This window comes from Amia ocellicauda, chromosome 12 (genome assembly GCF_036373705.1).
Source record: "Amia ocellicauda isolate fAmiCal2 chromosome 12, fAmiCal2.hap1, whole genome shotgun sequence".
NCBI classification, from domain to species: domain Eukaryota; kingdom Metazoa; phylum Chordata; class Actinopteri; order Amiiformes; family Amiidae; genus Amia; species Amia ocellicauda.
The window spans coordinates 41,224,290-41,296,378 of NC_089861.1; the positions used below are offsets into that span (position 1 = coordinate 41,224,290).

The 72,089-nt window shown below is 42.4% G+C and overlaps 4 non-coding genes across 4 annotated transcripts; 1 reads left to right on the forward strand and 3 right to left on the reverse strand.

The window, feature by feature from the left end:
• Positions 1 to 4,586: 4,586 nt before the first annotated feature.
• On the reverse strand, positions 4,587 to 4,660 carry trnai-aau (transfer RNA isoleucine (anticodon AAU)). The gene has a single exon. It is a non-coding gene; the product is annotated as a tRNA-Ile (tRNA).
• Positions 4,661 to 5,911: 1,251 nt separating this feature from the next.
• trnai-aau (transfer RNA isoleucine (anticodon AAU)) lies at positions 5,912 to 5,985 on the reverse strand. Its single transcript has one exon. It is a non-coding gene; the product is annotated as a tRNA-Ile (tRNA).
• Positions 5,986 to 27,926: 21,941 nt separating this feature from the next.
• trnar-ucu (transfer RNA arginine (anticodon UCU)) lies at positions 27,927 to 28,017 on the forward strand. Its single transcript is given in 2 exon segments — positions 27,927 to 27,963; positions 27,982 to 28,017. It is a non-coding gene; the product is annotated as a tRNA-Arg (tRNA).
• A 15,697-nt stretch (positions 28,018 to 43,714) lies between these two features.
• Positions 43,715 to 43,788, reverse strand: trnai-aau (transfer RNA isoleucine (anticodon AAU)). Its single transcript has one exon. It is a non-coding gene; the product is annotated as a tRNA-Ile (tRNA).
• Positions 43,789 to 72,089: the final 28,301 nt, after the last annotated feature.

Consider the following 72,089-nt stretch of genomic DNA (forward strand, 5'->3'; position numbering starts at 1 on the left):
GTTTTTTTGGACACACCGTATAAAACCCATTTACTGTCAAATATATTATCGACATATCCAAACTACAAACATAATGATCATAAATGTACAATATTAATAGTATAATTCTCATTTGTAACATAGCCGATAGCTGATTCCTTTTTTAATCTTATCTATCAGACAATTTGTAGGAAGCTGTGCTAACGTTACTCTGAAAAATGCGCTTACATTGAGCAACTTTGTCATTCTGAATGAAATTATTCAAGTTATCAATTTTTCCTCATCATGACTGAAGAGAAAAGATAGCTTATTTAGAATCTTATCTTTAATTTAATGTCAGCCTATTTACATGTCCTCTGTTTGCGCTCTGCCAAGAAATGTTTTATCAACTTTTTTGGTTAAACCATATCTTCCTTATTTTATCACTGTGAGATCTAGCAACATTAAAAACAAAAGCATAGGTTGTTTTGTTTATGTATGGTTAACATTGTAATAGTTGGTATTTTAAAGAGAGATTATAAGAGATGTATTAACGTATTGATCATCTGATGCCCTTTGTCTTTTCTTGAAGGATAATGTCATTATGAAGAAGATAAAACTTTTTTTTTTTAAACACCTCCCCCCAGCAGGATTTGGGTCGCCTCCGCACTGTTTCTGCTGAAACAAAAAAACAAGTGTCAATCTCTGCAGGAATCTACTCCGGCTCCCCCTTCTGGTGATGAAGAGGAACCCGAGTCCAAGATGCTTCCAACCAGCCCTCAGGCGCTCCCTTCGGCTGTAGGTCACGCTCCAGGGGGCCGGGGGAGTTAAGAGGGTGTCACTGGACGGGGACGACAAACGCCTCCAGTGACAGACGGACGCACACAGAGAGAGAAAGAGACAGAGAGAGAGAGTTGCACTTCCTCCTGCAATGCAATAAATATGCCCAAAATAAGGGACACATTCCTTAACAAAATAATGAATGCCACCCTACCTTTGACAAAACTGAGAAAAAATAAAAATGGTCAGTCCTCCTGGAGGAGGGACACACAGCCTCCCTGGCTGCCCAATATGTCACCGCCTGCCACAGCCTGAGGGGCACAGTGACACATGAGCACCAGCTGTAAATAAAATGTAAATACTCATTTGTAATGCATGTCATTGTATTTCCAAAAAGGAATCTGTAAACACTAAACCTATTTTCTTTAGTTCTATGTATTAAAGATCATTTATAGTTTATTACATTTTGTTTTTCTGTACTTTTATACATCTTATTGTGATTTTGGCAGGACACTGTCTGTCACGGCATGGCTGCTGCTGACGCACACTAATTAGGTGCTCATGTGTTGCAGCCGTGTTGTCCGCTGCTTCGCAGACAGCTTGTGAGCTCACGGCTGCAGGCAATGATCACTGAGGCGACTGTGACGTCATTGGCAGGTGTGCTTCATCTATTTAATCCCTCTCCTTCCCCGAGGGAGACTTTATTGTGACTGCCCGGAGCACCCTGTTTGTGTGGATGTCTTGTGTGCTGGTTTTGCCTTGTTTTCCCCTTTTTGTGTTTTTTTCTGTTGGACTATTGTGAACCCCAATAAAGCTCGGACACCGCCGGAACCCGAGACTCTCTCCGTTTATTGTGTCCGGCATTTACATTTGGTGGCCAATGTGGGGAAGCTTTGTGACATACTTACCCTGAACTCTGTACCCGGAAGGACAGCTATGGAGGCGTCTCTAGTGGAACAGTTGTTGGCCCCAGTGGTGAAGCTGCAGGCTCAAAAACAACAAACTCTCGAGACGCTTGTCCAGCAACTTCAAGTACCAGCTCCTGCACCTAACCCTGCTGTGGCCGCAGCAAACCCGGCTTGGGCAGGTCTGCAGATTCCAAAGATGGGACCGGAGGACAACCCAGAGGCTCTGAATTTCTGTCCAATATTAAAGATCCTAGGCTCTCATTGTCTGATTTGGCTGGGGCACAATTGGGACATGTCTCTGGGGACCGATCACCATTAGTGACTGCAGGTGATGAGAGGGGCAGGGACAGCCTTCCCTCTGACTCCAGTCGTGTAGCAGCCAACAGTACCCTGTTGGACCCAGGGGAAGGAACGAGTTCTGGGACTCACCTCCTCTCTCCTTCTTCCAGTGGAAGGCCCGACACTGGATCCCGCCTTCAACCGGGTATCCGATTTCGCTATGGACCAGACACAGGATGATGCCCTGGGACATACACTCACCTAAAGGATTATTAGGAACACCATACTAATACTGTGTTTGACCCCCTTTCGCCTTCAGAACTGCCTTAATTCTACGTGGCATTGATTCAACAAGGTGCTGAAAGCATTCTTTAGAAATGTTGGCCCATATTGATAGGATAGCATCTTGCAGTTGATGGAGATTTGTGGGATGCACATCCAGGGCACGAAGCTCCCGTTCCACCACATCCCAAAGATGCTCTATTGGGTTGAGATCTGGTGACTGTGGGGGCCAGTTTAGTACAGTGAACTCATTGTCATGTTCAAGAAACCAATTTGAAATTATTCGACCTTTGTGACATGGTGCATTATCCTGCTGGAAGTAGCCATCAGAGGATGGGTACATGGTGGTCATAAAGGGATGGACATGGTCAGAAACAATGCTCAGGTAGGCCGTGGCATTTAAACGATGACAATTAGCACTAAGGGGCCTAAAGTGTGCCAAGAAAACATCCCCCACACCATTACACCACCACCACCAGCCTGCACAGTGGTAACAAGGCATGATGGATCCATGTTCTCATTCTGTTTACGCCAAATTCTGACTCTACCATCTGAATGTCTCAACAGAAATCGAGACTCATCAGACCAGGCAACATTTTTCCAGTCTTCAACTGTCCAATTTTGGTGAGCTTGTGCAAATTGTAGCCTCTTTTTCCTATTTGTAGTGGAGATGAGTGGTACCCGGTGGGGTCTTCTGCTGTTGTAGCCCATCCGCCTCAAGGTTGTACGTGTTGTGGCTTCACAAATGCTTTGCTGCATACCTCGGTTGTAACGAGTGGTTATTTCAGTCAAAGTTGCTCTTCTATCAGCTTGAATCAGTCGGCCCATTCTCCTCTGTCCTCTAGCATCAACAAGGCATTTTCGCCCACAGGACTGCTGCATACTGGATGTTTTTCCCTTTTCACACCATTCTTTGTAAACCCTAGAAATGGTTGTGCGTGAAAATCCCAGTTACTGAGCAGATTGTGAAATACTCAGACCGGCCCGTCTGGCACCAACAACCATGCCACGCTCAAAATTGCTTAAATCACCTTTCTTTCCCATTCAGACATTCAGTTTGGAGTTCAGGAGATTGTCTTGACCAGGACCACACCCCTAAATGCATTGAAGCAACTGCCATGTGATTGGTTGGTTAGATAATTGCATTAATGAGAAATTGAACAGGTGTTCCTAATAATCCTTTAGGTGAGTGTATATATGACCAGGTCAGAGTTGTTGATGGTGGCATAGTGAATACACAGAGGGCACTTTGTGTTTCTCTCCAAACCAGCAGCCAAACCGATCATGCTGGATGATGTTGCAGACAGAATAACGTTCACCACGGTGCCTCCAGACTTTTTCACGAATACCAATCGAGCTGCACGGTGCTGGGCTGTGAGCACAGGTCCCACTAGAGGATGACGGGCCCTCGTGCCACCCTCATAGAGTCTGTTTCTGACAGTTTAGTCAGAAACATGCACACCAGTAGACCGCTGGAGGTCATTTTGGAGGGCTCAGGCAATGCTCCTCCTGTTCCTCCTCGCACAAAAAAGCAGATACTGGTCCTTCTGGTTCTTCTGATAGCACGGATGAATGTGACATCCTGAAGGAGCTGGACTACCTGTGCAACCTGAATGGGCTGCAGGGAGCACCTCATAATTCCAGTAGTGACAAGGACACTAGCAAAAGGCAAAACTAGAGAAGAATCAGTCAGGAAGGATAAGGAGAGAGCAATCGTCTGTGGCCACCACCTGCAAAACCATTCCCTTTTTGGGGTTGTCTTGCTGTTGCCTATCTCCGGTGCACCTGCTGTCACTTTCATTTGCACCAAAACAAGAGACAGTGATTCACAACCGCTTAGGCTTCCTAACTGTACAGATTAATATGCCTGAACTGTAACTGACTTGGTATTATGCTGTGATGATTACTTGTTCCCTTATTTTTTTGAGAGGTGTATTATAGAAGATAGCCTTGAGAATGCGGCCACAGAATTGCGGGAATCCGTGACTTTCAACACTTATGCAACCGAGTCGAGGTGACCAACAGCTCAATGTCTGGTTGGCACCATGGCTTAGATGTGCCATTCATGAAACTTGCGTTGATTCTTGAAGCCACTGGCATTGCTTCCCTCTCCAAGTCTGTGTAATAAGGAATTGGCAGGAGCCCACGAGTTGAAACTATCAGAGGACAGAATGCAAATGAAGTGTTCTGAGAAAAGCAAAGTGGCGAAAGGACATTTTCCCGTGTGCATGTAGATGGCCGACTTTGACACGGCTTGATGAAGTCTTGTGGATCCTACCACTGCTTAAGTGCACTACTACGCTTGCCTTCAGGGAGTTTCATGTCAAACATTCAAAAAACAGGACTCGAACTAGACGGATGAGCACCTACGATCGGTCTTGGCCGATGTGGGGATGTAACCCAAGACCTTTGCGTTATTAGCACCACGCTCTAACCAACTGAGCTAACCGGCCATCAAAAGGAGTCTCTCTGCCAGGCATTTCCTCATGTTTATGTAATTTGGCTGCAAAATGCATTACACACAAGTGTGAAAAGAACACTTTTGCAATTCCTAGCATTGGTGATTCTATAAATCAATCTATCAGGAGTGGGATTTGAACCCATGCCTCCATCAGGAGACCAGAAAACCCTTCTACACTCTTCAAGGGAACAACACCTTAAGTCTGGCAAATTAGACCACTCGGCCATTCTGAGAGGATGTATACGTCCACCGCGAGATTATATACTGATCAAGAAAACTGCGGGAACACTTAAATCACACATCGGATCTCCGTGATCAAAATCTAGGAAACCTCAAGATCTTCACCGTACATTGCATAATTCGTAACTCTCCCACCTCCATGCTTTTGAGACTGTACTGGGAGACACAGCAAACTTTCTTCAGACGGCACGTATGGATGTGCCATACTGGAGGAGCTGGACTACCTGTGCAACCTGAATGGGCTGCAGGGAGCACCTCATAATTCCAGTAGTGACAAGGACACTAGCAAAAGGCAAAACTAGAGAAGAATCAGTCAGGAAGGATAAGGAGAGAGCAATCGTCTGTGGCCACCACCAGCAAAACCATTCCCTTTTTGGGGTTGTCTTGCTGTTGCCTATCTCCGGTGCACCTGCTGTCACTTTCATTTGCACCAAAACAAGAGACAGTGATTCACAACCGCTTAGGCTTCCTAACTGTACAGATTAATATGCCTGAACTGTAACTGACTTGGTATTATGCTGTGATGATTACTTGTTCCCTTATTTTTTTGAGAGGTGTATTATAGAAGATAGCCTTGAGAATGCGGCCACAGAATTGCGGGAATCCGTGACTTTCAACACTTATGCAACCGAGTCGAGGTGACCAACAGCTCAATGTCTGGTTGGCACCATGGCTTAGATGTGCCATTCATGAAACTTGCGTTGATTCTTGAAGCCACTGGCATTGCTTCCCTCTCCAAGTCTGTGTAATAAGGAATTGGCAGGAGCCCACGAGTTGAAACTATCAGAGGACAGAATGCAAATGAAGTGTTCTGAGAAAAGCAAAGCGGCGAAAGGACATTTTCCCGTGTGCATGTAGATGGCCGACTTTGACACGGCTTGATGAAGTCTTGTGGATCCTACCACTGCTTAAGTGCACTACTACGCTTGCCTTCAGGGAGTTTCATGTCAAACATTCAAAAAACAGGACTTGAACTAGACGGATGAGCACCTACGATCGGTCTTGGCCGATGTGGGGAACGAACCCAAGACCTTGGCGTTATTAGCACCACGCTCTAACCAACTGAGCTAACCGGCCATCAAAAGGAGTCTCTCTGCCAGGCATTTCCTCATGTTTATGTAATTTGGCTGCAAAATGCATTACACACAAGTGTGAAAAGAACACTTTTGCAATTCCTAGCATTGGTGATTCTATAAATCAATCTATCAGGAGTGGGATTTGAACCCATGCCTCCATCAGGAGACCAGAAAACCCTTCTACACTCTTCAAGGGAACAACACCTTAAGTCTGGCAAATTAGACCACTCGGCCATTCTGAGAGGATGTATACGTCCACCGCGAGATTATATACTGATCAAGAAAACTGCGGGAACACTTAAATCACACATCGGATCTCCGTGATCGAAGTCTAGGAAACCTCAAGATCTTCACCGTACATTGCATAATTCGTAACTCTCCCACCTCCATGCTTTTGAGACTGTACTGGGAGACACAGCAAACTTTCTTCAGACGGCACGTATGGATGTGCCATACTGGAGGAGCTGGACTACCTGTGCAACCTGAATGGGCTGCAGGGAGCACCTCATAATTCCAGTAGTGACAAGGACACTAGCAAAAGGCAAAACTAGAGAAGAATCAGTCAGGAAGGATAAGGAGAAAGCAATCGTCTGTGGCCACCACCTGCAAAACCATTCCCTTTTTGGGGTTGTCTTGCTGTTGCCTATCTCCGGTGCACCTGCTGTCACTTTCATTTGCACCAAAACAAGAGACAGTGATTCACAACTGCTTAGGCTTCCTAACTGTACAGATTAATATGCCTGAACTGTAACTGACTTGGTATTATGCTGTGATGATTACTTGTTCCCTTATTTTTTTGAGAGGTGTATTATAGAAGATAGCCTTGAGAATGCGGCCACAGAATTGCGGGAATCCGTGACTTTCAACACTTATGCAACCGAGTCGAGGTGACCAACAGCTTAGTGTCAGAAAATAAAAGAACACTTTTGCAATTCCTAGCATTGGTCATGCTATAAATCAGTCTGTCAGAAGTGGTATTTGAACCCACGCCTCCATCAGGAGACCAGAAAACTCTTCTACACTCTTCGAGAAAACAACTGCATTTCCGTCCTTGCACTCTCTCATTAATCCAATCTTGCCCAGTCAGCGAGAGAAGCCATGTACATGCTTTGCCTTCCTCTCCCTCTCCCTTCACTGCCAGTTCAGCGATGACATCTCAGAACTCTCTCACAGCTGACTTCTATGACATCACAGAGTGCATCAATTCCGTGGCTTCTCATCTGTCGCCACACTGTCAGGATTGACTTTCTCACTCACTATGCCAAGCTTTCTCGGAAACACTGGAATACGTGGATGAGTTTGTACCACTTTTGGAGGTTTTGCCCACCTGGGGCGAGGCTGTGATCCAGCTGAAAAGCAATTCGGGCATGTGGGCAGCGAAAGATGTATCTGTGATGAAGAGAAACCCAGGTCGATGATGTTTCCAATCAGCCCCATCGGTCCAGCCACAGACACACACACAGACAGCCACAGACACACAGACAGCCACAGATAGACAGACAAACACACAGACAGTGTGCCTGACAAAAACTTTCCCTCACAGTCAAGTCAACATGAGTCGTATTATCTAAAAGAAGAACCCATCATTTCCTTTCATCTCTATATCAGAGAGAGCGATTAAAAAAACACATCTGTAAATGCTACTTGTACAAGCACGCTGAGATGCCCCATCATCAGTAGGCATGCTCTGTGGCGCAATGGATAGCGCGTTGGACTTTTAGTGAAAAGGGCAGTGGTCATTCAATGGTTGTGGGATCGAGTACCACCGGAGTCAGTGCTCACTTCATGACCCGGAGGCTTTTCTTACCATCTTCAAGCGCACTGCCCGGTGTTGCGACTGGCCGGAGTCGGAGTGGGCGGTACGCCTGGCTCCCCTGCCACCCGAGTGCTTCGTCCCGAGGATGCCCTAGACTACAAAAGTCTGAGGGACAGTGTCCTGGACCGGGTCGGTCTGACGTCGGACGGCCAGCGCCGAAAGCTCAGAAGCCTCCGGTTCGAACCTGGCTCCCGGTGCCTGCCACCGCTGGCTCAAGCCACGGAAGTTGCCGACCTGGTGGCCTTGGAGCAGTTCATCTGCCATCTCCCACGTCCAACCTGAAGGCTGGCACCAGGCTGGCAGAGAACCATCATTGCCCGGGACGATGCCACCTTCTGATGCCCGACGGCGGGCACCCTCCCTTCCATTCCCAAGACCCCCTCTGACCCGACTGTCCTGGATACCAGCATGTTGCCAAACACCACACCTAAACATGTTTCTCCCCGACCCACTTCCCCTTCTCGCCTTGCCTGTCCCAAAAACAAATCTGCCTCCTTAGCTCCTTCTTTTTCTCTCTCCCCCGGCAGTGTGTGGTCCCCTGGAAAAACCACGGTGACGTTGCGGGCAGCCTGGACATCGCCCGGCCGGGTGTTCGCTAGTGAAAACTATCTATCTAATATTAAGGATCATAGGCTCTCATCTGATTTGGCTGGGGCAGGTCACCTGTGTCGTGACAAGACCTTAAGCCGGATAATGGACCGATTCTTCTGGCCAGGCATCAAAAAGGAGGTAGAAAGATGGTGTGCTGCCTGTCCGGAGTGCCAGAAGACCAATGCCAGTGCAGTACCGTGGGCTCCGCTGGTACCGCTGCCTCTCATGGAGATACCATTTGAGCGCATTGGGATGGATTTGATCGGTCCGTTGGAGAAAAGCTCCGCGGGGTATCAATTTGTGCTGGTCATAGTAGACTATGCCACTCGGTACCTGGAGGCAATTCGTCTACGGACAATGTCAGCGACTAGGATCGCCGAGGAGCTGTTTAAGGTCTTCACTCGGGTGGGGATCCCAAAGGAAATCCTGACAGATCAGGGCTCTCCATTCATGTCACGCGTGATGCGAGACCTCTGTAGGCTGCTGGGGATAAAGTCCATCAGGACCTCAATCTATCATCCCCAGACAGACGCCCTAGTGGAGCTCTTTAATAAAACCCTAAAGAACATGATCTGTAAGTTTGTGAGCACAGACGCTTGGGACTGGGACAAGTTATTGCCACCCCTGCTGTTCGCTGTACGCGAGGTGCCCCAGACGTCCACTGGCTTCTCTCCCTTCGAGCTGCTGTACGGGAGGCGGCTGAGGGGCATCCTCGACTTAATAAAGGAGGACTGGGAGGCGACCGCCCCCTCCCAGACCTCTATGGTACAGCACATCCTGGACCTGAGAGATCGGCTATCGGCACTGGGGAAACTTGCACAGTTGCATCTCTTACAGGCCCAGGAGCGACAACAGCGCATGTACAACAGGAGAGCCCGGTTACGATCGTTCACCCAAGGACAAGGTACTGGTGTTATTCCCAAATTCAACATCTAAACTGCTGGCTAAGTGGCAGGGACCCTTTTTGGTCACACGCCGCTTAGGGGATGTTGATTATGAGGTGTGTCGCCCAGATCGTCGGAGGTAAAAGCAGATCTATCATCTGAACATGCTGAAGAAGTGGCGAGAGCAGGAAGCATTGGGTGCTTTTAGTTCCCCCCACAATAAAGAGTCTGAAGCCGCTGTTTCTGAGGTTCGCACTGAACTCAATTTAACAAACGCCCATTTAACAAACGCCCAGAAACAGCACGTTTGCTCTTTATTGTGCCGCTTCCAGCATGTCTTTTCTCACCGACCCGTGCTCACACCTCTCATTGAACACCACATCCACACAGCACTGGACCACTGCGTGCGTGTCAAACCCTATCGCACCCCCTATTACAAAAAGTAGGCTGTCAATGAAGAGGTGCAGAAGATGTTGGAGCTGGGAGTCATTGAAAAGTCACAATCGGAATGGTGTAGCCCTATAGTCTTGGTGCCAAAGCCTGACGGCAGCACTAGATTCTGCGTTGATTATAGGGAGCTCAATGCAGTGTCTAGGTTTGATGCCTATCCGATGCCCCGTGTGGATGAGTTGCTGGATCGGCTGGGCGCTGCTCACGGAAAACCCGGGCAAGTGAACAGTTGGGAGGAGGGAGACCAAGTATCTGGGGTACCTCTTAGGAGGGGGGCAGGTACGGCCAGTCGTTGACAAGGTGACCGCTATTGCCTCCTGTCCGCCTCCTAAGTCCAAAAAGGAAGTTCGGCAGTTTTTGGGGTTTTCCGGGTATTATCGCCAGTTTCTGCCGGACTTTGCCACCCTGGCTTACCCCCTGACCGAACTGATGCGAAAAGGTGCTCCAGATACGGTCCAGTGGACGGAGCAGTGCCAGGTGGCTTTCCAGGCGATTAAGGACCGCCTCTGCCAACACCCTTTTTTTAAATGCCTTGACTTCTCTCTCCCTTTCATTCTACAGACCGACGCCTGAGAAGTTGGAGTGGGCACGGTCCTGTCCCAGAGTGTTGGGGGTCAGGAACACCCCGTCCTCTATCTAAGCAAACAATTATCGCCCAGGAGCGTAAATATAGCACCATTGAAAAGGAGTGTCTCGCTATAAAGTGGGCTGTGCCCTGTTTATTTAATCCCTCTCCCTCCCCGACGGAAGCAGCTAACCGACAAGAAGGTGGACTGAGTCTATTACCCCTAAAAGAACAATAACGGTCAATGCATTTGACAAATAAAAAAAACATCAAAACATTCAAAAACAGTGAAACCAGTGCTATTTAGAAATAATTAATACAATCATTTCCATAATTTCTTTACGTACTGTTGGAAATATACCATCTGGCCCAGGTGATTTGTTTGTTTTTAATTCTGCTAGTCCCTTTACTACCTCCTCCTCATTTATCCTGATCTCTCTTAGGGTTTGACTGGACTGGTTGTTAACCTGTGGCATGTTATCTGTTTTTTCTTTAGTAAAAACCTCAATATCGTCAGCTCAGCATACCTTAGTATAACTTAATATAAGCAACAGAGACGCTGCTGTGAAGGAGCGCAATAGTCTCTATAGCCACTCTGTCACAGCCACCTCAATAAATACATCAATTCATTAATCACTGTATTGACTTCAACCATTTAAACACATGTCATGTTTTGCTTTATGCTAGGGGTGGCTAACCCTGGTCCTGGATTTGAGCCCCCACCTCCCCAGGGATCTGTATTGGCAAACTGCTGAGCTGATGATATTGACTGCAAAGGGGAATCCTTCTGGAATGGTCCATTATACAGGGGAGCTAAAGACCTCCAGGAAAGCACTAACCTGTGGCCCTGGGGCCCTGGTGTTTGTCTGCCTAACGCTCGTCCTCTGTTCTTTGGGTCTGCACTGGTTCTGGTCCTATCTGACCAACCTGTTCTGAATAGGGCAGTGGTTCTCGACCTGCGGCCCGTCACACATGGAAGTGCGGCCCACGATATGACACCCACATTTAACACTACAAGCGCAGAGCCGGTCAATTTGACCGTTTTGGTTATTCAAATTTGAATTATACTGTGTTCCAAAATACACTGCGCATATACCCATTCGTGACTATTCCTAACTATATGTATTAAACATGCCTACAGCGTTTTAGCTGCATAAACATGAAAATAAATAAGTTATAAACACATTTACCTAGAATAGCCAAAATCGGGTTATTTTGACTGGTCATTTAAATACATAATAACTCAAATATAACACATAATCCTGCCTTCCCTTTACAATAGAGTCAGTCTGGCACTCAAGTGGCGATCTCTACCTGTCTACAATCTTTCATGTGCTTGAAAAACACATGCATTTGTACAGCATTACAGGTGTTTTCTTACAACTGTAGTAAGATTGAGTGGATACAGTGATTACCCGCAAATCAACATGGATTTGAAACGGAGATTGAAGAGAGCTCGTTTTGGAAATTGGACAAGTAAAATCATGTTCTGTGAAATTGCAGTGTCTCACCACACAATAAGATGAGTTACAACAACCTCAACTTGAACAGAATTGTAAAACTTTAAATAACGTGCTCAGGTAACCACAAAACATATGTTCTATGAACGTTTTGTGTAATGCGCATGTGCCAAAACCATCACGTCATGATGACATACTACTTTACCGGAGTTGAAAATTTTTTTGTATTAATTAGCATGGGATAAAGTTGCTGATCATGCAAGAAAAGATGAAGTAGCCCGCGTTTGAATGATTATAGATGGACTTTGTGGATTGCAAATAATGAAATTAATAGTCATTCTTCCTCAACTTTCATTACTTACAGTGGGGGAAAAAAGTATTTGATCCCCTGCTGATTTTGTACGTTTGCCCACTGACAAATAAATGATCAGTCTATAGTTTTAATGGTAGGTGTATTTTAGCAGTGAGAGACAGAATAACAACAAAAAAATCCAGAAAAATGCATTTCAAAAGTTATAAATTGATTTGCATGTTAATGAGGGAAATAAGTATTTGACCCCTTCGACTTAGTACTTGGTGGCAAAACCCTTGTTGGCAATCACAGAGGTCAGACGTTTCTTGTAGTTGGCCACCAGGTTTGCACACATCTCAGGAGGGATTTTGTCCCACTCCTCTTTGCAGATCCTCTCCAAGTCATTAAGGTTTCGAGGCTGACGTTTGGCAACTCGAACCTTCAGCTCCCTCCACAGATTTTCTATGGGATTAAGGTCTGGAGACTGGCTAGGCCACTCCTTGACCTTAATGTGCTTCTTTTTGAGCCACTCCTGTGTGTTTTGGGTCATTGTCATGCTGGAATACCCATCCACGACCCATTTTCAATGCCCTGGCTGAGGGAAGGAGGTTCTCACCCAAGATTTGACGGTACATGGCCCCGTCCATTATCCCTTTGATGCGGTGCAGTTGTCCTGTCCCCTTAGCAGAAAAACACCCCCAAAGCATAATGTTTCCACCTCCATGTTTGATGGTGGGGATGGTGTTCTTGAGGTCATAGGCAGCATTGCTCCTCCTCCAAACACGGCGAGTTGAGTTGATGCCAAAGAGCTCGATTTTGGTCTCATCTGACCACAACACTTTCACCCAGTTCTCCTCTGAATCATTCAGATGTTCATTGGCAAACTTTAGATGGGCCTGTACATGTGCTTTCTTGAGAAGGGGGATCTTGCGGGCGCTGCAGGATTTCAGTCCTTCATGGCGTAGTGTGTTACCAATTGTTTTCTTGGTGACTATGGTCCCAGCTGCCTTGAGATCATTAACAAGATCCTCCCGTGTAGTTCTGGGCTGATTCCTCACCGTTCTCATGATAATTGAAACTCCACGAGGTGAGATCTTGCATGGAGCCCCAGACCGAGGAAGACTGACAGTTATTTTGTGTTTCTTCCATTTGCGAATAATCGCACCAACTGTTGTCACCTTCTCACCAAGCTGCTTGGCGATGGTCTTGTAGCCCATTCCAGCCTTGTGTAGGTCTACAATCTTGTCCCTGACATCCTTGGACAGCTCTTTGGTCTTTGCCATGGTGGAGAGTTTGGAATCTGATTGATTGATTGCTTCTGTGGACAGGTGTCTTTTATACAGGTAACGAGCTGAGATTTAGGAGCGCTCCTAATGTCAGCTCATTACCTGTATAAAAGACACCTGGGAGCCAGAAATCTTGCTGATTGATAGGAGATCAAATACTTCTTTCCCTAATTAACATGCAAATCAATTTATAACTTTTTTGAAATGAGTTTTTCTGGATTTTTTTGTTGTTATTCTGTCTCTCACTGTTAAAATACACCTACCATTAAAATTATAGACTGATCATTTCTTTGTCAGTGGGCAAACGTACAAAATCAGCAGGGGATCAAATACTTTTTTCCCTCACTGTAAGTAATGAAAGTTGAGGAAGAATGACTATTTTGTCAATTAGACTTGGTTTATAGTTGTGAAAACTTGAAAAATTAAGTTCAATTAATATGTTTTTCAGTTGACTTAACTAAAAATTCTAAATGCTTATTAATTGATAGAGTACGTTGGCTCAATTTACTGCATGTTATTTCAACAGTGAGTGAACTTAACACTTCATGTTTGCTAAACTGAGTCAAAGCAACAAGATGACTTGACTAAGTCACGTTGCGTCAACAAATAATTTTTACAGTGTAGCGGTTACATTTATGATTTGAAGAAATGTGGCTTCATTTTTAGTAAGAGGCTCAACTGAGTGTAGGTCCTTGTTTTGTGAAAGTATGCCTCAAAGCTAACCATATTGTGACTGCAGTTCACCATTGGTCGTTTGAAAATATCAAATAGCATGTGCTCTCTCTGGTTGGTTCCCTGACTAATTGAGGTAGAAAGCAGTCGTTTGCCCTCTAAAACATTTCTACTACTGCTTCTGTAGTCTCAACTGGGCTTTCCCAGTCAATGTTAGGAAATCTAAAACCCCATTATAACAGCCACTATAGCCCAATTAAAAAATCGTTTAAAGTGGTAATGTTATCTCTGAATAACTAGTTGTGTGCAAGTTTCTATCAGCTACTTTCTGAGAACAAAAGTAGTGAGGGAGTTCAAGGGTGACGATCTCGAGTCATTGTACATTTTCCCTGCATGCTTTGAAGACACGCGATACTTATACTACACAATACTTCAGGTCCAAGTTCAGAACCGGACAGCCGTCTTTAGACTCTTTAATAAAGGCAACCTAAATTAATCAGTGGGCCGTAAGTCTGGGTGTCAAATAAGCACCTGGGCCACAACAGGAGCGTAGCCATGGGTGGGCCTGGGTGGGCCTGGTTGGGCCATGGCCCACCTACTTACCTCTCAGATCCACCCAATCAGAGAGTGTAAAATTTCTCCCGCGTGTTAAAAAAACATTATAAATACAAGATTCTGAAGCAATAACGTGTTTCGGAAAATCACAGGCTTTATTCCAAAGCATGGGGGCTGGTTCTTTTCAAGTCTAATGGTTACATTTTGGCTAAGTTATGCACAAGCAGGTTATAACTGGCTGTGGTAAATGTTTTTTTACGTAGTGCATCACACCATGACAACTGAACAAATGTAGTTGTGAACGGAGTTCCTACAAATGGTGAAACAAAATTATTTGTTGAATTATTTCAAAAGACGAGAAGAGAACTATCAGAACAGCACATTACACAACCTGATAAATCACCAACTGCATCGGAAGAAACCAATATAAGCACTGCTTTGCATCCACAGGCCAGTGTTGAATTCGGTAAGGAAACATTTTACTGTCCCTCGGATTTATAAGGAATAGATGAGTCACCTACACGGCCAAAATTGCAGGCATTTGCTTTAATTTGTGTTAAATCCCAAAGTTTTTCATCACAGCGGTGGTATGAGAAGTATCGCTGGATGGAATACAGCATAGCCAGAAATGCAATTATCTGTAGATATGCAGGCATTTGTTCTGATTCCCACACCGAAGAAACATTCACTAAAAATGGTTTTAAAGATTTTAAGCATTTGAATCAGAGCCGTTCAAAACATGAAGCAAGCAATTGGTACTGTCCATCCGAAGGTTACAGACAAAGCCACACAGAAACATTTTTAATCGGTTAAATCGGGATTCCAGGAAGGCTTATTTGAGAGGAATTGTGATTAAAGCTGTGACTGACATTCTGATGTACTGCACAAAGCAGTGAATTCCAATCAGGGGTCTCAGAGAAGCTCTAAATAAAGGACATTTCTCTGAGCTATTTAAAGTAAACATGATAGTGAAATACAAACCTGTGTTGAAGAACTCCGCAAAAATGCAACACTATGAGCCCTGATACTCCAAAAGAGCTACTGCTTTACCATCACGCACACCTCATCACAGGGTACATTTCATGACCAGCATCAGTTCAGTATAGACCAGTGTCTCTATGGTTACCTTGTCCCAGTACAGACAAGTGTGTCTCTATGGCTATTATTATTATTATTATTATTATTATTATTATTATTATTATTATTATTATTATTATTATTTCTTGGCAGATGCCCTTATCCAGTGCTATACAAATTGCAAGAATACAGTTAAGGCATCAAATATTACAAATACAAATTTACATTGTACAAAGCAATTCAAAATATAATACATTTTACAACTTCCAATTTACACAGGTAAGTACAGTAAGTTAGGTCATACATCCTGGAACTTAAAAGCTAAGTGCTGTCAAGATGTAAGGTCACAGTCAAGGGTTACGGGAAAGGGAGCAAGGGGGAAATCAATCAATAATACAAGTATTAGTAACACAAGAAGCATGATCAAATGCTGTGAAGTGCTATCTTCCAGGGAATAAAAGGACTAATACGTAATATTACTAATGGTTACCTATGTAGAAGCCCCAGTATAGAACAGTGTCTCTATGGTTACCTATGTAGAAGCCCCAGTATAGAACAGTGTGTCTCTATGGTTACCTAATCCCAGTATAGACCAGTGTGTCTCTATGGTTAGCTATATAGAAGCCCCAGTACAGAACAGTGCGTCTCTGTGTGTAGAGTCACAAACACACAGAGGGAATTCTAGATGGGCAGGAACCAGAACCCTTGGATGATCTAGAGCTAGAGAGGGAGGATTCCCCTGTTGTGAGACGCTCCTAGAGATATAACAAGGGTACACTTCCAGTAAGCTTAATAGAAGGGTATTTACAAAAAATATGCAGTGTATTGTCATTATAGATCACAGACCCCTTAAAAGGTATCCTGAAATTGCATTGAATGTTTTGATATATAACCTGTATTAATTCAGCAGGTTTTCAACAGGGGGGATACTGTAAGGGATACTACTTTGTTCAGAATACGGTATTGTTACATTAAGAACACCAGAGAGGTCTAATGTAATGGATGGCTTCGCAAACCAACTGAATTACTGAATCGCCTAACCTGCTGTCCAATCGGAATGTAGCTTTCTCGAGAAAAAGGGTGGGCTGTAGTTCGGGAAGAGTAGTCGCCATGATTAGTTGAGTGTGCAAATTGGAGCTGTGTAGTGTGCAGAGGAAATAAACATGTTTTTTATATGAAAACAATGAACTTTGTTTTTGAACACTGGCCTGGAATTGTGTTTCTTTTCAAGTTTTTTTTTAGAAGAGACTGTTCTAGGTGCAAAGTGAACGGGACCCGTGTGACACGCAGTTAAGGAGAGCCCGCGTTGAACTAAGATGACTACAGTGAGATTTCCTGGACAAAGCTCGGGCAAAGGATAGCGCAGGGTGCACCTGCACCTGAGTTTTTGTCAAAAAGCATTGTGATCAGAGAAGGTAAAAAGGGAAAAACGCAAGTAAGCAGCAATAGCATTTTCTTTCTTTGAAGCATAGCATGACCATAGTTTTTCTATTGTATAAGTATCTTGGTGTAGGGGTGTCTCGCCTGTCCTGTAAGATTCGGGAGGGTAGGAATAGTTTAGTTATCCTCTCTGTTTACTTTTTGTGTGCCCCATTACTGTTAGTTCAGGTAGCCATTGTGAATTTAAATCTTGAACCCTACTTTGCCAAATTAGGTCACAGCTATACTTCGGTATGTAAAAAAATATATAACGCAGGATGGGCACATACCTCAAATTTGGGGGGTATAGGGACAAACTGTGTTGGGGGCGCGGACTTAGATCCTTTAGTTTCTCATCCATCCAAGATATCTAGCTTAGAACCCCTACAACAGCAGGACATTTACTAACTCCTCGTTACATATGGTTACCTATGTAGAAGCCCCAGTATAGACCTGATGCTGATGAAGTGAGGTCCGGGGGAGCTGGGGGGCTGCGAAAGTGAGGTCCGGTGGGGTCCAGGTTTCCTTCTTTGTTACCATCACTTAAATTTACAAAGTGATCAAACACAAAGGCTTCTCTGACATTGTGAAAGTGTTTGTCCAAATCAGTAGGCAGTGGGTCCTCAGCCAGTCCAGGTTCAATCACAAAATTAGGGTTCTCAGTAAGAGTCCAAATCAAAAACGCAAGCAATCCTTAAAATATATATATATATATATTAACACAGTCAAAACCACCACAATCTTTCTACCCAACAAACAAGGAGAGCGAGGTAGGTCCTTATATAGTAAGTTTTAGAACAGTGGGTAATTTAAGATGGTTCTTGTGATATATCCTTCCCAACAAGAGCGCAGGACTAGGACACTGTCTTGTATGAGTGTCTGTTAGGTGGATGAGGAACTCATTGGCTGAGATTCAGATAATTATTACAAAATACATTTTTCAGCACTTCCAAATCTCACAGCCACTGCAAATCTCGCAGCTGCTGTTTTATTTTTTCAGCAGTTGCACTTCAGGGCCACCGTAAGAAAGAAACTAGGTGTAACTCAAGTAACAGAAAGGTTGAGTACTTGTATGGTTTAAACGGGTCCACTGTGCCATCCTTAATGGACAAGTTTTCGGTCCAGAAATGTACCAGCTGAATGTCTCCATCCTGCCATCGGCTCCAGTGCGTCTCTTCAGTTTTCTGTGTCATTGTGCCCGCACCGTGTGAGTTCACCCATGCACATGTTGCAGCAAACTCTCCAGTGTAAATTCAATGTAAAGTGCTCCTTTACTTTCCACGGGTGAAGCTGTTGCCTCTCTCAAGGTTTTTTCTAGTAGCTGCGCCCCAGGTAGACCCAAGTAATCGACGATTAATTACATTTTAAGATTTTATTCGATTTTAATCAACTTTATCGCTAAGTCGTTGGCAGCCCCGCTGTCGCTGAGTACTACTGTATCTGTAAGTGTGTTTTAATGACGAGGCGGCTAACGCCACATGGTAGGTGATTGGATGTCGTACCAAAAGTACCGCTGCAGCACTGGGTCATGAACGTCATTCACGGTTCTTGTAGTTTTCATTGCCTTCTCGGTTAATTGCGACACATCCCACATTTTCTAACGTAATAATGATTAGTGTAAAATATAATTATTATCAAAATCCTGTCAATGTAGTGTTTACTTATAGAGTTCAAATATTGTATATGCACTGTGCGCCCAAATTGTATTTCACACTCGCACAACATTATTTTCACTCACAAATTCGAGCATAACGCTCACACTGTAGAGCCCTGGGTTACCTATGTAGTAGCCCCATATAGACCAGTGTGTCTCTATGGTTACCTATGTAGTGGCCCCAGTATAGACCAGTGTGTCTCCATGGTTACCTATGTAGTAGCCCCAGTATAGACTAGTGTGTCTCTATAGTTACCTATGTAGTAGCCCCAGTATAGACCAGTGTGTCTCTATGTTTACCTATGTAGTAGCCCCAGTATAGACCAGTGTGTCTCCATGGTTACCTATGTAGTAGACCCAGTATAGACCAGTGTGTCAGGAAAAGAAAATTGTTGAAAATATTGTCAATTTGTATTATTTAAAACTGTAACAAACTTTGTTATTTCTTATTTAATTTGCACTCACTGTCACTCAATGTTTTGTCAATTTGCTGCATCATTCAGGCTTCTAAATGTGCTGTATTTGAACAATACCACTTAAAACACATGAAATACAGAGTATTCAAATTCCAGCTGCCATTTGGCCTGAACTGTAATACTCATTATTAAGAAGTCACACACATTGAGTGACATTGCCTTCAAGAATCAAAACATTTCATAAACATGGAACCATCGATCTTCATCGATTTTTACCAATCATTGTTTCATTATCAATTCACATCTGATTCATATACTCCTGAGCATTCTGAGGCACAACGTGAAAAGTACATTTTAAAATCAAAAGTCTGAGAGTAGAACATCAACTGGACTAGAATCTCAGCCCTCATTAAAACAACAATCCATTCAACAATAGACTAGTCATAGGCAGGACCATACTGGACTAGACCCAAAGAGAAACAGTTCCCACTGACTAGTGACTGACTAATGCAAGCCAGCTTGACTACTGTATAATTAACAGACTTCTCACTACGTTTGACACAACATTTGGCACAATGTGACAATTATAAGTCTAACTCTATAATACAGTCCATCTAATAGACCAGAGACACACTGGTCTATACTGGGGCTTCTACATAGGTAACCATAGAGACACACTGTTCTACTACAGGGGTCGATCTTAACGCTTGCCAATGGCTAGTGCAGCTCGCTGCGGACCAGTACAGATTCTCTAGAACTAGTCCGTGTGGCTAGTGCATATTATCTTACGTTTTACAGCTGTTACGATTTAAATCCTCAGATTTTTCCTCGGTGCGCTATTCGGTGCGCTAGTTTCACGAATGCGTGCAACTGACAATGTGCCAGCGGTTGCGTTCGGTTTGTGTCCTCCAGCCTAACTCCGGTAGTATTTTATATAGAAATGTACTGGAAACGATCGCTACTAGCGCACGTCAAGATGTAATCGAATGTACCACTTGCAGCAGACAACAGAGGCAGTCTGTGGAGTGACCAGAGCATCATTAAACGTGAGTATAACCCTAAAACAAAGCCAAAAGACAAGAAAACGTGTGTATCAATCCTTAAATACAGTTGCATAGACCATAAATAAGCTATGTTAAAATACAAGTAAACGTATAGAGTGATATTGTGCAGTTAGGGACGGGCCATTTGGTATAGGGGGGGGGGTACTGGATTAAACTGAAGAAACCTTGTACATAAATCCTTTAACACAGTTGCATACACCATAAATAAGCAACACCGTATTTAAGTCAATATATAAGCAAACATATATGATATAGATAGTGATATTATGGAGCTAGGGATGGGCCATTTGGTTTGTTGGGCGCTCACTATGGGTCGACCCTGGAGAGCTGTGGTGCAGGTGAGCGTTTCTCTCTCCTTATTTCCCTTTCTTCCTTTTCACTCTCGTCCTTTCTTGTGTTTGGTTTCAGCGCAGGGCACACACCCTGATTTCCAGTAACCATTCTGAACCGTTTTATTTTATTTCTCCAGGTATGGTGAGGACAATGACACTTTTAAAGTGGAGAGTTTCCCCAGCAGCGGCGATGATGACAATAACTAAGGAAGTGACGAGTGCCACAGAGAAGGTGACGTCAGACTACCACTCGGGCTCCACCTCGGTCTAAGACAGCAGCACCTGGGATGCCCAGCACGCCCCCCCCGCCACCCCACACACACACACACACACACACACACACACACACACACACACACACACACACACACACACACACACACACACACACACACACACACACACAGTGTACCGGTACTGAGCCAGCACTGTCCCCAGTCCCCTGGATCCAGCGATAATATAGAGAGCACAGAATTCAAGTGAGAAAAGTAAATTCGGATAATTGTGAAAGTCTACAGAAGCCCCCGCACTGCGACTGTCTGTTTACTCTGATGGTGCTCAATTCATGTTGCCGTTCTAGACAAGCGGCCTGTGTCATTAATGCTGGCTGAACACGGCTGATCGTGGCACAGAGCGCCAGCAATTGTGAAAAGGCACATTAAATGGTTATGGTTCCTTTCATCGCTTAGCTGGCTTGCCCTGTGTGATAAATGTCTGAGCTTTTATCGAGATCATGTATTCTACAATTTATGACAGTTGAGCAATAACATATAAACTGTTTTGCAGGCGCCTGATTTTGTGTGCCAGCCTGTTCCAGCATGGCAGCAGCTACCCAGGAATAAGTGTGTTCTGTACATAGCGTAGTGCTTTGCCAAACATAGTGCATTGTTTCTCTGACAGCAGATGGTGAAAGTTATCTAATATGTAAACATTGGTACAGGATTAAGTTAGTAACTCAAAGGTGTTGCCCTTTGGGTCAGATTGCAACACAAGTGCAGGATACGCACTAAATTGCAGCCTAGTATATCATTTCCTGGGGGATTGTACACACCTGGGGCTTATACCAATCAATTAGCAACAAACAAATGATCCGGAGGTCCGATATAGAGCAGAGGAACAGCTTTCCAAAGCCCAGTGGGTCATAGGGAACATGTTGCCTTTGTGATTGAAAGATGCTTCTTAAATAATGCTCAATTTGCTCTGCTTGTGCAACCAATGCATATATTGTTAGAAAGTGAAATTGATACGCGGGATACTCATTTTGCTGCCCTTATCCTTGTAGAATTTGTAATTCGTGTTCAGATCCTTTATGGAGAAAAAAATATGACATTCAATGTGCATCAATTTACTCCTCTGGCCTCAAATGTCAATAATTGGGGAGCCCTGTGAGCACATTCTGCTTCTTATTTTGAAAATGGAAATGGAAAGCTTGTTAAGCTGTTGAGGTGCACCACTACACAGTTAATATGTTTATGCTGTCAAAGACTCTCCATTTAGCAATCTACACAACATTACTGAGAGGGTATCGAATTTCTGTAGCAAATTAACTGAACAACCAGTTTTTTTTAAAAAGGAAAATTAATAAAATCGTCTTGAATGGTTCAAAAACTGTACTCCTTGGTTTAAGTACATTTGAAGAAAGAAAAGAATGAAATTATTTGAAGGGAAACCACAAAACTTGAGACAGGGGTGACAGGTAGCGGTGATCTGGGGAATCCATGCAGCAGGTCCGACAACGAGACACTTGGCACCGGCAGCACATGCTTCAGTGCTCTGGGAGTGTTTACAGCCTGTGAGTTTAACACTTCATGACCGACAGCTGCCCTTCATGCCAACACAATACACATCAACAATGACTTTCATCACCATGTTCATCTGGACACTATGCACTCAGGGTGGGAATTATTTTGATTTTATTATTTCCATTTTGTATGTATTTCTTTGTAATATCTAAACAGGCACACATCAAACTCACAGACCAAATCAGATTGTTTTCATGTATATTACATATATATGTAAGCATTATTTTTATTCTTCGTTTCCAGAATCCACCGGACAGTATACTGTGACTCAGACTCCATCAGTGAAATCTGTTCAGCCAGGAGAGACACTCACTGTGACCTGTAAACCCAGCAGTGCAGTGTATATTAACAACATCCTACACTGAGACCAACAGAAAACTGATTTATTTTGCCACTACCCGTCAGTCTGGGATCCCCATTATAGTGTTGGGCTGTGGTGAATGAGGGCCCAGAGTGTGAGCCATCTCTGAGTGACTGTGCTACACTGCTCCACAATATCACAATATGTACTGCTGGTCATAGCAATACAACAATAACAATACCCTGCACACAACACATGCCCTTAATAAGCTCCTTCTCTGTCAGAGGGCAGCCTGAGACACGTCTTGGAATCCAGCATGACTTCACTATTGACAAATAGTACATAGATTAAAAAAAAAAAGTTTCTACCTACTTTAGTCAGCTAATGTGTCACCTCACCCCTTTCTAGAAAATAAAATGATATTTGTTACATCAGTAATACTTGCATATCATATGAAAGAGGGAGACTGGGACACAGATTAATCTGATTAGACATTAGTATTAAACTGGGATCTCTGACAGGGGTAAAAATAGAAGAAAACCAGGAAAGTGTCCCACCCCTATCAAGTCCCACCTGTGTTCACAGCTCCCAACTCATCTAACTCTGTGACAGGATTTGGATGAAGGAAGCTGCTCTGCATACCTGTCCTCCCCGAGGTAACTGGATTTAAACTGCATTTTAGGTAACTTTTGTTTAATCATGCTGACAATGGATTTTATGTATTTTTTTCTTTGTTTTTATCCATCTTTAAACTATTGTTATATTATGATTTGTAACGTACAATAGTTTTAAAAGTCATCTGTCTAATTGCCACTTGGTGAACGGGTAGTTGGAGTTTCTTATTTGAATGGTTTCTTTTTTGGAGTTGAGTTGTTACAATGATCACGATTTGTTTTCACATTTAGAGTTTGGTTTGTAGTGTGGTTTATTTGTTTATTTTACTTCACTAACCCCAGTTCGCCTGTGGCATTTAAGATGAATAATTATTGAATCGTTTATTGCATATCCTGCTTTTATTCTTGGATTTTTGCTTGTAATAAACTGTTAAACATTTTGTACAATTTATTCCGGTCTCTGCTTACTTTTATTTGATTAAAAAGATCTTGTAGGGGGAAACCTGAGTTGTGCGCATTATATCTAAAACTATTTGGGCGAAACGAGTGGCATGGTCAGTAATTTAGCCAAGGGTAGAGTGTACACATCAGCCACCTGGTTACAATTATTATGATGCACAAGACAATATGAATTATTGTGAAAAAAAAAATATATAGAGAGAGTCTGCCCATGATGACATCTGTCTAGGTCACTCACAGCAATAATTGCCCTCATAGAAATCTTGCACAGCGTCAGGGGTGGCGGCGGGGTATGGCTTGGTTAGGCTACAGCCCCACTTTAGCACCACCATGGAACAACCAAGAATATCACCGAGCAGAATAAGTGCCAGCCAGTTCCATTTGTGTCACTGCGTCATTGCTGCGTGAAACTGCGGGCGTTAGCATGCAGTGTAGTGATGCAGCGCATCACACATTACACTGATCTGAGTAAAATTAGTTAACGCTAGCTAGCTATGTAAGTTGGTAAATTGGAACATTGTTAGCATTATTATGGATCGATCCAACCACGACAACCGGCAGATTGTGCTCCTTTGAAAACGTAAATGCCGAGTTTGAATATATTTTAAATAATAGGGTCGATTTGGAAACTGTGCTGACTTTGTCGTGTTTTGTGTGGCCTCGGCGGCCACCTCTTGTGCTCCGTTAATTACTGTAGCGCTCTCTCTCTCTCTATCTGTCTCTCTCTGTGTCTCTCTATATCTTTCTTTGTGTGCGTCTGTGTGAGGGGAGTGTGATGCGTGATGTACAATCCGCTGGGTTTGCCAGACAATGTGAACGACTTTAAATAGCATGCATAATAATTATTGCCTGAACTCAGTAGTAGTGACCGTCCATGTCTGTTGCTCTCGATGTAATTTTGCGTGTGAAAAAAGGAGTCAGTGCAATCGTCTAACCCAGTGGTTTTCAAACCGGTCCTGGAGTACCCCCTGCCCTGCTGGTTTTTGTTCCAACTGCAGCGTACATTTTGTTGTCTCAAATTTGCATAGTAGTTATGCTAATCAAATATAATTTTGCTTAGCAACACGAGTTGCTTGATTAGCAACTTAAATTGGTCTACCAATTATCAAAAGTGGTGATTATTTGTTCTCACACAAACCCGCAGCGGGGTCCGTTTAATACCGGGTTGGTACACAGCCCTTCTCATGGCCAGTGAAGCAGTGTTTTTTTTTCTTATCTAGTGAAGTGAATGTGCTAACGTTACTTAAAGGTTAAGCTTTCTAGCTGACGTTTTATTTGCGAGTCTACCAGCTCTTCACTTTTGCCATGTTCAGCTTCGCCTATCATACCTGGTGTTCATGCTTTGCAAGAAATGTGGCCATTGCCTCTCTGCTTCTTTCGATTCCTTTTCCTCTCTGTCCCCTGATTTTTGCCTTTGGTGAGGCATTTTGACTCGCTAGTCAGTTTCCGCTTTGCTGAGCTGCAAAATGCACATCAGTGTGTTCCGCACATCTGACTGGCCAAGTGTTTCGACCGCACCATTTTCACAATAACAGCGGGGGAGTGGGGTATCAGATGTCCCGCTGCGTGAGGCTTCCTCTAGTTCAACTGCGTGTTGAGCTTTCTTTTCATACTTTCCCTACCATGGAAGATACTCTCAAAAAGTGGATACAAAATATTTGGTGTGAGCAGTTCAGCATAACCCCTCATACTATCGTCTGCAGTCGCCACTTTCAAGAGGAAGATATGAGTGAGCCTAAGCTCCAGGCTAAACGGTCCCGAATTAATAAATTGGACAGTTTACTGTACAACCATGATAATAAGAAATCAATTCTGTACAACATGAAAAACAGGACAAAAATCATTTCACTGATTCTAGGATTTTGAAAATGGGGCGGGGGCCATAAGGAGGCCATGATTATTACAGAGAGGTCTGCTAGGGGGGTCTGGGGGCATGCTTTTAAAATTGGTTTTAAAAACTCAGTTTGTAAGTCAAGATTGAAGCAAATTACAAGGATAAGCTGGGCTATTCATAACAATCCAGCATTAATGTACCACCATATTTGCTACCATTTGCTAGTGACAAATGTATTTTAAAATGAACACAATAGACAACGGTGATGCCTTCTTGCCATGAACACAAGACAATACAGACAACTTTTCCACCCGCCTCACCCCCAAAAGTGCTTCAATATGGACACATTCCTTGAGCATGTGTTCAGTGCAAGAGGGAATGGTATTAGTGAACAAAATAGGTTCCCCTTAATATGCAAAAATAAAGAAAATGCCTGACTGGAGAGAATGGGTACACAACTCCCCCCAACATCACTAGAATGCATCTTTAACACTGTATGTTAAGAAGTACCTTTTACAACAAAGTGTTATGACGTCAAACAAGTATTTACATGCAAAACAAAATCTATGTATTAATGTCTGAACAATAAGTTATGAGTGTAACATTCAATCCCTGGACCCTTATGTAACATTATATACTGTGCAAATATATACAAATAGGTCAAATAAAAAACAGCACTTATTTGTTCAATACATGGCAAAAAGGTGCTAAAATGATTTACCAAGAAAAGAACACAAAAACTTGTGAGCTAAAACATATTTTTTTAACAATCAATAACAAACAATAAATAACATTAACGATTAGTATTATTTTTACTAAAAAGAAAATCATATTTGTTTTAGTTAATATGATTAATGTATATAAAAAGTATTTACTTTGAAAAACCACACTATTAAATGAAAATACATTTTAACACTATAACAAGGTACTATAGTACAAATATAACTGAAGAAACAGTAACAGCTAAACACTCAAAGATAGAGGAGGAGCAACCTCCTCTGCCTCTGTGGACCAGCCTCCTCTGATGTATGGTAACCCTAAACTAGCTATCACCATTCATCAAATTGTCAGTGTCATAGCAGAAATAAAATCCAGCACAGCAAGAGTATTTCAATGGTCAACTTACTGCGCACTGTCTGGTCCTGAGACTGACCTGCAGTGCGCATTGGAGAGCAGAGCGCAGCAGCAGGTGTGTTTGATCCAGAACTGCTCTCTCGCACCTCTATGCACCAGCCTCCTCTGGTATGTAGGTAGGTAGCAGTGGCCACACTGAACACAGGGCCCGATCTGTAATCAATGTATACCAGTGATGGCACCAGTGACTTTTCTAGTCTTAAACCCCCCCCACCAAGAATTGGGTCTGAGTTCATGGTCATTGTGCTTGTACATTAGTGTATGCGTACAGTTACAATTTACAGTATCCTTGTATGTGCTCGCTTTGCTTTGTGGAATGATGTTCGTTGCTTTATTGTTGTGTGTTTCAGATGATCATTTTATCATTTTCAGAGTTAACATAACTATAGATTCAGCAATAATTTGGTGTTCATATGTGTGTAGTGTTATCGCTATTCAATATAGTGTGCCCAGTGTGCATAATGAGAAACATGTTCAGCTCATCTGCTCTGATGTTATGGATATCAAAAATGTCAACCCTCCACAGACACACACACACAGAGACACAGACACAGACGCACTAATAGGGACAAATTTTACTCCCTCAATAAACAGGCGGACAAGGAATAATCAGGACCTGATTTAACTGAAATAATACCAAAAACGTTTATTGAGCTACAACGAAGCGCTCCGGAGATGGTCACTGGGCAAGACACATCTAAAGTTTTTTCTAAAGAACTTGCTATCATATACAAGAGGACTCCCTTTGGTTTCTGGGCAACTAGATGATGGTAATGAGGTACCTCAAACTTTAACACACACGTCTCCTGTGTCTTACATTATGTTCTTTCTATGTCCTTGGATGAAAATGTTTTTCTAAAAATCACCTGCACAGAACTACTGTACCTGTCCTCTCCGGAGCCATACACAAAGCTTAAATTCATATATGGGTTACACAATCTTGCTGCAACAATGGTGGGAATATAATATATTTGGCACTCAGACAGGGCACTGTCCCACATCACACACAGAGACACACACACACAAGCACAGACACACACAGACAGCCAGACAGACACAGACAGTGTGCTTGACAAATACTTCCCCTCACAGTCAAGTCAACATGAGCCGCATTATCTAAAAGAAGAACCCATCATTTCCTTTTGTGTCAATATCAGCGAGACAGGGATTAAAAAACACATCTGAAAATGCTACTTCTACAAGCACGCTGAGATGCCCCGTCATCAGTAGGCGTGCAGAACAGTATGGTGACAAATGTCTTGTGTGGCTCTGTGGTGCAATGGATAGCGCGTTGGACTTCTAGTGAAAAGGGCAGTGGTCATTCAAAGGTTGTGGGTTCGAGTCCCACCAGAGTCAGTGCTCACTTCATGAAACTTAGAGCTTGCTGGGCTTCCTTGTGACAGCCAGAGGTATCTTGCAGTCAAGTGCCTCGCTGATGCCTTCACTTCTTACTTTTCTGGAATGCCAACTTTGTCCCAAATCCTTGCTTGACTATCAAGACCTCATACGCTGCTTCTTTTCCTAGCCACTGTCACTGTACCAGTCCCCCTCCGTGTCAGTTGCATCTCCGGGAACAGCTGGATCAGGTGGCCTTGTACTTAAGGCCATGGACTACTAAGCCGTTGTATTTTGCACCCGTGGCTTTCTATCCCACCATCGTTGTGGGCATTCCTTGTTTGACATTTCTTGACGACTGACGCCGTGTACGTCCAATGGACAGTTCCAAGATTCGCAAGACAGAGCTACTTGTGCATTATTGCCCGCTTAACCTGGCTGCCTCTCGAGTGAGCAAAGCCATTTTACCAAATAGAAGAACCCATCATTTCCATCCGTCTCAAAATCAGCGAGACAGGGATTTAAAAAACACAACTGTAAATGCTACTTGTCAAATCACGCTGAGACGCCCGGTCATCTGCAGGCATGCAGAAGAGTATCTTCGTCGTACAGTTTTGTGGTTCTGTGCCACAATGGATAGTGTGCTGGACTTCTAGTGACACACACACACACACACACACACACAGACACTACAATTCAATATTCAATGTGCAAACAAGTTTAGCCAGAAGAAACAGAACTCTTTCAATCAATAAATCATGAATATACATTACAAATCGATTCAGAATATGCATAATACAATGTAAAAGCCAGACACAGGGATGGAGAGAATCTCTGGTTCCGTTGGTGTCCGGGCTTTATTGTGGTTCACAGGGTAAACGGGACAAAATACAAGGGGTAAAAACAACCAAAACGAAACATCCACACAAAACAGGGTGCTCCGGGCAGTCAGGGTTGGGAGTGTCAGTCCTCCTTCTCAGCGGGTTAGCTGCCTCCATCTGGGAAGGAGAGGGATTAAATAGAGAAGGCACAGCTGCCACTGACGTCACAATCGCCTCGGTGCTCATTGCCCGCAACCGTGAGTCCACAGCCTGTTAGCGAGGGAGTGACAACACAGCTGTGGCACATGAGCACCTCATCAGCAGACGTCAGCAGCAGCCGTGCCGTGACAGACAGCGGCCTGTCACATACAATTGTATATTTCCTGCGTTCCGTTCCTGCACTCTCTCATTCACCCATTCTAGCTGAGGCAGCCAGTGAGCCCACACACGTGCTATCCCTTCCTCTTCCTCTCACTTCACTGCTATATCAGCGATGACATCATAGAAATCTCTCACCTGACAGCAATGACATTACAGAGCACATACATTATGTCTCTCGCCACACTGTCAGTGTTGACTTTCTCGCTCAGTATGCCAGCTCTCCCGGAAACACTGCAATACGTGGATGAGTTTGTACCATTTTTGGATGCTCTACCCTGCTGGGGCGGAGCTGTGATCCAGCTGAAAAGCAGGTCAGGCATGTGGGCACCTGGGCAGCGAAAGATGTATTCGTAATGAAGAGAAACCCAGGTCCAACCCTCCGGTCCAGCCACAGACAGCCACAGAAGTAGTATAGATGGCGGCATCACTTATTTTGACAGCTGGAAGTCCCGCCCTCCCTATGAACCTTTGAACGGGAACTCCTCTCTCCTTCCCAGCACCCCCCTTGGGTTACCATTTGACCCTCCCTTGTCAGCCATCTTGGATGATATCGGCTATTTTGGATGTCAGCCATCTTGGCTGATATCGGCCATTTGTAAGGTCATAGGTCATCTGGTAAGATGGTAGCCATTTTGTTAGGGTGACATCCATCATGGTGAGTGTCCAAGTGCACCTCACCCTGCTGGTGTGGAGATGTAACGTTTAATAGCGTAAACTGTGTTTTTAAGGTTATATTGTTTTCATGATACTGTGTTGGAAAATTAGGAAATAAGAAAATAAAAGTTTTATATATTTTAGGTTATAATGTTTTATGATACTATTTAAGTAAATAAAAAGAATAAGAAAAGTTATATATATATATATATATAGGTTATATTGTTTTATGAAACTGTTTTGGTAAATTAAAAAATAAGAAACATTTTAAATATATATATATATATATATATATATATATATATATATATATATATATATATATTTAAGGTTATATAGAGAATAAGAAAATATAAGTTTTAAAAATATATATATATATATATAAGATTATATTGTTTTATGATACTGTTTTAGTAAATAAAAAGAATAAGAAAAGTTATATATATATATTAGGTTATATTGTTTTATGAAACTGTTTTAGTAAATTAAAAAATAAGAAAAGTTTTAAATATATATATATATTTAAGGTTATATAGAGAATAAGATAATAAAAGTTTTATATTTTATTTTAGGTTAAAATGTTTTATGATTTGTTTTAGTAAATTAAAAAATAAGAAAAATAAAAGTTTTATATATATATACAAGATTATATTGTATACATTTAAGAAAAATAAAAGTTGTAAATACACATATATATTTTATTTTAGATTATGTTTGATTATACTGTTTTAGTAAATTAAAAAATAAGAAAAATAAACGTTTTATATATATTTAAGGTTACAATGTTTTATGATACTGTTTTAGTAAATTAAAAAGTAATATGAATATTTACTCAGAGTGGGATTTGAACCCACATGTGTTTTTAGTTTATATGTTTTATGATTAGGCTTAGGATGATTTCTATTAAGAAATGTATAGACTTACATATATTGCATGTCATTACATATATATTTAAGCAAACACAGATAAACACACATACCTATATCTCTTTAGTTTATATTTATCAATAGACAATAGAGAACAACAGTGAAATGTATAGAATTATATCTGTACATTTTGACCAGCACTGTACTTATTATATTTGTTACATTAGTGAATGCTCAAACGTAGCCTTAACATGTATCATATTTAAGAATATACTGCATTTCATTCCATTACACACACACACACACACACACACACACAAACATATATATATATATCTTGTTAGGTTTTATTTATCAATAGACACTAAAGACATGCACACCACTTTTCTTAGAGAGACACAGTGAAGCACTATTTGTGAATACTCATATGTAATAAATAATATATGTATATATGATTTGTTTGTGCTTTAATGTATAGAATTAATAAAACACACACACACACACACACACACACACACAATGGTGACTTTTATTGTGACAAACAAGCATTTTACAACATGGAACATAGTCAGAAGTAGAAAAAGATACTCCATGAAATGTTTTATAGATACTTGTAATCATTAATTTCTTGTTCACAACACCAACATTGGACAGAAAGAAACACTGACCTGTACAGAGTAATGTCATTTCCAGCATATTCCATATATATTCTATTCAGTCTTTCACTCTTGGCTTCTTTTTCAAAGTTATACCAGGTTCTGGTGACAAAGTACATCAGGTATCTATTGTAAATAAAGTGAGAAACACTTAAGTTTCTATTCCTTTGGAAATACCTTATTTTTCAAACCTACAAATACATGGTGACAACTGCAAGCATGACACACATACAAAACACAGAAATAGGGACCACATTGCAAGGATATAATAAGCACAAATAGTATTTAACTGCAAATTTTAAGTTTTGTAAAATTATTTATATAACTTCTAGGAGTAATCTGCAAACTACATAGTGAAAATGCAATCAGTCTTCAGGAAACACACACAGCAGACTGAAATAAGCACAACGTCATATTTATATGAACCAAAACTGCATTCTACTAAACCCTGAAACTCTGAAAAATCACTACAAACTCTGTGTTTTGTAAAATGGCTTAGAAACAGAACAGAAACAAATAGGCTCACCCTCAACATATTCCAACACTTGTTATGATGTAAACTTAAAGGTTTACCAGTAGTACAGGGGTATTATTAATCTATTCATGCAACTTTTAGACACTTGTCTAATACAGAGCTAACAACTGCATTGATAGTGGGTAGCAGGGCTTTGACAATGCTGTGCGGTGGGGTTTAAAATGACTTTGTAGGCCAGGGCTTCAAAACCTTACCCCATTTTAACATTTTCAAATTAGCCTCCAACCCCTAAAATACTAAGACATGTTTTTTTGTATCATATGTATCATGTTGTATTACTATGTACATTAATGTGATTTATAATTTTGATTTAATTTGACATAATTTTATCATATTTTTAATTACAAATTCATATATATAAATAACAAATACTATATAATAATAGTCATAATAATGCAAAAACATATTAAGCAATCATATTTTTACTTACAAAATAATATATATAAAATAACAATATCGAGCGTGGTATTGACGGTATGGAGAGACCCCGTTCCTCCTCCTCCCGTCCCCGCTGCTGTGCCACGTGTGGCCACCGCATGCTACCGGCTTGGAGTGGTGACGTGATCTGCCCCCTCTGTCAGGGACCGGACCCGCGGGGTCCTAGTCACGTCCTGAAAGACAGGGGGCGAGATGCTGCACCAAGATGGACCAGATCTGTGCCCTACTGGCTGCTCAAGGTTTATTTAGCCGCCCTCTCCTCATGTCATGTCAGGATTGATGGCGAGCCTCCGGACCCTCATTTTTTAGCAGCGCAGTTTCTGAAAGGTGCACGTAGGCAGAGGCCTACTCACGCTCCTTCTTTGCCCGCATGGCGCCTTAATGTAGTGCTGGACACGCTTTCTAAGGCCCCATTTGAGCCCTTGCAGTCATATGACTTAAGGTTTGCGTCACTGAAGACGGCGTTTTTGCTGGCAATCACGTCAGCGAGTCACATGCCCTGTCTGTTCACCCTGTGTGTGTCCGTTTTGCAGGAGATGGTTCCAGGGTTACACTTTGACCTAATCCTGCATTCCTCCCGAAGGTGCTGTCTCCTTTCCATATCAACAGGCCTATTGAGTTGATGGCTTTCCATCCTCCACCCTTCTCTTCGGAGGAGGAGAGTAGGCTACACCTGTTGACCTGCTGCGGGCTCTCAGGTGCTATTTGAAGCGCACCAAGGACATTCGATGTTCGGACCAATTGTTTGTGGCCGGGCGCTTTCAAAGCAGCGCCTCTCACACTGGATTGTGGACACCATTACCACGGCTTATGAGTCAACTGGAGCCCCAGTGCCTGAACACCTGGTGGCCTACCCGACTCAAGGTGTAGCCACGTCGTGGGCCCTTTTTCCAAGGCGCCCCACTGGCAGACATCTGTGCGGCTGCGAGTTGGGTCTTGCCGCACACCTTTGTTCGGTTGTACAGGCTGGACGTGACGGGCCCAGTTCCTCTTATTGGGAATCCGGTGTTGGCTTCAGCTGAGTCGCAGTAGCCTGTTAGGTACTGGCTCCTGGCTTTTCTATCCCTGTCTGCCCCTGTTGAGCATGCTTGGGAAAAGCAATGCAGAACCGTTATCCCTTCCTACCGGACTGTGACTTGTATACAGTTCATTCTATAGGTGGGAGTGCATGTGTTTTTTACACGTGTACCCCGCCATTGTACATAGTTCCTTTGTCAGCAGGCCTTGGCCCCTCCCTAGCTATACTAGCTGTGCTGAGGGCCGCTGCTGCTGTATTCAGCAGTAGGCTTTGAGTTTGCTCTTGTGCCCCGCTGTGTATATAGTTCATTTATTGACATCATTAGAGCATCTGTTGCCGCTAGCTTCCGCAGTGGGTATCCTGCTCCTGTGTCATGTGTGTGGTGCATGAACTGGCTCCTGCGCCCCGCAGTGTATATAGTTCTTTAGAATATACAGTTGAGCTTGTCCGCTCCTTATTAAGTTTAGAATGGACAACTGCTCCTGTTGTTAGCGAGGGCACTCGTGCTTCGCTATTTATATAGTTCCTTTGCCAGCAGTCTGTGGCCCCGCCCTAGCTATGCTAGTGCTGAGGCCACTGCTGCGGTGTCCAGCGGAAGGCACTTGAGTTGGTTCTTGTTGGTCCACTGTGTATATAGTTCCATTATTCGTAATTGAACTATCCAGCAGTGGCTATCTAGTCTGGGTAGCCCGCTGTATGTTGAGCACGGGCTCAACGGACTGCGACCTGTGCTTATATGGTGTGGTCTGGGTATTGGCCCTGCTCCTAGCCCTGCTAGTAGAGCAGGAGACTGCTATTACTAGGCTTCATGGTAGGCACAAGGTCTTGTTGCCTGTGGATACACCATTGCTTATTTCTTCCCAGTTCAGCGTGACTGTGGTCTTCGCGTCTGAGCAGCCCAGATGTGGCCCATGGGGCCCCTGTGGTTCTATCATAGAGTTGGTATGGCTCCTAGTAGGTTCGCCTCGGGGCAGGCTCTCTTACCAGCTCGCTGCCTCCTCCCTTGCGACGGTTTGGTTATACTGTAACACCTCCCCCTTGGGCAGTGCTTCTGACTCGAAAGATAACGATAGGTTGCGTATGAAACCCCGGTTATCTGAGAAAACAAGCACTGCCCAAGGGTTGCAAGCTCGCGCGGGAGTTCAAGCTCCCGGCAAAAAGAGGAAGTCCTTGTGCAGACGTCACCTTTTATACAAACAGGAAGTGGAAGGGTCCTGTTTGAGTGACGGGCACAAGGGCCAATGGCAGCTTTGATAGACAAAAGTCTTCGATGCGTTCCAGCGATGCACGCTGAAAACCCCTCCCCCTTGGGCAGTCCTTCTTTTCTCAGTTAACCGGGGTTGCATATGCAACCTATCGTTCTTTGTCTATGGTTAAATCCCTCTCACTTTGTAACTTTTACTAGTAAGTCAAATTGAGATTTTAAAAGTTGGTACATGTGAGTCAGAGCCAAGAAGGTTGAATTCAGACTGTAGGTTGTTTATGTACATGGGTAAATTACTTTTGCTAGCCTAGTATAGAACTATATACCAATGCTTTATTGTCCTTCAGGCTAAATCATTTTGTATACCAAACAATGGTGAGTGACATATTCTGAGTAATGTACTTAAACTAGTGCTAATCATGCTCTGAAACCAACCCATAGAGAACAAGGTGAAAACTGGAATTAATGGCAAAGCACAGCCATAAACAGTCAACATAATCAAGCCCAGTTAGAAATATAGATGTCTAATTATTTTGAGCACTAATCTTACATTTCAAAAAGAAAAGCATTTAATTCTTAGCAATTGTTAGGTGTATGCTGTACGTATTCCAGTCACGGAAAACCATTTATTTTTAAACAGTTACCAGATAGCCAGTTTAGGCCTTCATCTTAGTTATTTCTAATAGCAAGAGTGCTTAAAATTATTAATTGAATTATATATCTTTGTTCCCCCTTTTTCTTACTGCTCTCATAAAATAACATTTTATTCAAGCAATAACAGGGTAGCCTAAATATACAACATATCTTAAAGTACAAGGCATCTGAAAGCTGTGTATGGTCTCAATGCATTTGATGCGGAGGATTAATTCAACTGAAAATGGTCAAAACTGTGGACTTTTATTGAATGTTAAATTTGACAGTGTTCTCTCTTAAGGACCTGTTGCCTGTGGGACGTTGCTGCTTTGGTTGTGTCCAGTGCCATTTCAGATAAGAGAGGCTCTGCAGGACAAGCAGGACAGAAACCCGTCTCACAGACACTCTGCCTGCTCTGCATCTCCATTTCCCCTCTCCACCGCACACAGCTGAACGTTATTCTGAATCTTACACAGAGCGCTCAGCTTCTGACACTGATGGCAACATGGGGCCTGGCTCCGAGCCTGAGGAAAACCATGAGGTAATTCAAACTTATTTAATTTCTATACTGTGAAATGTCAGATTGAAAGTGGTTTCTGTTCTTAATGTTTGTATTGTTTATGTATTTCATGTATTTTTGTACAGTTTTGTGTTGACGAGTCCTACATCAACATGAATGTGAATTTCAATGTGAAGAGCACGTGTCATGCTCTGTAATGCAAGGGAGCAATGAGGGGCTGTAGAGACACTCATAAGAGTAGCAGGAGCACTTTTTTATGAACTACTAATTTGTTATATTTTAATAGAATATGAAATGTAGTAGAAAGTTGTATCAGATCAGACCACTGGACAGAAACACCCCACCAAGACTGAGTTTTCATGTTTCTGCACATGTCACCTACAAACTGTTGACAGAGTGGATGAGGGTCTACAGCAGAGGTTCCCCATCCTGAGGTTGTGACAAAGTCAGGGTGAGTTTTGTTTAATATGTTTTTAAATTATTATTATTATTATTATTATTATTATTATTAAATTATTATATTGTTATTTTAAATATATTATTCTGTAAGTAAAAATATGATTTCTTAATATGTTTTTGCATTATTATTACTATTATTATATAGTATTTGTTATTTATATATATGAATTTGTAATTAAGAATATGATAAAATTATGTCAAATTAAATCAAAATTATAAACCACATTAATGTACATAGTATAACAACATGATACATATGATACAAAAAACATGTCTTAGTATTTTAGGGGTTGGAGGCTAATTTGAAAATGTTACAATGGGTTAAGGTTTTAAAGCCCTGGCCTACAAAGTCATTTTAAACCCCACCGCACAGCATTGTCAAAGCCCTGCTACCCGCTATCAATGCAGTTGTTAGCTCTGTATTAGACAAGTGTCTAAAAGTTGCATGAATAGATTAATAATACCCCTGTACTACTGGTAAACCTTTAAGTTTACATCATAATTTTTGTAAGTGTTGGAATATGTTGAGGGTGAGCCTATTTGTTTCTGTGTCTGTGAAATAAGCCATTTTACAAAACATAGAGTTTGTAGTGATTTTTCAGAGTTTCAGGGTTTAGTAGAATGCAGTTTTGGTTCATATAAATATGACGTTGTGCTTATTTCAGTCTGCTGTGTGTGTTTCCTGAAGACTGACTGCATTTTCACTATGTAGTTTGCAGATTACTCCTAGAAGTTACATAAATAATTTTACAAAACTTAAAATTTGCAGTAAAATACCATTTGTGCTTATTATATCCTTGCAGTGTGGTCCCTATTTCTGTGTTTTGTATGTGTGTCATGCTTGCAGTTGTCACCATGTATTTGTAGGTTTGAAAAATAAGGTATTTCCAAAGGAATAGAAACTTAAGAGTTTCTCACTTTATTTACAATAGATACCTGATGTACTTTGTCGCCAGAACCTGGTATAACTTTGAAAAAGAAGCCAAGAGTGAAAGACTGAATAGAATATATATGGAATATGCTGGAAATGACATTACTCCGTACAGGTCAGTGTTTGTTTCTGTCCAATGTTGGTGTTGTGAACCAGAAATTAATGATTACAAGTATCTATACAACATTTCATGGAGTATCTTTTTCTACTTCTGACTATGTTCCATGTTGTAAAATGCTTGTTTGCCACAATAAAAGTCACCATTGTGTGTGTGTGTGTGTGTGTATTTTATTAATTCTATACATTTGAGCACAAACAAATCATATATACATATATTATTTATTACATATGAGTATTCACAAATAGTGCTTCACTGTGTCTCTCTAAGAAAAGTGGTGTGCATGTCTTTAGTGTCTATTGATAAATAAAACCTAACAAGATATATATATGTTTGTGTGTGTGTGTGTAATGGAATGAAATGCAGTATATTCTTAAATATGATACATGTTAAGGCTACGTTTGAGCATTCACTAATGTAACAAATATAATAAGTACAGTGCTGGTCAAAATGAACAGATATAATTCTATATATTTCACTGTTGTTCTCTATTGTCTATTGATAAATATAAACTAAAGAGATATAGGTATGTGTGTTTATCTGTGTTTGCTTAAATATATATGTAATGACATGCAATATATGTAAGTCTATACATTTCTTAATCGATTTTTTCTTACCTTTTTATTTTGCAAACACAGTATCATCCTAACCCTAATCATAAAACATATAAACTAAAAACACATGTGGGTTCAAATCCCACTCTGGGTAAATATTAATTTTTCTTTTTAATTTACTAAAACAGTATCATAAAACAGTGTAACCTTAAATATATATAAAACGTTTATTTTTCTTATTTTTTAATTTACTAAAACAGTATAATCAAACATAATCTAAAATAAAATATATATGTGTATTTACAACTTTTATTTTTCTCAAATGTATACAATATAACCTTGTATATATATATATATATATATATATATATATATATATATACACTCACCTAAAGGATTATTAGGAACACCTGTTCAATTTCTCATTAATGCAATTATCTAACCAACCAATCACATGGCAGTTGCTTCAATGCATTTAGGGGTGTGGTCCTGGTCAAGACAATCTCCTGAACTCCAAACTGAATGTCTGAATGGGAAAGAAAGGTGATTTAAGGAATTTTGAGCGTGGCATGGTTGTTGGTGCCAGACGGGCCGGTCTGAGTATTTCACAATCTGCTCAGTTACTGGGATTTTCACGCACAACCATTTCTAGGGTTTACAAAGAATGGTGTGAAAAGGGAAAAACATCCAGTATGCGGCAGTCCTGTGGGGGCGAAAATGCCTTGTTGATGCTAGAGGTCAGAGGAGAATGGGCCGACTGATTCAAGCTGATAGAAGAGCAACTTTGACTGAAATAACCACTCGTTACAACCGAGGTATGCAGCAAAGCATTTGTGAAGCCACAACACGTACAACCTTGAGGCGGATGGGCTACAACAGCAGAAGACCCCACCGGGTACCACTCATCTCCACTACAAATAGGAAAAAGAGGCTACAATTTGCACAAGCTCACCAAAATTGGACAGTTGAAGACTGGAAAAATGTTGCCTGGTCTGATGAGTCTCGATTTCTGTTGAGACATTCAGATGGTAGAGTCAGAATTTGGCGTAAACAGAATGAGAACATGGATCCATCATGCCTTGTTACCACTGTGCAGGCTGCTGGTGGTGGTGTAATGGTGTGGGGGATGTTTTCTTGGCACACTTTAGGCCCCTTAGTGCCAATTGGGCATCGTTTAAATGCCACGGCCTACCTGAGCATTGTTTCTGACCATGTCCATCCCTTTATGACCACCATGTACCCATCCTCTGATGGCTACTTCCAGCAGGATAATGCACCATGTCACAAAGGTCGAATCATTTCAAATTGGTTTCTTGAACATGACAATGAGTTCACTGTACTAAACTGGCCCCCACAGTCACCAGATCTCAACCCAATAGAGCATCTTTGGGATGTGGTGGAACGGGAGCTTCGTGCCCTGGATGTGCATCCCACAAATCTCCATCAACTGCAAGATGCTATCCTATCAATATGGGCCAACATTTCTAATGAATGCTTTCAGCACCTTGTTGAATCAATGCCACATAGAATTAAGGCAGTTCTGAAGGCGAAAGGGAGTCAAACACAGTATTAGTATGGTGTTCCTAATAATCCTTTAGGTGAGTGTATATACAACTTTTATTTTTCTTATTTTTTAATTTACTAAAACAAATCATAAAACATTATAACCTAAAATAAAATATAAAACTTTTCTTTTCTTATACTCTTTTTATTTACTAAAACAGTATCATAAAACAATATAACCTATTGATTATATATATATATCTGTATTTAAAACTTTTATTCTCTTTTTATTTACTAAAATAGTATCATAAAACAATATAACTTTAAATATATATATGTATTTAAAACTTTTCTTATTCTCTTTTTATTTACTTAAACAGTGTCATAAAACAATATAACCTTAAAAACACAGTTTATGCTATTAAACATTACACCTCCACACCAGCAGTGTGAGGTGCCCTTGGACATTCACCATGATGGATGTCACCATAACAAAATGGCTACCATCTTACCAGATGACCTATGACCTTACAAATGGCCGATATCAGTCAAAATGGCCGATATCATCCAAGATGGCTGACAAGGGAGGGTCAAATGGTAACCCAGGGGGGTGCTGGGAAGGAGAGAGGAGTTCCGGTTCAATGGTACATAAGGAGGGAGGGTCAAAGAGTAACCCCAGGGGGGTGCTGGGAAGGAGAGAGGAGTTCCAGTTCAAAGGTACATAGGGAGGGCGGGACTTCCGGCTGTCAAAATAAGTGATGCTGCCATCTATACTACTCACAGACACAGTTAGCCACAGCCACGGCTTCTTCCAATTCTCGTCAGTGTTCCAGATTCGATGTTTTTTTTCTTCAGTGACGTTGTAAACACGCACGTGGGGAGCACATCAAAACCCAGTTTTGTGATTCAGTTACAGAAACAACTGACACAGCGGAGCAGTAGGGGTTGTAACATTTTTTGGTCCAAGGTCTGGAACACAGCGACTGAGTGGTCCGGACCTCGGCACTGTGGTCCACGGAGTGGTCCCGATCACGTAACGCAAATTGGGATGGGTTTTTGTTTAGTTTTTTTGGACACACCGTATAAAACCCATTTACTGTCAAATATATTATCGACATATCCAAACTACAAACATAATGATCATAAATGTACAATATTAATAGTATAATTCTCATTTGTAACATAGCCGATAGCTGATTTCTTTTTTAATCTTATCTATCAGACAATTTGTAGGAAGCTGTGCTAACGTTACTCTGAAAAATGCGCTTACATTGAGCAACTTTGTCATTCTGAATGAAATTATTCAAGTTATCAATTTTTCCTCATCATGACTGAAGAGAAAAGATAGCTTATTTAGAATCTTATCTTTAATTTAATGTCAGCCTATTTACATGTCCTCTGTTTGCGCTCTGCCAAGAAATGTTTTATCAACTTTTTTGGTTAAACCATATCTTTCTTATTTTATCACTGTGAGATCTAGCAACATTAAAAACAAAAGCATAGGTTGTTTTGTTTATGTATGGTTAACATTGTAATAGTTGGTATTTTAAAGAGAGATTATAAGAGATGTATTAACGTATTGATCATCTGATGCCCTTTGTCTTTTCTTGAAGGATAATGTCATTATGAAGAAGATAAAACTTTTTTTTTTTAAACACCTCCCCACAGCAGGATTTGGGTCGCCTCCGCACTGTTTCTGCTGAAACAAAAAAACAAGTGTCAATCTCTGCAGGAATCTACTCCGGCTCCCCCTTCTGGTGATGAAGAGGAACCCGAGTCCAAGATGCTTCCAACCAGCCCTCAGGCGCTCCCTTCGGCTGTAGGTCACGCTCCAGGGGGCCGGGGGAGTTAAGAGGGTGTCACTGGACGGGGACGACAAACGCCTCCAGTGACAGACGGACGCACACAGAGAGAGAAAGAGACAGAGAGAGAGAGTTGCACTTCCTCCTGCAATGCAATAAATATGCCCAAAATAAGGGACACATTCCTTAACAAAATAATGAATGCCACCCTACCTTTGACAAAACTGAGAAAAAATAAAAATGGTCAGTCCTCCTGGAGGAGGGACACACAGCCTCCCTGGCTGCCCAATATGTCACCGCCTGCCACAGCCTGAGGGGCACAGTGACACATGAGCACCAGCTGTAAATAAAATGTAAATACTCATTTGTAATGCATGTCATTGTATTTCCAAAAAGGAATCTGTAAACACTAAACCTATTTTCTTTAGTTCTATGTATTAAAGATCATTTATAGTTTATTACATTTTGTTTTTCTGTACTTTTATACATCTTATTGTGATTTTGGCAGGACACTGTCTGTCACGGCATGGCTGCTGCTGACGCACACTAATTAGGTGCTCATGTGTTGCAGCCGTGTTGTCCGCTGCTTCGCAGACAGCTTGTGAGCTCACGGCTGCAGGCAATGATCACTGAGGCGACTGTGACGTCATTGGCAGGTGTGCTTCATCTATTTAATCCCTCTCCTTCCCCGAGGGAGACTTTATTGTGACTGCCCGGAGCACCCTGTTTGTGTGGATGTTTTGTGTGCTGGTTTTGCCTTGTTTTCCCCTTTTTGTGTTTTTTTCTGTTGGACTATTGTGAACCCCAATAAAGCTCGGACACCGCCGGAACCCGAGACTCTCTCCGTTTATTGTGTCCGGCATTTACATTTGGTGGCCAATGTGGGGAAGCTTTGTGACATACTTACCCTGAACTCTGTACCCGGAAGGACAGCTATGGAGGCGTCTCCAGTGGAACAGTTGTTGGCCCCAGTGGTGAAGCTGCAGGCTCAAAAACAACAAACTCTCGAGACGCTTGTCCAGCAACTTCAAGTACCAGCTCCTGCACCTAACCCTGCTGTGGCCGCAGCAAACCCGGCTTGGGCAGGTCTGCAGATTCCAAAGATGGGACCGGAGGACAACCCAGAGGCTCTGAATTTCTGTCCAATATTAAAGATCCTAGGCTCTCATTGTCTGATTTGGCTGGGGCACAATTGGGACATGTCTCTGGGGACCGATCACCATTAGTGACTGCAGGTGATGAGAGGGGCAGGGACAGCCTTCCCTCTGACTCCAGTCGTGTAGCAGCCAACAGTACCCTGTTGGACCCAGGGGAAGGAACGAGTTCTGGGACTCACCTCCTCTCTCCTTCTTCCAGTGGAAGGCCCGACACTGGATCCCGCCTTCAACCGGGTATCCGATTTCGCTATGGACCAGACACAGGATGATGCCCTGGGACATATATATGACCAGGTCAGAGTTGTTGATGGTTGCATAGTGAATACACAGAGGGCACTTTGTGTTTCTCTCCAAACCAGCAGCCAAACCGATCATGCTGGATGATGTTGCAGACAGAATAACGTTCACCACGGTGCCTCCAGACTTTTTCACGAATACCAATCGAGCTGCACGGTGCTGGGCTGTGAGCACAGGTCCCACTAGAGGATGACGGGCCCTCGTGCCACCCTCATAGAGTCTGTTTCTGACAGTTTAGTCAGAAACATGCACACCAGTAGACCGCTGGAGGTCATTTTGGAGGGCTCAGGCAATGCTCCTCCTGTTCCTCCTCGCACAAAAAAGCAGATACTGGTCCTTCTGGTTCTTCTGATAGCACGGATGAATGTGACATCCTGAAGGAGCTGGACTACCTGTGCAACCTGAATGGGCTGCAGGGAGCACCTCATAATTCCAGTAGTGACAAGGACACTAGCAAAAGGCAAAACTAGAGAAGAATCAGTCAGGAAGGATAAGGAGAGAGCAATCGTCTGTGGCCACCACCTGCAAAACCATTCCCTTTTTGGGGTTGTCTTGCTGTTGCCTATCTCCGGTGCACCTGCTGTCACTTTCATTTGCACCAAAACAAGAGACAGTGATTCACAACCGCTTAGGCTTCCTAACTGTACAGATTAATATGCCTGAACTGTAACTGACTTGGTATTATGCTGTGATGATTACTTGTTCCCTTATTTTTTTGAGAGGTGTATTATAGAAGATAGCCTTGAGAATGCGGCCACAGAATTGCGGGAATCCGTGACTTTCAACACTTATGCAACCGAGTCGAGGTGACCAACAGCTCAATGTCTGGTTGGCACCTTGGCTTAGATGTGCCATTCATGAAACTTGCGTTGATTCTTGAAGCCACTGGCATTGCTTCCCTCTCCAAGTCTGTGTAATAAGGAATTGGCAGGAGCCCACGAGTTGAAACTATCAGAGGACAGAATGCAAATGAAGTCTTCTGAGAAAAGCAAAGCGGCGAAAGGACATTTTCCCGTGTGCATGTAGATGGCCGACTTTGACACGGCTTGATGAAGTCTTGTGGATCCTACCACTGCTTAAGTGCACTACTACGCTTGCCTTCAGGGAGTTTCATGTCAAACATTCAAAAAACAGGACTCCAACTAGACGGATGAGCACCTACGATCGGTCTTGGCCGATGTGGGGATCGAACCCAAGACCTTGGCATTATTAGCACCACGCTCTAACCAAATGAGCTAACCGGCCATCAAAAGTAGTCTCTCTGCCAGGAATTTGCTCATGTTTATGTAATTTGGCTGCAAAATGCATTACACACAAGTGTGAAAAGAACACTTTTGCAATTCCTAGCATTGGTGATGCTATAAATCAATCTGTCAGAAGTGGGATTTGAACACACACCTCCATCAGGAGACCAGAAAACCCTTCTACACTCTTCAAGGGAACAACACCTTAAGTCTGGCAAATTAGACCACTCGGCCATTCTGAGAGGATGTATACATCCACCGGGAGATTATATACTGATCAAGAAAACTGCGGGAACTCTTAAATCACACATCGGATCTCCGTGATCGAAGTCTAGGAAACCTCAAGATCTTCACCGTACATTGCATAATTCGTAACTCTCCCACCTCCATGCTTTTGAGACTGTACTGGGAGACACAGCAAACTTTCTTCAGACGGCACGTATGGATGTGCCATACTGGAGGAGCTGGACTACCTGTGCAACCTGAATGGGCTGCAGGGAGCGCCTCATAATACCAGTAGTAACAAGGACACTAGCAAAAGGCAAAACTAGAGAAGAATCAGTCAGGAAGGATAAGGAGAGAGCAATCGTCTGTGGCCACCACCTGCAAAACCATTCCCTTTTTGGGGTTGTCTTGCAGTTGCCTCTCTCCGGTGCACCTGCTGTCACTTTAATTTGCACCAAAAAAGGAGAGAGTGATTCACCACCGCTTTGGATTCTTAACTGTACAGATTGATATGCCTGAAGTGTAATTGACTTGGTGTTATGCTGTGATGATTACGTGTTCCCTTATTTTTTTGAGAGGTGTATTATAGAAGATAGCCTTGAGAATGAGGCCACAGAATTGCGGGAATCCGTGACTTTCAACACTTATGCAACCGAGTCGAGGTGACCAACAGCTTAGTGTCAGAAAATAAAAGAACACTTTTGCAATTCCTAGCATTGGTCATGCTATAAATCAGTCTGTCAGAAGTGGTATTTGAACCCACGCCTCCATCAGGAGACCAGAAAACTCTTCTACACTCTTCGAGAAAACAACTGCATTTCCGTCCTTGCACTCTCTCATTAATCCAATCTTGCCCAGTCAGCGAGAGAAGCCATGTACATGCTTTGCCTTCCTCTCCCTCTCCCTTCACTGCCAGTTCAGCGATGACATCTCAGAACTCTCTCACAGCTGACTTCTATGACATCACAGAGTGCATCAATTCCGTGGCTTCTCATCTGTCGCCACACTGTCAGGGTTGACTTTCTCACTCACTATGCCAAGCTTTCTCGGAAACACTGGAATACGTGGATGAGTTTGTACCACTTTTGGAGGTTTTGCCCACCTGGGGCGAGGCTGTGATCCAGCTGAAAAGCAATTCGGGCATGTGGGCAGCGAAAGATGTATCTGTGATGAAGAGAAACCCAGGTCGATGATGTTTCCAATCAGCCCCATCGGTCCAGCCACAGACACACACACAGACAGCCACAAGCACAGACTGCCACAGACACACAGACAGCCACAGATAGACAGACAAACACACAGACAGTGTGCCTGACAAAACTTTCCCTCACAGTCAAGTCAACATGAGTCGTATTATCTAAAAGAAGAACCCATCATTTCCTTTTGTCTCTATATCAGAGAGAGCGATTAAAAAAACACATCTGTAAATGCTACTTGTACAAGCACGCTGAGATGCCCCATCATCAGTAGGCATGCTCTGTGGCGCAATGGATAGCGCGTTGGACTTTTAGTGAAAAGGGCAGTGGTCATTCAAAGGTTGTGGGATCGAGTACCACCGGAGTCAGTGCTCACTTCATGACCCGGAGGCTTTTCTTACCATCTTCAAGCGCACTGCCCGGTGTTGCGACTAGCCGGAGTCGGAGTGGGCGGTACGCCTGGCTCCCCTGCCACCCGAGTGCTTCGTCCCGAGGATGCCCTAGACTACAAAAGTCTGAGGGACAGTGTCCTGGACCGGGTCGGTCTGACGTCGGACGGCCAGCGCCGAAAGCTCAGAAGCCTCCGGTTCGAACCTGGCTCCCGGTGCCTGCCACCGCTGGCTCAAGCCACGGAAGTTGCCGACCTGGTGGCCTTGGAGCAGTTCTTCTGCCATCTCCCACGTCCAACCTGAAGGCTGGCACCAGGCTGGCAGAGAACCATCATTGCCCGGGACGATGCCACCTTCTGATGCCCGACGGCGGGCACCCTCCCTTCCATTCCCAAGACCCCCTCTGACCCGACTGTCCTGGATACCAGCATGTTGCCAAACACCACACCTAAACATGTTTCTCCCCGACCCACTTCCCCTTCTCGCCTTGCCTGTCCCAAAAACAAATCTGCCTCCTTAGCTCCTTCTTTTTCTCTCTCCCCCGGCAGTGTGTGGTCCCCTGGAAAAACCACGGTGACGTTGCGGGCAGCCTGGACATCGCCCGGCCGGGTGCTCGCTAGTGAAAACTATCTATCTAATATTAAGGATCATAGGCTCTCATCTGATTTGGCTGGGGCAGGTCACCTGTGTCGTGACAAGACCTTAAGCCGGATAATGGACCGATTCTTCTGGCCAGGCATCAAAAAGGAGGTAGAAAGATGGTGTGCTGCCTGTCCGGAGTGCCAGAAGACCAATGCCAGTGCAGTACCGTGGGCTCCGCTGGTACCGCTGCCTCTCATGGAGATACCATTTGAGCGCATTGGGATGGATTTGATCGGTCCGTTGGAGAAAAGCTCCGCGGGGTATCAATTTGTGCTGGTCATAGTAGACTATGCCACTCGGTACCTGGAGGCAATTCGTCTACAGACAATGTCAGCGACTAGGATCGCCGAGGAGCTGTTTAAGGTCTTCACTCGGGTGGGGATCCCAAAGGAAATCCTGACAGATCAGGGCTCTCCATTCATGTCACGCGTGATGCGAGACCTCTGTAGGCTGCTGGGGATAAAGTCCATCAGGACCTCAATCTATCATCCCCAGACAGACGCCCTAGTGGAGCTCTTTAATAAAACCCTAAAGAACATGATCTGTAAGTTTGTGAGCACAGACGCTTGGGACTGGGACAAGTTATTGCCACCCCTGCTGTTCGCTGTACGCGAGGTGCCCCAGACGTCCACTGGCTTCTCTCCCTTCGAGCTGCTGTACGGGAGGCGGCTGAGGGGCATCCTCGACTTAATAAAGGAGGACTGGGAGGCGACCGCCCCCTCCCAGACCTCTATGGTACAGCACATCCTGGACCTGAGAGATCGGCTATCGGCACTGGGGAAACTTGCACAGTTGCATCTCTTACAGGCCCAGGAGCGACAACAGCGCATGTACAACAGGAGAGCCCGGTTACGATCGTTCACCCAAGGACAAGGTACTGGTGTTATTCCCAAATTCAACATCTAAACTGCTGGCTAAGTGGCAGGGACCCTTTTTGGTCACACGCCGCTTAGGGGATGTTGATTATGAGGTGTGTCGCCCAGATCGTCGGAGGTAAAAGCAGATCTATCATCTGAACATGCTGAAGAAGTGGCGAGAGCAGGAAGCATTGGGTGCTTTTAGTTCCCCCCACAATAAAGAGTCTGAAGCCGCTGTTTCTGAGGTTCGCACTGAACTCAATTTAACAAACGCCCATTTAACAAACGCCCAGAAACAGCACGTTTGCTCTTTATTGTGCCGCTTCCAGCATGTCTTTTCTCACCGACCCGTGCTCACACCTCTCATTGAACACCACATCCACACAGCACTGGACCACTGCGTGCGTGTCAAACCCTATCGCACCCCCTATTACAAAAAGTAGGCTGTCAATGAAGAGGTGCAGAAGATGTTGGAGCTGGGAGTCATTGAAAAGTCACAATCGGAATGGTGTAGCCCTATAGTCTTGGTGCCAAAGCCTGACGGCAGCACTAGATTCTGCGTTGATTATAGGGAGCTCAATGCAGTGTCTAGGTTTGATGCCTATCCGATGCCCCGTGTGGATGAGTTGCTGGATCGGCTGGGCGCTGCTCACGGAAAACCCGGGCAAGTGAACAGTTGGGAGGAGGGAGACCAAGTATCTGGGGTACCTCTTAGGAGGGGGGCAGGTACGGCCAGTCATTGACAAGGTGACCGCTATTGCCTCCTGTCCGCCTCCTAAGTCCAAAAAGGAAGTTCGGCAGTTTTTGGGGTTTTCCGGGTATTATCGCCAGTTTCTGCCGGACTTTGCCACCCTGGCTTACCCCCTGACCGAACTGATGCGAAAAGGTGCTCCAGATACGGTCCAGTGGACAGAGCAGTGCCAGGTGGCTTTCCAGGCGATTAAGGACCGCCTCTGCCAACACCCTTTTTTTAAATGCCTTGACTTCTCTCTCCCTTTCATTCTACAGACCGACGCCTGAGAAGTTGGAGTGGGCACGGTCCTGTCCCAGAGTGTTGGGGGTCAGGAACACCCCGTCCTCTATCTAAGCAAACAATTATCGCCCAGGAGCGTAAATATAGCACCATTGAAAAGGAGTGTCTCGCTATAAAGTGGGCTGTGCCCTGTTTATTTAATCCCTCTCCCTCCCCGACAGAAGCAGCTAACCGACAAGAAGGTGGACTGAGTCTATTACCCCTGTCTGCCCGGAGCACCCCGATTGTGGACACTTTTTGCTTTTGCTTTTGATTTTGTTTTTGTTTTGTATCTCCGCCCTTTTTTGACATACCTGAACAAAATAAAGCCCGGACACAACCGAAACCGGAGACTCTCCCTCTCTCTCTCCCCGTTATTTGTGTCCGGCTTTCACAGTAGGCTATTCAAGAAGGGGGGCTCAAAGATGGCCAGATATAAATTTATCTATTTTATTTTATTTTATTTATTGTGCTTTGTTGGCACAGTGTTTAATGTTCAGTCTTAAATACATATTTTTTAATTGTAGTTTTGTAATTGATTTTGTCTTTGAAAAGCAAGACAAAATAATAAAAAGCACATTTTAGATTATTTAATTTATGCAATGGTGAAAAAATTGTAAAATTAACTGAAATGTAAAAAACAACAAACAAAAAAAACTATCAAAACAATCTGATGCATTTAAAAGAACAATAACGGTCAATGCATTTGACAAATAAAAAAAACATCAAAACATTCAAAAACAGTGAAACCAGTGCTATTTAGAAATAATTAATACAATCATTTCCATAATTTCTTTACGTACTGTTGGAAATATACCATCTGGCCCAGGTGATTTGTTTGTTTTTAATTCTGCTAGTCCCTTTACTACCTCCTCCTCATTTATCCTGATCTCTCTTAGGGTTTGACTGGACTGGTTGTTAACCTGTGGCATGTTATCTGTTTTTTCTTTAGTAAAAACCTCAATATCGTCAGCTCAGCATACCTTAGTATAACTTAATATAAGCAACAGAGACGCTGCTGTGAAGGAGCGCAATAGTCTCTATAGCCACTCTGTCACAGCCACCTCAATAAATACATCAATTCATTAATCACTGTATTGACTTCAACCATTTAAACACATGTAATGTTTTGCTTTATGCTAGGGGTGGCTAACCCTGGTCCTGGATTTGAGCCCCCACCTCCCCAGGGATCTGTATTGGCAAACTGCTGAGCTGATGATATTGACTGCAAAGGGGAATCTCTCTGGAATGGTCCATTATACAGGGGAGCTAAAGACCTCCAGGAAAGCACTAACCTGGGCCCTGGGGCCCTGGGGCCCTGGGGTTTGTCTGCCTAACGCTCGTCCTCTGTTCTTTGGGTCTGCACTGGTTCTGGTCCTATCTGACCAACCTGTTCTGAATAGGGCAGTGGTTCTCGACCTGCGGCCCGTCACACATGGAAGTGCGGCCCACGATATGACACCCACATTTAACACTACAAGCGCAGAGCCGGTCAATTTGACCGTTTTGGTTATTCAAATTTGAATTATACTGTGTTCCAAAATACACTGCGCATATACCCATTCGTGACTATTCCTAACTATATGTATTAAACATGCCTACAGCGTTTTAGCTGCATAAACATGAAAATAAATAAGTTATAAACACATTTACCTAGAATAGCCAAAATCGGGTTATTTTGACTGGTCATTTAAATACATAATAACTCAAATATAACACATAATCCTGCCTTCCCTTTACAATAGAGTCAGTCTGGCACTCAAGTGGCGATCTCTACCTGTCTACAATCTTTCATGTGCTTGAAAAACACATGCATTTGTACAGCATTACAGGTGTTTTCTTACAACTGTAGTAAGATTGAGTGGATACAGTGATTACCCGCAAATCAACATGGATTTGAAACGGAGATTGAAGAGAGCTCGTTTTGGAAATTGGACAAGTAAAATCATGTTCTGTGAAATTGCAGTGTCTCACCACACAATAAGATGAGTTACAACAACCTCAACTTGAACAGAATTGTAAAACTTTAAATAACGTGCTCAGGTAACCACAAAACATATGTTCTATGAACGTTTTGTGTAATGCGCATGTGCCAAAACCATCACGTCATGATGACATACTACTTTACCGGAGTTGAGAAATTTTTTGTATTAATTAGCATGGGATAAAGTTGCTGATCATGCAAGAAAAGATGAAGTAGCCCGCGTTTGAATGATTATAGATGGACTTTGTGGATTGCAAATAATGAAATTAATAGTCATTCTTCCTCAACTTTCATTACTTACAGTGGGGGAAAAAAGTATTTGATCCCCTGCTGATTTTGTACGTTTGCCCACTGACAAATAAATGATCAGTCTATAGTTTTAATGGTAGATGTATTTTAGCAGTGAGAGACAGAATAACAACAAAAAAATCCAGAAAAATGCATTTCAAAAGTTATAAATTGATTTGCATGTTAATGAGGGAAATAAGTATTTGACCCCTTCGACTTAGTACTTGGTGGCAAAACCCTTGTTGGCAATCACAGAGGTCAGACGTTTCTTGTAGTTGGCCACCAGGTTTGCACACATCTCAGGAGGGATTTTGTCCCACTCCTCTTTGCAGATCCTCTCCAAGTCATTAAGGTTTCGAGGCTGACGTTTGGCAACTCGAACCTTCAGCTCCCTCCACAGATTTTCTATGGGATTAAGGTCTGGAGACTGGCTAGGCCACTCCTTGACCTTAATGTGCTTCTTTTTGAGCCACTCCTGTGTGTTTTGGGTCATTGTCATGCTGGAATACCCATCCACGACCCATTTTCAATGCCCTGGCTGAGGGAAGGAGGTTCTCACCCAAGATTTGATGGTACATGGCCCCGTCCATTATCCCTTTGATGCGGTGCAGTTGTCCTGTCCCCTTAGCAGAAAAACACCCCCAAAGCATAATGTTTCCACCTCCATGTTTGATGGTGGGGATGGTGTTCTTGAGGTCATAGGCAGCATTGCTCCTCCTCCAAACACGGCGAGTTGAGTTGATGCCAAAGAGCTCGATTTTGGTCTCATCTGACCACAACACTTTCACCCAGTTCTCCTCTGAATCATTCAGATGTTCATTGGCAAACTTTAGATGGGCCTGTACATGTGCTTTCTTGAGAAGGGGGATCTTGCGGGCGCTGCAGGATTTCAGTCCTTCATGGCGTAGTGTGTTACCAATTGTTTTCTTGGTGACTATGGTCCCAGCTGCCTTGAGATCATTAACAAGATCCTCCCGTGTAGTTCTGGGCTGATTCCTCACCGTTCTCATGATCATTGAAACTCCACGAGGTGAGATCTTGCATGGAGCCCCAGACCGACGAAGACTGACAGTTATTTTGTGTTTCTTCCATTTGCGAATAATCGCACCAACTGTTGTCACCTTCTCACCAAGCTGCTTGGCGATGGTCTTGTAGCCCATTCCAGCCTTGTGTAGGTCTACAATCTTGTCCCTGACATCCTTGGACAGCTCTTTGGTCTTGGCCATGGTGGAGAGTTTGGAATCTGATTGATTGATTGCTTCTGTGGACAGGTGTCTTTTATACAGGTAACGAGCTGAGATTTAGGAGCGCTCCTAATGTCAGCTCATTACCTGTATAAAAGACACCTGGGAGCCAGAAATCTTGCTGATTGATAGGAGATCAAATACTTCTTTCCCTAATTAACATGCAAATCAATTTATAACTTTTTTGAAATGAGTTTTTCTGGATTTTTTTGTTGTTATTCTGTCTCTCACTGTTAAAATACACCTACCATTAAAATTATAGACTGATCATTTCTTTGTCAGTGGGCAAACGTACAAAATCAGCAGGGGATCAAATACTTTTTTCCCTCACTGTAAGTAATGAAAGTTGAGGAAGAATGACTATTTTGTCAATTAGACTTGGTTTATAGTTGTGAAAACTTGAAAAATTAAGTTCAATTAATATGTTTTTCAGTTGACTTAACTAAAAATTCTAAATGCTTATTAATTGATAGAGTACGTTGGCTCAATTTACTGCATGTTATTTCAACAGTGAGTGAACTTAACACTTCATGTTTGCTAAACTGAGTCAAAGCAACAAGATGACTTGACTAAGTCACGTTGCGTCAACAAATAATTTTTACAGTGTAGCGGTTACATTTATGATTTGAAGAAATGTGGCTTCATTTTTAGTAAGAGGCTCAACTGAGTGTAGGTTCTTGTTTTGTGAAAGTATGCCTCAAAGCTAACCATATTGTGACTGCAGTTCACCATTGGTCGTTTGAAAATATCAAATAGCATGTGCTCTCTCTGGTTGGTTCCCTGACTAATTGAGGTAGAAAGCAGTCGTTTGCCCTCTAAAACATTTCTACTACTGCTTCTGTAGTCTCAACTGGGCTTTCCCAGTCAATGTTAGGAAATCTAAAACCCCATTATAACAGCCACTATAGCCCAATTCAAAAATCGTTTAAAGTGGTAATGTTATCTCTGAATAACTAGTTGTGTGCAAGTTTCTATCAGCTACTTTCTGAGAACAAAAGTAGTGAGGGAGTTCAAGGGTGACGATCTCGAGTCATTGTACATTTTCCCTGCATGCTTTGAAGACACGCGATACTTATACTACACAATACTTCAGGTCCAAGTTCAGAACCGGACAGCCGTCTTTAGACTCTTTAATAAAGGCAACCTAAATTAATCAGTGGGCCGTAAGTCTGGGTGTCAAATAAGCACCTGGGCCACAACAGGAGCGTAGCCATGGGTGGGCCTGGGTGGGCCTGGGTGGGCCATGGCCCACCTACTTACCTCTCAGGTCCACCCAATCAGAGAGTGTAAAATTTCTCCCGCGTGTTAAAAAAACATTATAAATACAAGATTCTGAAGCAATAACGTGTTTCGGAAAATCACAGGCTTTATTCCAAAGCATGGGGGCTGGTTCTTTTCAAGTCTAATGGTTACATTTTGGCTAAGTTATGCACAAGCAGGTTATAACTGGCTGTGGTAAATGTTTTTTTACGTAGTGCATCACACCATGACAACTGAACAAATGTAGTTGTGAACGGAGTTCCTACAAATGGTGAAACAAAATTATTTGTTGAATTATTTCAAAAGACGAGAAGAGAACTATCAGAACAGCACATTACACAACCTGATAAATCACCAACTGCATCGGAAGAAACCAATATAAGCACTGCTTTGCATCCACAGGCCAGTGTTGAATTCGGTAAGGAAACATTTTACTGTCCCTCGGATTTATAAGGAATAGATGAGTCACCTACACGGCCAAAATTGCAGGCATTTGCTTTAATTTGTGTTAAATCCCAAAGTTTTTCATCACAGCGGTGGTATGAGAAGTATCGCTGGATGGAATACAGCATAGCCAGAAATGCAATTATCTGTAGATATGCAGGCATTTGTTCTGATTCCCACACCGAAGAAACATTCACTAAAAATGGTTTTAAAGATTTTAAGCATTTGAATCAGAGCCGTTCAAAACATGAAGCAAGCAATTGGTACTGTCCATCCGAAGGTTACAGACAAAGCCACACAGAAACATTTTTAATCGGTTAAATCGGGATTCCAGGAAGGCTTATTTGAGAGGAATTGTGATTAAAGCTGTGACTGACATTCTGATGTACTGCACAAAGCAGTGAATTCCAATCAGGGGTCTCAGAGAAGCTCTAAATAAAGGACATTTCTCTGAGCTATTTAAAGTAAACATGATAGTGAAATACAAACCTGTGTTGAAGAACTCCGCAAAAATGCAACACTATGAGCCCTGATACTCCAAAAGAGCTACTGCTTTACCATCACGCACACCTCATCACAGGGTACATTTCATGACCAGCATCAGTTCAGTATAGACCAGTGTCTCTATGGTTACCTTGTCCCAGTACAGACAAGTGTGTCTCTATGGCTATTATTATTATTATTATTATTATTATTATTATTATTATTATTATTATTATTATTATTATTATTTCTTGGCAGATGCCCTTATCCAGTGCTATACAAATTGCAAGAATACAGTTAAGGCATCAAATATTACAAATACAAATTTACATTGTACAAAGCAATTCAAAATATAATACATTTTACAACTTCCAATTTACACAGGTAAGTACAGTAAGTTAGGTCATACATCCTGGAACGTAAAAGCTAAGTGCTGTCAAGATGTAAGGTCACAGTCAAGGGTTACGGGAAAGGGAGCAAGGGGGAAATCAATCAATAATACAAGTATTAGTAACACAAGAAGCATGATCAAATGCTGTGAAGTGCTATCTTCCAGGGAATAAAAGGACTAATACGTAAAATTACTAATGGTTACCTATGTAGAAGCCCCAGTATAGAACAGTGTCTCTATGGTTACCTATGTAGAAGCCCCAGTATAGAACAGTGTGTCTCTATGGTTACCTAATCCCAGTATAGACCAGTGTGTCTCTATGGTTAGCTATATAGAAGCCCCAGTACAGAACAGTGCGTCTCTGTGTGTAGAGTCACAAACACACAGAGGGAATTCTAGATGGGCAGGAACCAGAACCCTTGGATGATCTAGAGCTAGAGAGGGAGGATTCCCCTGTTGTGAGACGCTCCTAGAGATATAACAAGGGTACACTTCCAGTAAGCTTAATAGAAGGGTATTTACAAAAAATATGCAGTGTATTGTCATTATAGATCACAGACCCCTTAAAAGGTATCCTGAAATTGCCTTGAATGTTTTGATATATAACCTGTAATAATTCAGCAGGTTTTCAACAGGGGGGATACTGTAAGGGATACTACTTTGTTCAGAATACGGTATTGTTACATTAAGAACACCAGAGAGGTCTAATGTAATGGATGGCTTCGCAAACCAACTGAATTACTGAATCGCCTAACCTGCTGTCCAATCGGAATGTAGCTTTCTCGAGAAAAAGGGTGGGCTGTAGTTCGGGAAGAGTAGTCGCCATGATTAGTTGAGTGTGCAAATTGGAGCTGTGTAGTGTGCAGAGGAAATAAACATGTTTTTTATATGAAAACAATGAACTTTGTTTTTGAACACTGGCCTGGAATTGTGTATCTTTTCAAGTTTTTTTTTAGAAGAGACTGTTCTAGGTGCAAAGTGAACGGGACCCGTGTGACACGCAGTTAAGGAGAGCCCGCGTTGAACTAAGATGACTACAGTGAGATTTCCTGGACAAAGCTCGGGCAAAGGATAGCGCAGGGTGCACCTGCACCTGAGTTTTTGTCAAAAAGCATTGTGATCAGAGAAGGTAAAAAGGGAAAAACGCAAGTAAGCAGCAATAGCATTTTCTTTCTTTGAAGCATAGCATGACCATAGTTTTTCTATTGTATAAGTATCTTGGTGTAGGGGTGTCTCGCCTGTCCTGTAAGATTCGGGAGGGTAGGAATAGTTTAGTTATCCTCTCTGTTTACTTTTTGTGTGCCCCATTACTGTTAGTTCAGGTAGCCATTGTGAATTTAAATCTTGAACCCTACTTTGCCAAATTAGGTCACAGCTATACTTCGGTATGTAAAAAAATATATAACGCAGGATGGGCACATACCTCAAATTTGGGGGGTATAGGGACAAACTGTGTTGGGGGCGCGGACTTAGATCCTTTAGTTTCTCATCCATCCAAGATATCTAGCTTAGAACCCCTACAACAGCAGGACATTTATTAACTCCTCGTTACATATGGTTACCTATGTAGAAGCCCCAGTATAGACCTGATGCTGATGAAGTGAGGTCCGGGGGAGCTGGGGGGCTGCGAAAGTGAGGTCCGGTGGGGTCCAGGTTTCCTTCTTTGTTACCATCACTTAAGTTTACAAAGTGATCAAACACAAAGGCTTCTCTGACATTGTGAAAGTGTTTGTCCAAATCAGTAGGCAGTGGGTCCTCAGCCAGTCCAGGTTCAATCACAAAATTAGGGTTCTCAGTAAGAGTCCAAATCAAAAACGCAAGCAATCCTTAAAATATATATATATATATATTAACACAGTCAAAACCACCACAATCTTTCTACCCAACAAACAAGGAGAGCGAGGTAGGTCCTTATATAGTAAGTTTTAGAACAGTGGGTAATTTAAGATGGTTCTTGTGATATATCCTTCCCAACAAGAGCGCAGGACTAGGACACTGTCTTGTATGAGTGTCTGTTAGGTGGATGAGGAACTCATTGGCTGAGATTCAGATAATTATTACAAAATAAATTTTTCAGCACTTCCAAATCTCACAGCCACTGCAAATCTCGCAGCTGCTGTTTTATTTTTTCAGCAGTTGCACTTCAGGGCCACCGTAAGAAAGAAACTAGGTGTAACTCAAGTAACAGAAAGGTTGAGTACTTGTATGGTTTAAACGGGTCCACTGTGCCATCCTTAATGGACAAGTTTTCGGTCCAGAAATGTACCAGCTGAATGTCTCCATCCTGCCATCGGCTCCAGTGCGTCTCTTCAGTTTTCTGTGTCATTGTGCCCGCACCGTGTGAGTTCACCCGTGCACATGTTGCAGCAAACTCTCCAGTGTAAATTCAATGTAAAGTGCTCCTTTACTTTCCACGGGTGAAGCTGTTGCCTCTCTCAAGGTTTTTTCTAGTAGCTGCGCCCCAGGTAGACCCAAGTAATCGACGATTAATTACATTTTAAGATTTTATTCGATTTTAATCAACTTTATCGCTAAGTCGTTGGCAGCCCCGCTGTCGCTGAGTACTACTGTATCTGTAAGTGTGTTTTAATGACGAGGCGGCTAACGCCAGATGGTAGGTGATTGGATGTCGTACCAAATGTACCGCTGCAGCACTGGGTCATGAACGTCATTCACGGTTCTTGTAGTTTTCATTGCCTTCTCGGTTAATTGCGACAATCCACAACCGAACTACATTTCCCACATTTTCTAACGTAATAATGATTAGTGTAAAATATAATTATTATCAAAATCCTGTCAATGTAGTATTTACTTATAGAGTTCAAATATTGTATATGCACTGTGCGCCCAAATTGTATTTCACACTCGCACAACATTATTTTCACTCACAAATTCGAGCATAACGCTCACACTGTAGAGCCCTGGGTTACCTATGTAGTAGCCCCATATAGACCAGTGTGTCTCTATGGTTACCTATGTAGTGGCCCCAGTATAGACCAGTGTGTCTCCATGGTTACCTATGTAGTAGCCCCAGTATAGACTAGTGTGTCTCTATAGTTACCTATGTAGTAGCCCCAGTATAGACCAGTGTGTCTCTATGTTTACCTATGTAGTAGCCCCAGTATAGACCAGTGTGTCTCCATGGTTACCTATGTAGTAGACCCAGTATAGACCAGTGTGTCAGGAAAAGAAAATTGTTGAAAATATTGTCAATTTGTATTATTTAAAACTGTAACAAACTTTGTTATTTCTTATTTAATTTGCACTCACTGTCACTCAATGTTTTGTCAATTTGCTGCATCATTCAGGCTTCTAAATGTGCTGTATTTGAACAATACCACTTAAAACACATGAAATACAGAGTATTCAAATTCCAGCTGCCATTTGGCCTGAACTGTAATACTCATTATTAAGAAGTCACACACATTGAGTGACATTGCCTTCAAGAATCAAAACATTTCATAAACATGGAACCATCGATCTTCATCGATTTTTACCAATCATTGTTTCATTATCAATTCACATCTGATTCATATACTCCTGAGCATTCTGAGGCACAACGTGAAAAGTACATTTTAAAATCAAAAGTCTGAGAGTAGAACATCAACTGGACTAGAATCTCAGCCCTCATTAAAACAACAATCCATTCAACAATAGACTAGTCATAGGCAGGACCATACTGGACTAGACCCAAAGAGAAACAGTTCCCACTGACTAGTGACTGACTAATGCAAGCCAGCTTGACTACTGTATAATTAACAGACTTCTCACTACGTTTGACACAACATTTGGCACAATGTGACAATTATAAGTCTAACTCTATAATACAGTCCATCTAATAGACCAGAGACACACTGGTCTATACTGGGGCTTCTACATAGGTAACCATAGAGACACACTGTTCTACTACAGGGGTCGATCTTAACGCGAGCCCGCTTGCCAATGGCTAGTGCAGCTCGCTGCGGGCCAGTACAGATTCTCTAGAACTAGTCCGTGTGGCTAGTGCATATTATCTTACGTTTTACAGCTGTTACGATTTAAATCCTCAGATTTTTCCTCGGTGCGCTATTCCGTGCGCTAGTTTCACGAATGCGTGCAACTGACAATGTGCCAGCGGTTGCGTTCGGTTTGTGTCCTCCAGCCTAACTCCGGTAGTATTTTATATAGAAATGTACTGGAAACGATCGCTACTAGCGCACGTCAAGATGTAATCGAATGTACCACTTGCAGCAGACAACAGAGGCAGTCTGTGGAGTGACCAGAGCATCATTAAACGTGAGTATAATCCTAAAACAAAGCCAAAAGACAAGAAAACGTGTGTATCAATCCTTAAATACAGTTGCATAGACCATAAATAAGCTACGTTAAAATACAAGTAAACGTATAGAGTGATATTGTGCAGTTAGGGACGGGCCATTTGGTATTGGGGGGGGGTACTGGATTAAACTGAAGAAACCTTGTACATAAATCCTTTAACACAGTTGCATACACCATAAATAAGCAACACCGTATTTAAGTCAATATATAAGCAAACATATATGATATAGATAGTGATATTATGGAGCTAGGGATGGGCCATTTGGTTTGTTGGGCGCTCACTATGGGTCGACCCTGGAGAGCTGTGGTGCAGGTGAGCGTTTCTCTCTCCTTATTTCCCTTTCTTCCTTTTCACTCTCGTCCTTTCTTGTGTTTGGTTTCAGCGCAGGGCACACACCCTGATTTCCAGTAACCATTCTGAACCGTTTTATTTTATTTCTCCAGGTATGGTGAGGACAATGACACTTTTAAAGTGGAGAGTTTCCCCAGCAGCGGCGATGATGACAATAACTAAGGAAGTGACGAGTGCCACAGAGAAGGTGACGTCAGACTACCACTCGGGCTCCACCTCGGTCTAAGACAGCAGCACCTGGGATGCCCAGCACGCCCCCCCCGCCACCCCACACACACACACACACACACACACACACACACACACACACACACACACAGTGTACCGGTACTGAGCCAGCACTGTCCCTAGTCCCCTGGATCCAGCGATAATATAGAGAGCACAGAATTCAAGTGAGAAAAGTAAATTCGGATAATTGTGAAAGTCTACAGAAGCCCCCGCACTGCGACTCTCTGTTTACTCTGATGGTGCTCAATTCATGTTGCCGTTCTAGACAAGCGGCCTGTGTCATTAATGCTGGCTGAACACGGCTGATCGTGGCACAGAGCGCCAGCAATTGTGAAAAGGCACATTAAATGGTTATGGTTCCTTTCATCGCTTAGCTGGCTTGCCCTGTGTGATAAATGTCTGAGCTTTTATCGAGATCATGTATTCTACAATTTATGACAGTTGAGCAATAACATATAAACTGTTTTGCAGGCGCCTGATTTTGTGTGGCAGCCTGTTCCAGCATGGCAGCAGCTACCCAGGAATAAGTGTGTTCTGTACATAGCGTAGTGCTTTGCCAAACATAGTGCATTGTTTCTCTGACAGCAGATGGTGAAAGTTATCTAATATGTAAACATTGGTACAGGATTAAGTTAGTAACTCAAAGGTGTTGCCCTTTGGGTCAGATTGCAACACAAGTGGAGGATACGCACTAAATTGCAGCCTATTATATAATTTCCTGGGGGATTGTACACACCTGGGGCTTAAACCAATCAATTAGCAACAAACAAATGATCCGGAGGTCCGATATAGAGCAGAGGAACAGCTTTCCAAAGCCCAGTGGGTCATAGGGAACATGTTGCCTTTGTGATTGAAAGATGCTTCTTAAATAATGCTCAATTTGCTCTGCTTGTGCAACCAATGCATATATTGTTAGAAAGTGAAATTGATACGCGGGATACTCATTTTGCTGCCCTTATCCTTGTAGAATTTGTAATTTGTGTTCAGATCCTTTATGGAGAAAAAAATATGACATTCAATGTGCATCAATTTACTCCTCTGGCCTCAAATGTCAATAATTGGGGAGCCCTGTGAGCACATTCTGCTTCTTATTTTGAAAATGGAAATGGAAAGCTTGTTAAGCTGTTGAGGTGCACCACTACACAGTTAATATGTTTATGCTGTCAAAGACTCTCCATTTAGCAATCTACACAACATTACTGAGAGGGTATCGAATTTCTGTAGCAAATTAACTGAACCACCAGTTTTTTTTAAAAAAGGAAAATTAATAAAATCGTCTTGAATGGTTCAAAAACTGTACTCCTTGGTTTAAGTACATTTGAAGAAAGAAAAGAATGAAATTATTAGAAGGGAAACCACAAAACTTGAGACAGGGGTGACAGGTAGCGGTGATCTGGGGAATCCATGCAGCAGGTCCGACAACGAGACACTTGGCACCGGCAGCACATGCTTCAGTGCTCTGGGAGTGTTTACAGCCTGTGAGTTTAACACTTCATGACCGACAGCTGCCCTTCATGCCAACACAATACACATCAACAATGACTTTCATCACCATGTTCATCTGGACACTCTGCACTCAGGGTGGGAATTATTTTGATTTTATTATTTCCATTTTGTATGTATTTCTTTGTAATATCTAAACAGGCACACATCAAACTCATAGACCAAATCAGATTGTTTTCATGTATATTACATATATATGTAAGCATTATTTTTATTCTTCGTTTCCAGAATCCAGCGGACAGTATACTGTGACTCAGACTCCATCAGTGAAATCTGTTCAGCCAGGAGAGACACTCACTGTGACCTGTAAACCCAGCAGTGCAGTGTATATTAACAACATCCTACACTGAGACCAACAGAAAACTGATTTATTTTGCCACTACCCGTCAGTCTGGGATCCCCATTATAGTGTTGGGCTGTGGTGAATGAGGGCCCAGAGTGTGAGCCATCTCTGAGTGACTGTGCTACACTGCTCCACAATATCACAATATGTACTGCTGGTCATAGCAATACAACAATAACAATACCCTGCACACAACACATGCCCTTAATAAGCTCCTTCTCTGTCAGAGGGCAGCCTGAGACACGTCTTGGAATCCAGCATGACTTCACTATTGACAAATAGTACATAGATTAAAAAAAAAAAGTTTCTACCTACTTTAGCTAATGTGTCACCTCACCCCTTTCTAGAAAATAAAATGATATTTGTTACATCAGTAATACTTGCATATCATATGAAAGAGGGAGACTGGGACACAGATTAATCTGATTAGACATTAGTATTAAACTGGGATCTCTGACAGGGGTAAAAATAGAAGAAAACCAGGAAAGTGTCCCACCCCTATCAAGTCCCACCTGTGTTCACAGCTCCCAACTCATCTAACTTTCTGTGACAGGATTTGGATGAAGGAAGCTGCTCTGCATACCTGTCCTCCCCGAGGTAACTGGATTTAAACTGCATTTTAGGTAACTTTTGTTTAATCATGCTGACAATGGATTTTATGTATTTTTTTCTTTGTTTTTATCCATCTTTAAACTATTGTTATATTATGATTTGTAACGTACAATAGTTTTAAAAGTCATCTGTCTATTTGCCACTTGGTGAACGGGTAGTTGGGGTTTCTTATTTGAATGGTTTCTTTTTTGGAGTTGAGTTGTTACAATGATCACGATTTGTTTTCACATTTAGAGTTTGGTTTGTAGTGTGGTTTATTTGTTTATTTTACTTCACTAACCCCAGTTCGCCTGTGGCATTTAAGATGAATAATTATTGAATCGTTTATTGCATATCCTGCTTTTATTCTTGGATTTTTGCTTGTAATAAACTGTTAAACATTTTGTACAATTTATTCCGGTCTCTGCTTACTTTTATTTGATTAAAAAGATCTTGTAGGGGGAAACCTGAGTTGTGCGCATTATATCTAAAACTATTTGGGCGAAACGAGTGGCATGGTCAGTAATTTAGCCAAGGGTAGAGTGTACACATCAGCCACCTGGTTACAATTATTATGATGCACAAGACAATATGAATTATTGTGAAAAAAAAATATATATAGAGAGTCTGCCCATGATGACATCTGTCTAGGTCACTCACAGCAATAATTGCCCTCATAGAAATCTTGCACAGCGTCAGGGGTGGCGGCGGGGTATGGCTTGGTTAGGCTACAGCCCCACTTTAGCACCACCATGGAACAACCAAGAATATCACCGAGCAGAATAAGTGCCAGCCAGTTCCATTTGTGTCACTGCGTCATTGCTGCGTGAGCATGCAGTGTAGTGATGCAGCGCATCACACATTACACTGATCTGAGTCAAATTAGTTAACGCTAGCTAGCTATGTAAGTTGGGAAATTGGAACATTGTTAGCATTATTATGGATCGATCCAACCACGACAACCGGCAGATTGTTTTCCTTTGAAAACGTAAATGCCGAGTTTGAATATATTTTAAATAATAGGGTCGATTTGGAAACTGTGCTGACTTTGTCGTGTTTTGTGTGGCCTCGGCGGCCACCTCTTGTGCTCCGTTAATTACTGTAGCGCTCTCTCTCTCTATCTGTCTCTCTCTGTGTCTCTCTATATCTTTCTTTGTGTGCGTGTGTGTGAGGGGAGTGTGATGCGTGATGTACAATCCGCTGGGTTTGCCAGACAATGTGAACGACTTTAAATAGCATGCATAGTAATTATTGCCTGAACTCAGTAGTAGTGACCGTCCATGTCTGTTGCTCTCGATGTAATTTTGCGTGTGAAAAAAGGAGTCAGTGCAATCGTCTAACCCAGTGGTTTTCAAACCGGTCCTGGAGTACCCCCTGCCCTGCTGGTTTTTGTTCCAACTGCAGCGTACATTTTGTTGTCTCAAATTTGCATAGTAGTTATGCTAATCAAATATAATTTTGCTTAGCAACACGAGTTGCTTGATTAGCAACTTAAATTGGTCTACCAATTATCAAAAGTGGTGATTATCTGTTCTCACACAAAGCCGCAGCGCAGCCAAGTACTCGGATATGGGCGTGTCTGGTGTAATTGGAAAGCTACAGCCCTGCCCTGTATGAGTGACAGACCCGCTGGCCAATGAGGGACGGGATTCGGGTAACAGGGCACGGAGTGCGGGCCGCCTCTCGGGCGTCACAATAAAAATAAAAAAATACGCGTATCTTAAAGGGGAGGTACCTCAGCATTGCTTATACGCATTTTCGATGCTTGATTTGGGACGGAAAAACGTATTTTAATGCATCGCAGAATCAGCGAATCGATGAAGAAAATACATCGCAAATGGAGGTGAATTTGTCTCACTTTTTGCGATGTGAACCCTGACAAAATGTTCACAGCAACTGAGGTCTTAAATTGCTTAATTGAATCCTTAATTGACCTAACAAAGCAATATACCATTCAATTAAGTAATTAAAACCTAAATTGGAACAAAAACCAGCAGGGCAGGGGGTACTCCAGGACCGGTTTGAAAACCCATGATCTAACCCATAGCAGCCTAATGCGTGGTATTTCTAGCTACTGGGAAGGGTGCTATTTTATTGTGTATGTATTCACACTGAAATTCAGACGTTGCATTACGGGTTCGCCATCCCTGCCATAGTGTGTGTGTGTGTGTGTGTGTGTGTGTGTGTGTGTGTGTGTGTGTGTGTGTGTCAGTCCGACAGAGCAGAGCAGCGGCTGCAGCTGCGTGATTTCCAATGACACCGACACGTTCAAAAGAACCGTAACGTCGGAGCTCATCAATACTACAGTCTTTAATCATTTAGCACCGGGGCCCGTTTAATACCGGGTTAGTACACAGCCCTTCTCATGGCCAGTGAAGCAGTGTTTTTTTTGTCTTATCTAGTGAAGTGAATGTGCTAACGTTATTTAAAGGTTAAGCTTTCTAGCTGACGTTTTATTTGCGAGTCTACCAGCTCCTCACTTTTGCCATGTTCAGCTTCGCCTATCATACCTGGTGTTCATGCTTTGCAAGAAATGTGGCCATTGCCTCTCTGCTTCTTTTGATTCCTTTTCCTCTCTGTCCCCTGATTTTTGCCTTTGGTGAGGCATTTTGACTCGCTAGTCAGTTTCCGCTTTGCTGAGCTGCAAAATGCACATCAGTGTGTTCCGCACATCTGACTGGCCAAGTGTTTCGACCGCACCATTTTCACAATAACAGCGGGGGAGTGGGGTATCAGATGTCCCGCTGCGTGAGGCTTCCTCTAGTTCAACTGCGTGTTGAGCTTTCTTTTCATACTTTCCCTACCATGGAAGATACTCTCAAAAAGTGGATACAAAATATTTGGTGTGAGCAGTTCAGCATAACCCCTCATACTATCGTCTGCAGTCGCCACTTTCAAGAGGAAGATTTGAGTGAGCCTAAGCTCCAGGCTAAACGGTCCCGAATTAATAAATTGGACAGTTTACTGTACAACCATGATAATAAGAAATCAATTCTGTACAACATGAAAAACAGGACAAAAATCATTTCACTGATTCTAGGATTTTGAAAATGGGGCGGGGGCCATAAGGAGGCCATGATTATTACAGAGAGGTCTGCTAGGGGGGTCTGGGGGCATGCTTTTAAAATTGGTTTTAAAAACTCAGTTTGTAAGTCAAGATTGAAGCAAATTACAAGGATAAGCTGGACTATTCATAACAATCCAGCATTAATGTACCACCATATTTGCTACCATTTGCTAGTGACAAATGTATTTTAAAATGAACACAATAGACAACGGTGATGCCTTCTTGCCATGAACACAAGACAATACAGACAACTTTTCCACCCGCCTCACCCCCAAAAGTGCTTCAATATGGACACATTCCTTGAGCATGTGTTCAGTGCAAGAGGGAATGGTATTAGTGAACAAAATAGGGTCCCCTTAATATGCAAAAATAAAGAAAATGCCTGACTGGAGAGAATGGGTACACAACTCCCCCCAACATCACTAGAATGCATCTTTAACACTGTATGTTAAGAGTGTAACATTCAATCCCTGGACCCTTATGTAACATTATATACTGTGCAAATATATACAAATAGGTCAAATAAAAAACAGCACTTATTTGTTCAATACATGGCAAAAAGGTGCTAAAATGCTTTACCAAGAAAAGAACACAAAAACTTGTGAGCTAAAACATATTTTTTTAACAATCAATAACAAACAATAAATAACATTAACGATTAGTATTATTTTTACTAAAAAGAATATCATATTTGTTTTAGTTAATATGATTAATGTATATAAAAAGTATTTACTTTGAAAAACCACACTATTAAATGAAAATACATTTTAACACTATAACAAGGTAATATAGTACAAATATAACTGAAGAAACAGTAACAGCTAAACACTCAAAGATAGAGGAGGAGCAACCTCCTCTGCCTCTGTGGACCAGCCTCCTCTGATGTATGGTAACCCTAAACTAGCTATCACCATTCATCAAATTGTCAGTGTCATAGCAGAAATAAAATCCAGCACAGCAAGAGTATTTCAATGGTCAACTTACTGCGCACTGTCTGGTCCTGAGACTGACCTGCAGTGCGCATTGGAGAGCAGAGCGCAGCAGCAGGTGTGTTTGATCCAGAACTGCTCTCTCGCACCTCTATGCACCAGCCTCCTCTGGTATGTAGGTAGGTAGCAGTGGCCACACTGAACAAAGGGCCCGATCTGTAATCAATGTATACCAGTGATGGCACCAGTGACTTTTCTAGTCTTAAACCCCCCCCATCAAGAATTGGGTCTGAGTTCATGGTCATTGTGCTTGTACATTAGTGTATGCGTACAGTTACAATTTACAGTATCCTTGTATGTGCTCGCTTTGCTTTGTGGAATGATGTTCGTTGCTTTATTGTTGTGTGTTTCAGATGATCATTTTATCATTTTCAGAGTTAGCATAACTAAAGATTCAGCAATAATTTGGTGTTCATATGTGTGTAGTGTTATCGCTATTCAATATAGTGTGCCCAGTGTGCATAATGAGAAACATTTTCAGCTCATCTGCTCTGATGTTATGGATATCAAAAATGTCAACCCTCCACAGACACACACACACAGAGACACAGACACAGACGCACTAATAGGGACAAATTTTACTCCCTCAATAAACAGGCGGACAAGGAATAATCAGGACCTGATTTAACTGAAATAATACCAAAAAAGTTTATTGAGCTACAACGAAGCGCTCCGGAGATGGTCACTGGGCAAGACACATCTAAAGTTTTTCTAAAGAACTTGCTATCATATACAAGAGGACTCCCTTTGGTTTCTGGGCAACTAGATGATGGTAATGAGGTACCTCAAACTTTAACACACACGTCTCCTGTGTCTTACATTATGTTCTTTCTATGTCCTTGGATGAAAATGTTTTTCTAAAAATCACCTGCACAGAACTACTGTACCTGTCCTCTCCGGAGCCATACACAAAGCTTAAATTCATATATGGGTTACACAATCTTGCTGCAACAATGGTGGGAATATAATATATTTGGCACTCAGACAGGGCACTGTCCCACATCACACACAGAGACACACACACACAAGCCATCTTGGATGATATCGGCTATTTTGGATGTCAGCCATCTTGGCTGATATCGGCCATTTGTAAGGTCATAGGTCATCTGGTAAGATGGTAGCCATTTTGTTAGGGTGACATCCATCATGGTGAGTGTCCAAATGCACCTCACCCTGCTGGTGTGGAGATGTAACGTTTAATAGCGTAAACTGTGTTTTTAAGGTTATATTGTTTTCATGATACTGTGTTGGAAAATTAAGAAATAAGAAAATAAAAGTTTTATATATTTTAGGTTATAATGTTTTATGATACTGTTTAAGTAAATAAAAAGAATAAGAAAAGTTATATATATATATATATATATAGGTTATATTGTTTTATGAAACTGTTTTGGTAAATTAAAAAATAAGAAACATTTTATATATATATATATATATATATATATATATACACTCACCTAAAGGATTATTAGGAACACCATACTAATACTGTGTTTGACCCCCTTTTGCCTTCAGAACTGCCTTAATTCTACGTGGCATTGATTCAACAAGGTGCTGAAAGCATTCTTTAGAAATGTTGGCCCATATTGATAGGATAGCATCTTGCAGTTGATGGAGATTTGTGGGATGCACATCCAGGGCACGAAGCTCCCGTTCCACCACATCCCAAAGATGCTCTATTGGGTTGAGATCTGGTGACTGTGGGGGCCAGTTTAGTACAGTGAACTCATTGTCATGTTCAGGAAACCAATTTGAAATGATTCGACCTTTGTGACATGGTGCATTATCCTGCTGGAAGTAGCCATCAGAGGATGGGTACATGGTGGTCATAAAGGGATGGACATGGTCAGAAACAATGCTCAGGTAGGCCGTGGCATTTAAACGATGCCCAATTGGCACTAAGGGGCCTAAAGTGTGCCAAGAAAACATCCCCCACACCACCACCAGCAGCCTGCACAGTGGTAACAAGGCATGATGGATCCATGTTCTCATTCTGTTTACGCCAAATTCTGACTCTACCATCTGAATGTCTCAACAGAAATCGAGACTCATCAGACCAGGCAACATTTTTCCAGTCTTCAACTGTCCAATTTTGGTGAGCTTGTGCAAATTGTAGCCTCTTTTTCCTATTTGTAGTGGAGATGAGTGGTACCCGGTGGGGTCTTCTGCTGTTGTAGCCCATCCGCCTCAAGGTTGTACGTATTGTGGCTTCACAAATGCTTTGCTGCATACCTCGGTTGTAACGAGTGGCTATTTCAGTCAAAGTTGCTATTCTATCAGCTTGAATCAGTCGGCCCATTCTCCTCTGACCTCTAGCATCAACAAGGCATTTTCGCCCACAGGACTGCCGCATACTGGATGTTTTTCCCTTTTCACACCATTCTTTGTAAACCCTTTGTTGTGCGTGAAAATCCCAGTAACTGAGCAGATTGTGAAATACTCAGACCGGCCCGTCTGGCACCAACAACCATGCCACGCTCAAAATTGCTTAAATCACCTTTCTTTCCCATTCAGACATTCAGTTTGGAGTTCAGGAGATTGTCTTGACCAGGACCACACCCCTAAATGCATTGAAGCAACTGCCGTGTGATTGGTTGGTTAGATAATTGCATTAATGAGAAATTGAACAGGTGTTCCTAATAATCCTTTAGGTGAGTGTATATATATATATATATTTAAGGTTATATAGAGAATAAGAAACTAGAAGTTTTAAATACATACATATATATATATATATATATATATATATATATATATAAGATTATATTGTTTTTTGATACTGTTTTAGTAAATAAAAAGAATAAGAAAAGTTATATATATATATTAGGTTATATTGTTTTATGATACTGTTTTAGTAAATTAAAAAGAAATATTAATATTTACTCAGAGTGGGATTTGAACCCACATGTGTTTTTAGTTTATATGTTTTATGATTAGGCTTAGGATGATACTGTGTTTGCAAAATAAAAAGGTAAGAAAAAATCAATTAAGAAATGTATAGACTTACATATATTGCATGTCATTACGTATATATTTAAGCAAACACAGATAAACACACATACCTATATCTCTTTAGTTTATATTTATCAATAGACAATAGAGAACAACAGTGAAATGTATAGAATTATATCTGTTCATTTTGACCAGCACTGTACTTATTATATCTGTTACATTAGTGAATGCTCAAACGTAGCCTTAACATGTATCATATTTAAGAATATACTGCATTTCATTCCAATACACACACACACACACACACAAACATATATATATATATATATATATATATATATATCTTGTTAGGTTTTATTTATCAATAGACACTAAAGACATGCACACCACTTTTCTTAGAGAGACACAGTGAAGCACTATTTGTGAATACTCATATGTAATAAATAATATATGTATATATGAATTGTTTGTGCTTAAATGTATAGAATTAATAAAATACACACACACACACACACAATGGTGACTTTTATTGTGACAAACAAGCATTTTACAACATGGAACATAGTCAGAAGTAGAAAAAGATACTCCATGAAATGTTTTATAGATACTTGTAATCATTAATTTCTTGTTCACAACACCAACATTGGACAGAAAGAAACACTGACCTGTACAGAGTAATGTCATTTCCAGCATATTCCATATATATTCTATTCAGTCTTTCACTCTTGGCTTCTTTTTCAAAGTTATACCAGGTTCTGGTGACAAAGTACATCAGGTATCTATTGTAAATAAAGTGAGAAACACTTAAGTTTCTATTCCTTTGGAAATACCTTATTTTTCAAACCTACAAATACATGGTGACAACTGCAAGCATGACACACATACAAAACACAGAAATAGGGACCACATTGCAAGGATATAATAAGCACAAATGGTATTTTACTGCAAATTTTAAGTTTTGTAAAATTATTTATATAACTTCTAGGAGTAATCTGCAAACTACATAGTGAAAATGCAATCAGTCTTCAGGAAACACACACAGCAGACTGAAATAAGCACAACGTCATATTTATATGAACCAAAACTGCATTCTACTAAACCCTGAAACTCTGAAAAATCACTATAAACTCTGTGTTTTGTAAAATGGCTTATTTCACAGACACAGAAACAAATAGGCTCACCCTCAACATATTCCAACACTTGTTATGATGTAAACTTAAAGGTTTACCAGTAGTACAGGGGTATTATTAATCTATTCATGCAACTTTTAGACACTTGTCTAATACAGAGCTAACAACTGCATTGATAGCGGGTAGCAGGGCTTTGACAATGCTGTGCGGTGGGGTTTAAAATGACTTTGTAGGCCAGGGCTTCAAAACCTTACCCCATTTTAACATTTTCAAATTAGCCTCCAACCCCTAAAATACTAAGACATGTTTTTTTGTATCATATGTATCATGTTGTATTACTATGTACGTTAATGTGGTTTATAATTTTGATTTAATTTGACATAATTTTATCATATTTTTAATTACAAATTCATATATTTAAATAACAAATACTATATAATAATAGTCATAATAATGCAAAAACATATTAAGCAATCATATTTTTACTTACAAAATAATATATATAAAATTACAATATCGAGCGTGGTATTGACGGTATGGAGAGACCCCGTTCCTCCTCCTCCCGTCCCCGCTGCTGTGCCACGTGTGGCCACCGCATGCTACCGGCTTGGAGTGGTGACGTGATCTGCCCCCTCTGTCAGGGACCGGACCCGCGGGGTCCTAGTCACGTCCTGAAAGACAGGGGGCGAGATGCTGCACCAAGATGGACCAGATCTGTGCCCTACTGGCTGCTCAAGGTTTATTTAGCCGCCCTCTCCTCATGTCATGTCAGGATTGATGGCGAGCCTCAGGGCCCTCATTTTTTAGCAGCGCAGTTTCTGAAAGGTGCACGTAGGCAGAGGCCTACCCACGCTCCTTCTTTGCCCGCATGGCGCCTTGATGTAGTGCTGGACGCGCTTTCTAAGGCCCCATTTGAGCCCTTGCAGTCATATGACTTAAGGTTTGCATCACTGAAGACGGCGTTTTTGCTGGCAATCACGTCAGCGAGTTACATGCCCTGTCTGTTCACCCTGTGTGTGTCCGTTTTGCAGGAGATGGTTCCAGGGTTACACTTTGACCTAATCCTGCATTCCTCCCGAAGGTGCTGTCTCCTTTCCATATCAACAGGCCTATTGAGTTGATGGCTTTCCATCCACCACCCTTCTCTTCGGAGGAGGAGAGTAGGCTACACCTGTTGACCTGCTGCGGGCTCTCAGGTGCTATTTGAAGCGCACCAAGGACATTCGATGTTCGGACCAATTGTTTGTGGCCGGGCGCTTTCAAAGCAGCGCCTCTCGCACTGGATTGTGGACACCATTACCACGGCTTATGAGTCAACTGGAGCCCCAGTGCCTGAACACCTGGTGGCCTACTCGACTCAAGGTGTAGCCACGTCGTGGGCCCTTTTTCCAAGGCGCCCCACTGGCAGACATCTGTGCGGCTGCGAGTTGGGTCTTGCCGCACACCTTTGTTCGGTTCTACAGGCTGGACGTGACGGGCCCAGTTCCTTCTATTGGGAATCCGGTGTTGGCTTCAGCTGAGTCGCAGTAGCCTGTTAGGCACTGGCTCCTGGCTTTTCTATCCCTGTCTGCCCCTGTTGAGCATGCTTGGGAAAAGCAATGCAGAACCGTTATCCCTTCCTACCGGACTGTGACTTGTATACAGTTCATTCTATAGGTGGGAGTGCATGTGTTTTTTACACGTGTACCCCGCCATTGTACATAGTTCCTTTGTCAGCAGGCCTTGGCCCCTCCCTAGCTATACTAGCTGTGCTGAGGGCCGCTGCTGCTTTATTCAGCAGTAGGCTTTGAGTTTGCTGTTGTGCCCCGCTGTGTATATAGTTCATTTATTGACATCAGTAGAGCATCTGTTGCCGCTAGCTTCCGCAGTGGGTATCCTGCTCCTGTGTCATGTGTGTGGTGCATGAACTGGCTCCTGCGCCCCGCAGTGTATATAGTTCTTTAGAATATACAGTTGAGCTTGTCCGCTCCTTATTAAGTTTAGCATGGACAACTGCTCCTGTTGTTAGCGAGGGCACTCGTGCTTCGCTATGTATATAGTTCCTTTGCCAGCAGTCTGTGGCCCCGCCCTAGCTATGCTAGGGCTGAGGCCACTGCTGCGGTGTCCAGCGGAAGGCACTTGAGTTGGTTCTTGTTGGTCCACTGTGTATATAGTTCCATTATTCGTAATTGAACTATCCAGCAGATGCTATCTAGTCTGGTTAGCCCGCTGTATGTTGAGCACGGGCTCAACGGACTGCGACCTGTGCTTATATGGTGTGGTCTGGGTATTGGCCCTGCTCCTAGCCCTGCTAGTAGAGCAGGAGACTGCTATTACTAGGCTTCATGGTAGGCACAAGGTCTTGTTGCCTGTGGATACACCATTGCTTATTTCTTCCCAGTTCAGCGTGACTGTGGTCTTCGCGTCTGAGCAGCC